This window comes from Thermobia domestica, chromosome 13 (genome assembly GCF_964235325.1).
Source record: "Thermobia domestica chromosome 13, izTheDome1.hap1.1, whole genome shotgun sequence".
NCBI lineage: Eukaryota > Metazoa > Arthropoda > Insecta > Zygentoma > Lepismatidae > Thermobia > Thermobia domestica.
The window spans coordinates 6756558-6828646 of NC_137466.1; the positions used below are offsets into that span (position 1 = coordinate 6756558).

The following is a 72089-nucleotide window of genomic DNA, read 5'->3' on the forward strand; positions in this document are numbered from 1 at the left end:
GTGAAATATACGAATTTCGAACCGCCTGACGAATCAACATTGTGAAAAAAATTATCTGCACAGGTGTTACGAACAAATTTTACAACATATTCGCTCGGAATGTGCGCATCAAAATATCTATGGGCGAAACTACAGACTCCAGTGATTGTAGGAGTGCTAAGTAATGGAGACGAAACTGTGCTGACGAAAAATTATTTGGTACTGTGTAAAGAGCTATCTGCTGCTACACATGTAACGATAGCAAGGCTTTTCAACGAAGCAATACAACTTGTGGCCAGAAGGCATAAAATTTGACAATGTTCTTCTTTTTACAGATGCTGCAGCTTACATGAAAAAAAGCTGCAATAGACCTTGCCGTTAGCTACCCTAAAAGGGAGCATGTTACCTGTGTGGCTCATGCGTTGCATAGAATATGTGAAAAGATAAGAGTCCTTAGGTCGATAGACTAGTTTCAAATGAAAAGAAAATTTTTACCAAGTCACCTAAATGAATCGACATTTTTAATCAAAAATATTCTGGGATTCTTCTTCCAACCGCTCCTGTAGTTATTCTATGGGGCCCTTGGTTGAATGCCGTTGAGTATTATGCCCAAGAGTTTGAACAATTCGTATTTGTCGTAAATGATCTCAACAAAAACGAAACATCGTCCATAGAAATTCTACAAGAACTGTTAAAAGATCCATCCGTAAAACTCGAGTTAGCATTCATTTCAACAAACCTGTCCTTTCTTTCTCGTTGTATAGAAAAGCTTGAGTCTTCATCGAACGTACTGTCAGCTTCAGTGGGTGAAATCCACATAATAGAAAGGAAACTGATAGAACTTTCTGTTGCTAACGGACAAGTGCCAATGTCTAAATTTACAGACATTTTTGAAAGAAACCTAGGTTTTCAAACATTGTGTAAAATTGCACGTGTTTTGGAAGGGGAAATGGTGAAGGAAGATGTGGCCAATTTCAGAGTTAGTGAAATTTCGTGTTTCAAATATGCGAAAATAGTTTATTGTGACGTGGAGCTATCTTTCTCGCAATATAAGGTGCTTTTTAGGGATAATCATCACAAATTTACAATGGAGAACTTGGTGAAAATTATGGTAGTCTAAAGAATAGCTCGCTAGAAGGTAAACAGTTCAAAACTGAATTTAAGATGTTCACAATATACGTAATATTTAAGTTTCTGTTGCCAAATATTTTTATTTTTGTCACATATTTTTCTAATTTTATCACATATTTTCAAAATTTATAGCACATAAATAAATAAATATTTCTGAGTTTTTTAGCACATGAAGTTCCGTTCCCTAGTAATAAGCAGCGTATATGGGATTTTTCAATAAGATCGAAATTTACGGCTTATTGATTTACATATTTTAAAAAGTGACTAACACATATAAATTTATTTTTTTAATATTATAGCATACTTTTAATTAGTATAGCGTGGGAAATTAACATGCAAAATGAGATTTTTTTTTTTTTTTTTTTTTTGCCTCTTGACATGAGATTTGATATTGATTCCGATTGGCAACACTGCTCTGTAATCTGGCAACGCTGAGAGAAAGGAAAGATGATGATGTGAAGTTGAGTGTTATGTTAATGACTCCAGTCACATGAACCATTAAGACGTGCACAATTTAATTTCAAAAATCTACCTTGCGAGGTCACATACAACAACTGGTGCTGGTGTAGTTTTGGCCCAGCCACATTTTGGAAGATTTACAGGTAAAATTGTATACTTTGTACGAAAACACATATTTATGAGAAACTTACTTCTCTAGGCGACAGAATTTTATACAAAATAATATACCTGTATTTTAAGAATACAAGTGTACGGTTACTAGCGTAAAATCATTACAAGTGCTTTACGATTTATAAAATATAAAATAAGTGCGTATTAAAGATGACTTTTATTTGATGTTATTTTCCACCGGCGGTGAATTTCTGCAGAGTGTCTAGAACCCTGCTCGGAATAATTTTAGAACTGGAAGGGGGGGAGTAGGTAAAAAAAATGAAATGAAATCTTTAAGTTTAACGTCGCACGGTTATGCCGATTAGACGGTGAAAGTGAGAAATGAGTGAAATGGTGGAATAAAAAAGTGAAAGGAAACGTGAGAACCCCATGAGAAACACGAGCACGGTGTTTGTGCACCACAATGTCCACACGGCGCGAACTGGGATCTAATTGCACCTCAAGCACCGGTGGTGAACGCTCTACCACTGAGCCCCCTCAAAAGTAGCTGAATAACACCATGAAGTAATGTGTGTGCCACAGTAATTTCAAGTATTGGCGGGATCCTGCTTAGGTTCCGACATATCAATTCTCAATTTCGAACTTACTTATGCAGGAAATGAAACAGAAATATTGAATTTTCTTGAAATACACGGATTAATTAAGTTAAAAACTGAATGCGGGAAGTGTGATAGACAGTTGAAAATAACGAAGACAGGGAGTCCATACAGCGTGAAGCAATGACCATTGCTATAGAAACTCGCATATGTGCCAAAATCTATTTCTTTCTCACTATCCTCGCTTACGCTTATACCCACCATCGCTGACTCTCATTCTCCGTTTGGCTCACGAGCGTCGCGCTACTCTGATTCGGTTAAATAGCATTCGTGCTTTTTAATGGCCACCTAGGACAGGTGGGTTTGTGCTTTTGCACTGCATTTCTTATGCCGTACATCCGGTAACCGTATTTATACGCAAATCGAAATAGAATTGAAAATTTTCAAATGAAAAGGGCAAAAAAGTATGAATTTTAGGCAAAAATTTTGCCCGCCCGCAGATCCGAACGTAACCTAAACTGACCTAATGTAACATACACCATAAATATAGAGCAAGAAAGTTTGAATTTTAAGCAAAGAATTCTGGCGTCCCAGTTCCAGAAATACCAATCACGCTTTTTAGTGGGTATCTTGTAGAGGTAGGTTTGTGTTTTGGCACTAGTTCTTATTCCATGTATCTGGAGACCGTATTTTTATGCATATCGAAGAAGAATGGTAATTTTTCAACAATTACTTCTCCTATCCACCTTCAATTTCATCTATGCCAAATTCAGATATTTTTATGTCTCCCAGAGCAGATCTTGTAGAAGAACATATGAAGGAAATAGGTGAATGAATTATAATTTTTCAAGAATTATTTCGAATGGTGCGTCAAAAGTAATCCTACACGAACAAAAAAATAGGGCACTGTGATTTCCAACGTGAGTTTATATAAAGTATAAATTTTGCAATGTACCAACGTGAATTTTCGAGATGTCTATTCATTTGTGTTTTTTTTAAGTAAAAAGAGAAAAATGGAAAACACAGGAAAATGGGGTTAGAAACAATGATTTGGACTACTTCTGTGATGTTTCAGTATGCAATGTTGACAGTAATGTATTTTTATTACGAGAAAATACATGTAGAATTATGCGTGCAGTTTACTATAAGGATCTATAGTATAAGTAATAATAATCATTTATTTATTTATTTCATTTTCCGCCGTAAGAAATTAGCGTTCATGGCTTCGTCAAGAGATACAGTTACTATTACAATTAATAATAATAATTAGAAGAGAAACGCCACAATTAGTAATACAATTATTAAAAAAATAATATATAATAATACAATATTTATTATAATAATACAAAATATATATATGTAACAATAAAACTAAAAGTGTATTTTTAGAGAAAATATAAATTGTACCTCATTTTATATATTTCAAAATTCGAATAAATCGTAATATTTACATTACAAAGAAAGATCACACTGAAGATATTCATCTAAACCATAGGAAAGATGTTTAAGTAACAGTAACTTGAGGTGTCTTTTGAACTGCAAGCTTGACATTCGTTTGACACGATCTGGTAATTTTTTATAGTTTTATTTCTATGTGGTGTAACGAATTTTGAGTTCTTGTTAGACGGAAATTTTATATATGAATATGATTCGTTGTTCTTGTGTTGTATTGGTGTAGGTCCGAATTGAGTTGAAAGTTTCTTTTATTCATATGTATGAATGATGTTGTTTCGAGAATGTATGTACACGGCAATGGTAATATTTTAAGTTTCTGAAACAGTGGTCTACTTGGTGTATGAAACGGAACTGATAACATTATTCGTAACATTTTCTTCTGCATTGTAAATACTATCCTCGCATAACAGGTATTACTCCAGAAAATGATTCCATACGATAGAATTGACTGCATCAATCCGAAATAAATTGTTTTCAATGTTTCTGTAGTTAGAATCTTACTAACATTACGTAGAAGATATATTTTTGCGCTTAGTTTGATCAACAAATCATTCACGTGATCATCCCATGTTTAACCCTAAAAATTTAGAAGTGTCATATACCTGCATGAGTTCCCCGTCTATATGTATTTGATGTATATTTAGAGATTTCGATTTTCCTTCATTGAAAACTCATTATAGTTGTTTTCGCTGTATTTAAGTTAAGTTGGTTTGCTTTTATCCATTCTGTAATTTTATCTGTCGTGTTCTTAAATATGAATTCCTCGGAGCAAATGTTATTTGGAATTTCAACTAAAATGTTTGTATCATTCGCAAAAAGTACGCTTTTTTTGGAACTATATAAGCGGGAAGATCGTTAATGGATATAAGGAAAAGTATAGGACCTAATATTGATCCTTGTGGAACTCCGTGCCTAATGTGTCTTACTTCTGACTTGGTTGGAACTATTTCTACATATTGCATGCGGTTAGTCAAATAGGATTGGAACCATAAATTAGCATGACCTCTAATACCATCACTACGCATTTTATTAAAAAAATTGTGATTAACGAAGTCAAAGGCTTTTGTAAGATCCAGAAAAATTCAATATATTTTATTTCTTTCTCGCTTTATATATACCACATAGAAAAGCAACTATACCATTGTTAATTGATTTGCACTTCCTAAACCCGAATTGGTTCTTTGTGAAGATATTTTCTTCTCCAAACAGGCCACCAATCTGTTCTACATAACTTTTTCTAAAATTTTGGAGAAAACAGATAGAATAGAGATAGGACGATAATTTCCTTGGTCAGTAGTTGATCCTTTTTTTGTGTATAGGTCTTCTTTTTGCAAGTTTTGATCTTCAGGAAATGTTCCCATTTCAAGGGAGGAATTGCATATATCAGTCAACGGTATAAGAAAATATTCGGCACACGTTTTAAGCAAATAATAAGGAATATCGTTGGACCCAGAAGATCTTTTCGTCTTCATTTTTTTAATAATCGATCTTATTTCTAACTCTGTGGTAAGTATTAAGTATATAGATACAAAATTACTAGATAATTTTATGTTGTTAGTCTTTTCAGACTCAGAATTTGAGTGTTTTCGGAACGTTGGAAAAAAAAAAACATGAAGTAGGTTTGCAATATTGTGTTTATTGGTTATTTCTTGGCCATGGTGTATTATTTTTTTAATTCCTACTTTTTGCTGTTTTGAGGCTGTTGATTGTTCGTTTGCTACTTTCCATAGTGTTTAGGGTTTTGTTCTTGTTATCAGATTTACATGTCTTATTTGATGTGTGCGTTTTCTTTGCTTCTTTTATTACTCCTTTAAGAATACTTCTATATTTATTAAAATATTCTTTTCGTTTCCTATTATTCGTCCTTTTCACAATTGTATGTAGTTGTTTCTTTCTCATGCAGGAATTAATTATGCCTCGAGTTATCCAGTTGCATCTAGATTTTTGAGAATATATCTTCATTTTCTCAAGTGGAAAGGCTATTTCGAAATAGAGTCTAATGGTATTAATGAACTGTCTGTATTTATTGTTTACGTCATTTTCTAGTAATGTATCCGTCCAGTCTTCCTTGCTATGAAGATATTGGAAGTACTTAACGTTTGTTTCATGAAAGTTTCTTGCCCACTTATATTCTTTTCTATCAATTTTCCGATCTTGGGGGTTGAAGTGTTATGTTTATTTGAACTGCATTATGGTCGGAGAGTGATGTGTTAAAATTACGTGCTTTTAAGGATGTAGTTTCATTATTTATTATAATTTCATCTATACAAGATTCTGATTTTTGTGTAATGCGGGTTGGAGTGTTTATAGTGTGTTGTAGGCCGAAGGATTGCAAAGTGTTTGATAATATTGTTAGGTGATTTAATGGTGTCAGGAAATCAATGTTTAGGTCGCCACATAATACGATTGGTTTACTTTCTTTCTTAACTAGAGTTAACAGTTGTTCTAATTTTTGAATAAAACGGGGAAAGGAGCTGTCAGGTGTTCTATACATGACTATTATAATGAAGCTATGTCCTGATTTTTCGATTTCTATTACCGCATACTCAAATGTCTGTTCCTCATTTAGATATATGCTGTAGTTCTTTTACTTTATACTTTAATATTTTTCTCACAAACATTAAAGCACCACCGCATCTACTGGAGGTTCAGCAAAATTCACCAACACATATATAATTTGGTAGAACTGTATACTCTATTTCACCTTCCCTCAACCAGTGTTCGGTAATACAAATCACATCTTGGTTCATCAGCTCACTGTCGTTTCTAATTAATATGTCTAATACATCTATTTTATTTCTAATGGACAGAAATTCATATGTAGTACCTTTAGTTCAACTGTATTACATTGGTTTTGCTGACTACATATTGACCTAGAAGAGGTATATATGTCGATGAGTGGATCATTTGTAATCTCTTTGATGCTTAGATTTTAATCTAACTTAGATGCATGTTCCCCATTAACTACTTTAGAAGTGATATTACTGTCTCGTCGCATAAAAAAACGCTATTCCTGAGTTTTTCGGGTAATCGCCTTTGTCGATTAGTCACACGCATACTACTATTCGGGGAACCTACCGTTGGATGTGTATGTTTCTCTTGTGGTTTCATGCATTGAGAAATTGGGAGAATAACTTCTGCGTTTCTTTTGTTGTTTTCCGAAACGTTTTCATTGCCTTCTGCGTTACTATTAAAGAAAGCAGCCATGGATTGCGATGTAAATGTACCTGCTCAGCTTTTTTTAAAGTTACTGGCTTGGTTTGGTACTGTCTTTCCACTATTAAGATTTACTAGTGTTACTGATGTACGCCCCAAATTGTGTATCATCTTTTTTGCTACTAATAAGATTTGGCTATCCGTACTGTGCATTTCAAGAAATCCGTTCCCCATAGCTAAACTAAAACTTACGTTGAAGAACTGAAATGTGCTCAAAGCTCTAAAGGCATCTTTTACAACTGTGTATTTACACGTTACATTTGTATTATTAGTAACCTGTTTGTAGGCTAAAGATTTTGTTTGTCCATTTCTGTACTGTACTATACTATATGATTTTGCACTGGACTTATTAATTGATTTACCTTGTCCACAATGAATTGCTTACCCGTGGTGTTTAAATGTAGACCATGCTGAGTATTGTGCGTTCGGTCGAGAGACTCAAGATCGACAATATGTACATTAGTATACTTGTTACATAATTTCCTGATTGGTTTTCCTCACTTCTAAATTGACAAGGTTTATCAGTTATCGGTGAGGGACTGTACAAACCAGAACATTGGTATTACTTAATTCACCTAACACACTTTCATAAGCAGCTATTACACTATTTGCTTCGTTTTTAGATACATCTTTAGTTCCAGTGATTATTAACACATAATCCTTTTTTGTGAGTTTTTCTGTTTCTTGTACGCAGTCCTCCAGCACTTGCTCAGATGGAGCTCCTGGCTTAACAAAGTTAACTCTTCTTACTTTATTTAGTTTGTTATTCATAAGTGTACCTAACCCACGACCTTTACTATCTGGTAATATAACTAGTTTCTTCAGGTCACTTTCCTATCTATTACTCCCTTCAGCATTCCTATTTCTTCTGTTGTATTGTCGAGTCACGTCTAATTTTGTTCCCAGCTTGTTATGGATTTCACCATCTTGAAAGAATTTCGGAATACTTTCCCTGTCCTGCGACGTACTGCTTTTAAAATGTTTTTTGACCATTTCGTCTTTAAGCACTACAAATCTGTTCTGAGTCCTAATGCCTTTTGGTGAACCTACCTGTTTTACATTTACATTGTTTTTCTTCTGCCGAACCTTTCTAACAAATTTTGCTGAGTTTTTAGCTATTAGTTGGTTGACACTATTATGCACTGAATGAGGAACATTGTTTGTTTTCACCTGTTGAAGGGTGTTGCTTTCTTACGAATTGGGGTGTACATTAATATTGCGTTTTATAATTTCACTCCAGCATGCACTTGTATTTTCGTTTTGAGAGATTTGTCCATTATTTTGCAGAATGTCTTTAGATAATATATCTATTATTAACTTGTTCGATAGAATTTTTTCTAGTTTTGCATTCAGTTCTCTTTGCAGTTTTTCACAATTAATACAAAATGAACCCTCCATTGTATAAAAATTCTAACACAGAGAAACTATAATTTTCAATATCAATACGATTTTTCTGAAACCATAATTTGAGCGTAAACCGTAAATTTGAAACAGGGTGAACTGGCAACGCTGACTTTGGTATTAATAGTAATAATAATAGTAGGAACGGATTGGAAGTAGTGATGGGCAGTGGGAATATTCCCGGTGGGAAGGAATTAATAAAATGGGAATATTCCCGGGTTTTTTCCTTGGCCTATAAATTCCCGGGAAGAAATTTATTTCCATTTCTTTACTTTATCTTCCAAATTATAAGAACCATATGACTAATTACTTTTTTCAAATATATTATGATTTACTTCTAGGTTTTAAAGAATTTGGAGGTTAAAACATTTAAAATTATTTGACCTTACTTTATATAACTAATAATATGATTTTTTTAAGTTCCATTTCCATTTGCACTAAAAAGTAAGGTAATTGTTTAGTATTGGGGGGCCAAAACTAGAAAAAAGTAGGATGATTTACGGAAGAAATGAGTTGATAGTGATGTTTAAGTAGTCACGAAAGTATCAAACACCTTTTTTTTTATGGCAGTAGGGGATTTATAGAAAACGGAAAGGTAAGTGGAAGTGATTTATGTAAGAAAAGAAAGTGAATTGGTGGTAACGAAGATAGGAAACAACGTGTCATGCGGGGCTCTAACCCGCCTTCATTCGCTAACGCTCGCTCTGCTATGCTTTCTGAATTTAAAGTTGTTAACGTAATTTAAGAGCCTGCCTTATTAAAAATAATATAAAATTTACCATTTTTCTTTTGCTTGTTTATTGATAAGTGAAAGGAGATAATGAAATGCAAGTCACCACAATCATAGATAATGCTATTCTACAACAAAAAATATGAACATGAAGAATGTTCAGTGTTGCCATCCATAGAAATTACAGTGTTGTCAGAAAAACAATTTCCCTAAAATCTAAGTTAAGACAGTGAGTAGAGGAACAAACTCAACTGCATTTGGTTATGTATCATATTGTTTTGGTTTCCTGTGAACTACTTTTTAAATAATAATTGTATTTAGTTTGTAATAAACAAAATAGTTTTAACATACAGTTATTAAAACTAAATAATAATGTTATTTATAAAGTAGTTCACAAGAAACCAAAACAACATGATACGTAATCAAATGCAGTTGAGTTCATTCCTCTACTCGCTGTCTTAACTTAGTTTTTAGGGAAATTGTTTTTTCTGGCAACACTGTAATTTCTATGGATGGCAACACTGAACATTCTTCAGGTTCATATTTTCTCCTGTAGAATAGCATTATCTATGATTGTTGTAATTTGCATTTCATTATCTCCTTTCACTGATGAATAATCAAGCAAAAGAAAATGGTAAATTTCGTATTATTTTTAGTAAGGCAGGCTCTTAACGTATGAAACCATAATACAACCTCATCGCAATAGAATATCGCAAAAAAGTAGGTGCAAAAGCTGACCCCAATGTTAAAGAACAGCCAAATTTAGCAAAGTACTAATTTACAAATGATGAAAAGGAACCATTTTGTAAAGTAATTTAGAGTTATATAGAAATAGAGATGAAGTACTGTTAATAAACACCGAACCACCATTAGTAATAGACGCCGCTCTGTCTCCACTCTCTGGCTCGAGTTTCTGAAGAGGTATTCGGATTTCTTTTACATGTGAATTAATGTATGAAATTTCGAGAAATAGTTAGAATAAAAGGTCGTGTATGGCACTGTTACGTGCTAAAATATAAAGATAAGTAAGTATCATGCAAATTTTGTGAACATAAATATGTATGCGCAAATGTTCATAAATTGGTGAGACCTGTATCTTCTAGCATTAACCCAATGTAATTGGTTCATAACATTTATAATTTAATGTGTTTATAATATCAGTAATAGTCAAGTTGAGGAAATCCACGTACATATAAATTTAAACTTTATAATTTTTTCACACATAATTAATTGATAGAACATGTTGTAAATAAATATACATTTATGGTTATTCTCTAAATATAATAAAGTGTTAATAAAGTAACACAGTACCGTTCAGAATATATAGATTTTGAAGAATCCTTTGTGTACATCAGTAATAGTCAACTTGAGCAAATCCACTTACATACAAATTTAAACTGTTATATAATTTTTTCACACATATTTAATTGATAGAACATGTTGTAAACAAATATACATTTATGCGTACTCTCTAAATATAATAAAGTGTTAATTAAATAACATAGTACCGTTCAAAATATATAGATTTTCCAGAATCTTCTGTGGACAACAGTAATAATATGCTGTGATATAAAAATTAATTCAACTTTGAAATCATAATATAGTAATAGAATGCAATTTTCTTTGGATTGTACATAAATTCCCGGATAAATTCCCATTTTGGGAATCTTTCCGGGAATATTCCCGGGAATTTACGCATCACTAATTACAAGCCCCACGTGGGTTGGTTGGGTTCTGTTCTCTATCCTACTTTAAATGAAGTGATAACAAATTTCATTGGGAACCGGTTTCAGTCACTTTTCTAGTCTATCTAAAGTTACTGTGTTTCTAAACTTAAAGGTTCTTATGCAGTGTTGTTTTGAAGTACGATTAGCATCATACTAAGGACCTGAGTACTATAGAAATCATATGTTAGTAGAACTCTTTAGTGTTGCACTAATTAGTCGTCAGAATGACTGTGCGTAAGGCCCAAAGTAACTAAGCGTAACGTAATAATTTTTTAATTTTGCAACTGCTTTCATGTATGTTTGAAACTAGAGCGGCATCCCTAAACTTATGCTCTATTTATGATTCAGGTTAGTATTTCATTCAAAGACTAGTAAAATTTCCGTAAATGGAAGGTTTGGATTAAACCCACAAGAATCTGGTTTTTAACGTTGTATTATTATTTAGTTAGTATTATTTTAATATATCTCATACAGAATTGCCCTCATTTCATTTCTCTTCTTCACTGTTACCTGTTAATCGTGAACATATTTTATTTTCTAGTGTGAAGTGTTGATAAATCACAGCAATCAATAGTAACGAAAACATTAAATCCTTTTCCCGTTTCCAATCAACGCTAGAACAAAACAGTACCAGTTTTATATATCAGCGGGAGTGAGGGCTGAGCACTCTATCAAATACATGTTCCTGGAACATCAAAAATTTCTGACCTTATATGATAATTCAAGGTTGCCACACATGAGGATAATTATGTTCATGAAATATGAACTTCACTTAGCAGAAAGTGAACGCTTGCTGCCTTAGAAAGTGTTTCTTAAGAGGAGAGTTGCATTAATAGGTCAAGATTGACTTAAGGAAATCTGAATATACCCACGGCATATGCATATTTATAAGAAAGTGTATAAAGCACAAGGCAACTTTTGCTAAATGACAATTAACAAGCATGAGGGCTATCTATCCATGTCAGCGCAAAATCGTAGCATGTGAATCAGAACGGAGACAAAGGGAGCAATTGAGATATCAATATACACGAAATAATCGAATAATTATTTACATCATTGCACTTTTATTTCTTGTCAAAACGTCCCAGAACGCAGAGAAAAATGAATTTGAAATATGCACTATTATTCAAAATGTCTCTTATCCACTGAAAAATGGCGGACACCTTACAGCAATTAAGTTTAGAAGCAAATCGTCCTATGTCCATTCTCACTTGAACACGATTCTTGCTGTTTTATTTCAAACTATCTCTTGTCAATGGATTTTCCCCAGCAATTACTTGACACAAAAGTGCATTAATTGTTGCTTTCTAGAACATTTAATTTATATTTAAGTTCACAAACTAGTTGGTTGGTACCTTTGGCTCAACCCTGTTAGTTGACAAAAGATTTGTGCGATAACTTCACATTTTATGGTTATTACGTTGTTGACGTCCTATCAACCATATTATTCCACTTATTTTTTAATAAAATTGGTGTTTGAAAGCACTTAGAAAAGTTATTTGTCATACGTCTATGGAGTATCGCATTTCATTTTCATATATGAGTGGTAATCAAGAAGAAAATAATTCCAGGTTTTCATTGTTTTGTATCAAATTGTCTCTTGTCCGATAAATTTGTTTTCAAAAAGTCCCTTGTTCATTTTTTAGTTTCAAAAAGTCTCTTGTCCAAATTAAATATCTTTGTTATTCATCATTTGTGTCTTGAATAGTGAAATGTGTTTATAAAATAAGGCAATAATGGATTAAAGAATTTCTACACCAAATCTTACAGTATTTAATAACTTTTAAAATAGTTATTAGTTTTTTTTTCGACTCAAAGGTTAACGGTTCATGTCTGCAAATAGAAAGCATGGGCAATATATTTTACTACCTCTATTTATTTATAGTGTTTTTTTTTTTTTAAACCATTACTAGGATTTTCACTCCACTACATTGTATGGTTTATGATTTGAACTTTTGATAAATGAGAAATAAATGAAATATTTTTTTAAATGCGAATTTTGTGGTTTAGTCTCGTGTAAAATGCGTCTTGCTGAGATCATTCTAGTAATTACATATCTCTGAAAGGTTCCTGCATGAGTCTCCTAATTTGTACTATTAGTGCTCGCTAATAATTTTCATAAATTCAAAGGGAATAATTTACAGCTTTTAGTTTTGTTGTAGGGTATGCAAAAATTGACCAAAACTGTGAAATTTGTGCGATTGTGGAATTGAAATTTGTGAGATTCCTGTCCATTAACCCATACGAGACAAGGCCATCTCTGGCGTTTTCGTACTTTCAGTTAATGAATTATAATTCAAAGACTACTCAATTGATATGTTTAAAACATTTATTTTAGAAAGAAGATGTAGCAATTTTATGTCGTAAGTTTGATTGCAGTGCTGCCAACTTATGGGAAATTATGAATTGAAATGTGGGTGTGAAATTTCACATGAAAACCTTAACGGAATTTTGAGACTTTTTGGAGCTAGCACCACTGTTTACACATGGGTCCAAGTCACCTCAAACAATTCTTTGGGGTATCTACAGTGAAATCGCGTAGTCGTTGACTGCGGTACAATGACAGAAGGAAAAAGGAACATCTCGCATACACACAAAGTGTTGACATATTTTGCGCCTCAGAAGCAAAAATCGATAGTTATGTACGTACTCCAGCGTCAGTAATTGCCCTATTGAAACTTTCTATAGTTCTTTTTTCGAACAAAAACGTGACTTACAGATGGTGGTGAGTTTGTTTCAATGTAGTCAATAAAAGTGAAGGGTGGGTGGGATGTTTTCCGAATTTTTCAGTTAAAACCAGGGCTTAAAATTTTCTATCACGTTAACACTGCTATCAGACAGACTCAAACTATGTCAAAATAAACTTTCGCACGCCACTAACATATCATACAAGTACCATGATATGTAGAAAACCTTCCGTGTCTATATCGAGTATATCTGGCGCTGCATCGAGATCTAAGGAATAATAAATTATCATAAACATTAAAGTAAATATCAAGGTTAAGAATCTAACCTGGAATTTTTCGTTCGCTCCTAATTATCCAATCGTTGCAATCTATAGTTATTTTGTTCCGTAAGAACTGATCTTCGAGTGGCATCAGATGGCTTTCGTTCTTTGATATAGGTAAGGATACATATATATTTCCAAAGTTTCGAATTTCTTAAAGTAGGTAAAATATAATTTAGCCAGTTGGTCACACTGATTTGAGTTGTTCAGATTGATCTAGAAAGTTAGTTATCCATACGATGTATATATCTGAGAAGTCTTAAGTAGGTCTCTAAAACGAAGGGATGTATACTGAGAAAAGTAACATCGGAAATTCGAAAATTTTCATTTTTTTAAACTCAAATTTGAGGTGGAAAAAGACACACTCAAGAAAAATGTTACTATCAAGATTAAGTGTAGTCTAACTGTATTTGGCATAGAAAAAGGCATCCCGGTTTCTTAATTAGTGTTCGGCCAGGAGAGGATTAAGTAAGTGTCACTACCGTTAATGACATTTTTCCACCTTGTCTCAAAAGGGTTATAAATACTTCCGCAACTTTTGCTAAATTCCTCTTCCAAATTTGTAGGCATAAGTTCTGATGGGTATATTCCCGGGAGAATATTTTTTCGTGAATATTCCGTTGAAAATTCCAAAAAAATGGGAATATTCTGGTAATTCATGTACAAATAGAAAGAAAATAGCTTTCTATTACTATATTATGTTTACAAAATTACTTTTTTATGTCATAGTATGTTAATTACTGTTGTCTCCAGAAGATTCTTTGAAATGCATATTCTGAAAGATATCGGTATTTCGTTAATATTATATTTAGAGAGTAAGCATAAATGCATAGTAGTTACAATATATCTTGTATGAGTAAATATTTTTTAAAAAGATTTGATATAGGAAGTCCACATAATTTTACACCGCTAAACAGATACTGACTTCTCTTTACAATTTTCCACTTAACGTTACCACACACGATCCTTCTTTCTACTCACTTTTCAAAATATCATGCGTTAATTCATATATAAGAGAAACCTGAGTACCTATTCAAAAATTAGATCAGAGACAGCAGGCACACCGACGTCTATTAGTGACGGTAGTTCTGATTGTGTTGATAGTATTTCATCTCTGTTCCTGTAGAATTTCTACATTACTTTGCAAGCTGCTTTCTTTTTATCATTTGTTATTAGTACTTTGCTACTTTCTAGTACACATGGAAATGAAACTTTAAAATTCATATTATTAATTAGTTATATAAGGTACAGTCATCGAATTTTAATTTTTTAACCTCGAAATTATTTAAAACAGAAGTAAATGACGATAAATTAAATGACACACTCAAGAAATTAGTCTTATTGTTGCTATAAATTCGAAAATAAAGTAATTAAATTCCCTGCAGCAAATTTACATACGATGGGAAAAAACAGAATATATCAATTTTTTTTTAAATTTTTCTTCGCACCGCAGACCGCTAAGTATGTCATCGTTAGATATAAGTTCTTTTCATTTTGCGTAAGAAGACATGCACATCGCTGTCGGATAAGAACACCAACAATTCAGTAAGGAGCATTTGTGCAACATTTAGTTAAATTACGATCTATGAAATCCAGGACATAATTCAAGATTGCTAACTCCGTACAAGTATTAAAAAAAATATTAAATAAATTTTTATTCGAAGGAGAACTCTATATTTTAGTTTCTCGGTGTGTGACCACTTGCTATATATGCGTGATTAGCAATCTCAGTGCTATGTAACTGCAGTTGCGATGAGTCCGGAATATTCCTCCCTAAAAGTGAATGAAATACCGCGGAAGCATTTAAACCTAGTTGAGTCCTGTCGGAAAAATCCTCCGGGAAATTTCACTGCTCCGGGTGTAGGGATTCACTGTCATAGTAGATTGTCTGGCAACTATGATACAAATTATGAAACTTATATTTATAAAAAAAAAAGAGGAAAACAGTATACTCTTGATTATTTTTAAGATACATTAAGTGACTTCTTCCGACATCCAAATAAAATAGATAACCACTTAAATCGTAAAATAACTTATTAATACGTAATGGCATTTAGTTTAGTGAAATACATCTATTTAAACGTGTGGTAGAGAGGGAACAAAATTCCGTAATGTTTTACTTTATTTTAATTTTTAAAGAAATAGTATTTGTCGTTAACTACAGGGCTGTTCTGTTTTAAGATTTGGTGATATGTATTTTGATATTTCAAATATAAAAAATCATTATTTCTTTGCAAAACAAATATACCATGGTAAAGGATTTTTTTTTTTTGTTATGAAATATGTCAGCTCAGTAAAATATATTGTATACCTGCGCTTATAATACGTTTGTTCTTTCGTTAATTTAATGTAAGTATACGCTGGACTATATATATATATATATATATATATATATATATATATATATATATATATATATATATATTCTATATAAGAGTTCTTTAGAGACTGTGATTAGACTGTTGCGCAAAAGACCATTTAATTTCTGTTGAGAACCTATGTGCTAGGATCCAATATTAACTAGTAGGTCAATGTTACATATAACAGTACTACTAAAATGGACGCTAAACACCAATACAATCACTTAACGAAGAAATACCAGAAAACAATAGAAAAGTACAACTAAATACTAAAAAACCGAAATTACCGGAAAAATGAAATACCACCAAATTAAAACATGCTACAATGATGACGAAATAAATGTAACCACAAATTGCAGCGCTAGATATATTCGAGTAAAAGCAAGTAATTGAAGAGAAGAAGTAAATCTGTCTTTAAAATATTACAATAAGTTTTGTAAATATTATGCATTTTTATGTAGAAAATTTGTATAGGCCTACTTTTCATATTTTATTTAATAAATATAAGCATGTAATGTAACGGAGAAAATTTTAGTTATGGTTTGTACTGTCTTCGTCCATCGCCAATCGTACGTTCAGAATTCGTAAATTTATTTAGATAGAAAAGAGAGAAAAGTAAGATTCATATTTCTAAAAATGTATTTATTTATAGCAAAAGCTTATTAATGCACATATATGCCTATAGAATACTTGTAAGTAAAGTAGAAGAAAAAATGAATATTGATCATTATTTGGTATTTTAGTATGGTTCTGTATTTTGGATATTTAGCTATATCGATATTTTGGTATTAGTTGTAGCAAAATTTCAGCTACTTTAAAATACTGGTTTCAATATCTTTGACATGTTTTCTAATCTCAAACCGTTTCACCCATTATCTGAATTTCATTTGTATTGGCAATTACCGTTAGCGTCTCCCGGCACGCTCATATATATATATATATATATCTGTATATAGATATAGATATAGATAGATATATTAAAGGAATAATATTTGTCTTGTTGCTTTCAGATTTGTTTGCTTCTTTAGAATATTAAAGCGTGAAGGATCAATCCACTAACAGGAGCAGTTATTGTGTTAAGAAATTACTTTTAACTTGGCTTCTAATAAGATTAAAATGAGGACAGAGAACGATCATATTAAAGTTGAAGTGAAAAAAGAAATTAATTCATTTAGAAAATGTAATTATATACTTTGTACTAGTACCACTAGTGATAATAAAGATCCTCTTACAGTACGTTTGGAATGTAAAGGAGAAAGTGCAACGGAAAAAGAGAATGCCGCTGCAGAAAGTAATGAAGATGAAACAATGTCGGATTGGAAACTAACTTCAAGAGCAATATGTTTGGTCGAGCGTATAGCAACAGCTGATGTAAATGCCAAAAATTTTCACAGTAATATAAAGCGAAAATCCTCTCATTTTACACATAACACAAATGAGTCAAGCAATCCATTGTCCATGCATCATATTGGAGATAGCAACGACCTCGAAGAGGTCGTTCAAGAAAATGATAATCGAAAAGCAGATAACAACGCTAATGCCCACAGGTACGTATAAATGCGTTTATTTGATCGGAGTTATGTTTTATACAAATATTTCATTTCAACACTTGCAATACTTCATTAATGCACTTTTGTTCGTTTCCCTTAATCTGAGTGAATGGAATCGCAAACATTTGAACAAATAAAGAAACGGAACCTAATGCTTAGCTTTGTTGTAGGTAAGACAATTCAGCTCCGAAATAAATATCCAAACGCAACTGAAAATTGCTCTAGACCTTCTCCTTACAGAAAGCCTTCAGTGTTAGGATTGAATACTGACTTCCATCTGAGTAATGTAGGAAGTAATTCTTCTTACAAGCATGTGCTCGTAAGGAAGATGTTCAGTCAGTAATACTTTAAACAAAATGTAAACTGCTTTCGAATCTCAGGAATAATGAATAGGATTTTATGAAACAATAAGAGCAATAGAAATTATGTTTGTTTCGTCGGCTAAAAATTCGGTAATATTTTCTCTATTATAAGGAACAGTACCTCATTAATTTACGTATAACTTTCCCTTCTTACCTAATATATTCGTGATACCAATTCTCATATTTTTGTATTCATTTATTGATCGTTTCTGATACTGTAACACTATTTTATATATAGAACACTGTAGTAAATAATAATACCAAATACGGATCACACCAAGAAACCATCGAGTTTTTTTTCTTTCTTTAAGTGGTCAAGGTTGCGAAATCTTTTTACATATTGCGATTGTTCTAATTATGTATTACGAACGGACTCCTACTAGACCAACTAGAAACTCAGCTTTTGTAAATACTTCGATCCCGACAAGTTTATTTAACAAAGTATTAGTTTTCGATTCTAGTATGTCTCTGGAAAGACAGATAAAACAATATTAGCGAGTTCCTGTGCATACCTGTTCCACAAGTACAAGTACCAACGAAAAGAGAACATAAACATTGTGAGTCTGGATTGGATCGAACCATACATCATTGGCATTGAATCAATACTGTGTTCGTGATACATCCCAGTTTCTACGTCAGCGAAATCAGCAGATTGTTCCCTGTATCGATTACCCAATTTCACAGGCAGAAGTTCGGGGAATATTGGGTTAAGTATATCAGTGCCTATTTCAAAATATGCTTATTGGAAAATTATATTCCTGTAAGGAATAATCAGGCCTTTGGTAATTTACACTGTATTCCACTCCACACATTATCAGAGGAGTAATATCACATGGCACTGCAGTGTAACTGTATACGTTAACATAACAAAAATATATGCATGCACAGTATGAAAATACGTTACCTACAGAACAAAAATAATATTATGAAACAAACAATATTACACTCTCACCATTGAATTGTTTAGAATGATGATGTAACACTCACTGTATATTTTAATAGATTTATTTTAACTTTTCACATATCACAACCACGTTGTAATAGAAAAAATATATGTTTCTAAATGTAATGATTGCGCCTTTATTTCCTATCAACGAATGGAAGGAAGATGCGTATAGTTACAATTTCTAAAGTTTCTTCATTAGAAATGGATAAGCACTATTCACTGTAAAAGAACTCTTTCATTCCCCATTGCAATTGAGAAAATAAAGCTTCACCAAGAAGTTCTTCTCCGTCGGCGGATTCGATCTTGATCGCATCTTGAATGAGAAGTAGTCGTAAAATAGTGGTATTCTTTCCGGGCGTAAATTACGTCGCTCCATCGAAGAGGATTATTTTCATTACTGTCATCGAAGAGGATTTGGTGACTTTTATTACTCCCAATTTGTGAAACAGATATTAAATTGATCTTACTTTTCGTGCTGTGTTTGTCAGACAAAATTATTAATTCATATTTTTGAATGGGACGAAGTAAAAATTTGTTCATGTTGCGTAGCGTTAAGAATCCCACTGCTCGTGCCAAGGTAGCATTCTCTCTTGTCATATCATGGAAGGCGCATTGATACAAGTTTATATAAAAAATATTTCACTAAATCACTTAGGTTTTAAGAGACTGCTTTTTTCATATAAATACTAATGCATGGACTATTACGTTATCAATGGTGTAGTGACTATACTTGCACAAGCGCTAAATTCAACAATAATAATTAAGTAACAAGAATGCGAATTACGGAATATAGTTCGGAATATTTTGGTCTCTAAGCCTCTGAATTTATCTCTGCATCGAGGGGAATTCATACACCTTTACATGTTTCTTTGATTTGCACTAATCTCCTGTTTGTTCAAAGTAGCGTGGAGAGATTTTGATATTTTGATAGCTTTTCACGGTTTAATTTATGTGTTGCCCGTGGCGTGTGAAATATTTTCTCTCTTCTAATTCTGTGTCGAAAAAACTAAATTTTCAAATTGTTTACATACATTTTCTATCTTGTTGGCTTTTTGATTGCGGTATTAATACAGAAATTTTGATAGATCATTTCTCAGTTGTAGACCAACAATAAAGACTTCCCTTGTTACATTGCGTTTCAAAGTGTTAAGTTGTGCTGGAATTGCCTTATATCCTTAATTATGGGCGAAACCATTTGCACCACTTATAATAATGATACTATCAGAAGGAATTTACATGGATCAATCCCTTTCATTATCTCATTACTTTTAGCACCAGGTTTCAAATACCCAGTTACAGACACTCGCTATGTTCTGCAATTAAAATGACCAAACCTCTATCATCGGTATCGGCATATACACTAATCCATTTCGTTCCTTCCGCCCTACCTTTCTTTATTTTTAGTTCTCAACTATTCTATCATGTTTTATTTCCATATTGTCAAACTAAAAATAACGCACTGAGAAGGCTGTGATAATATATAAAAATCACGTAAATTATTGTATTGAAACTGTTACGTGATTGTGTGTTATATATATATATATATATATATATATATATATATATATATATATATATATATATATATATATATATTATCACATAGCCTTGCTCAGATTGTTGTTTAAACTCTCAGTCTAGTACTTTCATTACCTAACACATCACCACTTTTGGGAAGGAGACATTTCTGTTATTACGCATAGATTTACCACATGTGACCTTGATTGCTTTTTAAACAGATACTTTCTTTCTCAGAATTTAACTTACAAAATTCCTTCCCGTTCTACAAAAACAGCGTTTCAAGCTTTTTTTTTGTAATTTTTGCAATTTCGGGCCACAATAAGTTTCCTCCTTAAATTACTTGATTTTAAAACAATATTGAACACAAATATTAAAGATGTGATAGTTGTTTATCTTTCCTGCTGTGGAAACCTTCAAAAATTTCGAACATACAAAGAAAACTGATTTTTGCCGCAAAAATTTCATATTAAAAAGACGGCGCAATTATTTTGCTCATACCTGTACATAATTCTTAAACGTTAGTAAAGGACACTAACATTCCAGAAGCTTTTGTTCCTCTGAATTCTTCATCTGTTTCCAGGCAGGTCAAAAATATTTTATAAACATCCGTATGTTTAATGTATGGACAAGCAAATGGAATAATGTTGGCAAAACACGTTTAAACATTTGTTGCAAATACGTGCCTGGAAATAAATCTAAAGTATTCGAAAACATAAAATCAGCTGAAGTACTGTTATTTCTTTCATGTAGATTACATTCTGGAAAAGTCATATTTTGGTTTCATTATGGCTCACGTATGTCGATAAATTGATTGTATGATTGTTGATCCACTGCACCCCGTTTCTGTTTGAGAGCAGCAAATTAAATCTTAATGAGACAATACACGAATATATATGGTGAACTGGAAGAAGCTGTCCGTATTCTGTAGATGCTATCAGTGGGCCTATCGAGGATTAAATACGATTAGATTTGTGTTTAGAGTCTAGTTTTGCAGCGAGGCTATATGAGACCTGTAGCTACAGCGTAACGTTTTATTTGGTCTATATAATCTCCTGCCGGAATTCGAATTCGCGTCTTACACCTATGATGAGTACACTATCTACTTCGAATTGCATGAGCGAAACGAGGATAATGAATATGAAACCTGCACATTATAACTCTTCTTCAAATGAGTCCAATGTATATTATAGTGAATGTTTTTTTGAGGTTTCAAACAAGTGACTTATATTTACTTCTTTTGTTCACTTTTACCTTCAAGTATAATTTTCGTGCATGCCAAGCAGAGGCATTATTGTAGTCGTGATTATGTGACTGAAGGCGCAACTGAACTTCATTCGTTCAGTTCTTAAAGTTCTTTCACATCTGATTTTCCATAATGTTTTCAGTTTCATTCTCATACTACTTTTCCGACGTTAGACAAAAATTCAAACCTCATACTACCCAGAGACAAGTAAATAACTGTTAATTTATAGTACTATACAACCTTTTGGTTTCCATTGGATAAGATTTGTACGAAAGAGAGAAGATCGTGTGAATAGAACTAACTCTATGAACTGTTGAACCCTAAGGTTCGGTGCCAGTCCACAGGAGTTCCCCATTAACTTTTGTCTTTAGCCAACTGGATTCAGCTTCTACTTTGTACTACTGCTTGTGCAAGGTCCACCTTTATATTGTCCTCTCATCTATGCCCACGTCTTCCTTATGGATGTTTTCCGATTGGATTTCTGGTCAAAACTTTAAAAGCTTTCCCATTTTCTCTCGCTATGTGAGTAACTCACTTCAGCCTCCTAGGCTTGATAACCCTAACAATGTTTGGTAAGTACTATAAATTATGAAGTTTCCGCTATTCCTGTTTTCTTTTGGGTCCGCACATTGGTCTCTGGATCTTTTTTTTTAATACCTTCTCCCTGCGTTCTTTCCTTAAAGAAAGCGGTATTATTTCGGAACCATACAGCACAACAGGCGTGATTATCCTTTTATGCACTTTGAGCTTCAAATTTCGCGACAACAAAAGATCTTAAACTGAGTTATAACACTAGTTCTCTACTTTCACTTGACATTTAATTTCTTCGTGAACCTGATTTTCGTCTTTTAATATTAACCGTATATATTTGAAAGTATCCACTTTATTGAAAATATTTGATACTTTGATGCGCTCATAGTTTGTAGTATCACGATACCGGCAAACTTCAATGCAGTTAGATTTTTCCGCATTTACTTTTAACCTGGTATAACCTTGCGTTACCATACGGTCACATTTCGCGCGATGACCTTCAAATTGTTTTCCCCTCGTTAGTTTCACAAAGACTCACATGTAGCGCTGTCAACTCTCACCTAATGATGTGTTTAACAAGATTTCAGTATCAATCTTGAGATTTCTTTGTTTAGTGTGGAGTTACGTGCATCTGAAAATCTTACTGCTTCTAGAGTTGCAACAATGGCATATAGTAAAAGGTGAGAATTCATTTGATCTTTACATTGTTGTTAAAATATTTCCAATTATTGTGCGTTTTGATTCAGAAAGAAGTCAGGCATTGAGGGAAATAATGTACTGTGTTAAGAAACATACATGAACGTTGTGCAGAGCCATGTACCATTCATGTTACCACATGGTCACGCTAGGCTTTCGTAGTAGCAATAAGGCTTGGCAATTCATTATTATTCCGTCCTAAGAAAAACTGTTCCTTCGCATTTCCAGGTACTTAACAATGCATGAAGTATTGGAATTACTTCAGGAACCGGATGAAATAGGCCATGGAGAAATAGTGTATATTTATTGAGCCTCCAGAATCAAATATTTTATCTGACGAGGATTCGGCAGATGAAGATGTTGGCGGTTTGATAGACAACCTAACTGGGAGACAACTCAATGCTTTGGTAGAACGACTTGTGTTTATGAGGGACTGAGGGGGAGAAGGAAGGAGAGAATCTGGAACAAGGGAGTGAAAACATAGAGAAGGAGGAAAGTAATATTTCAAAGAAACAGAAGCGGAATCAGTGTGAAAACAGGGAAAAGTGAACACAAAACGATATCAATTCGCTGCCTGTATTTCCCGTGGGAGATTATTTAAACTATAGGAACTTCAAACTTATTGAACTTTTTGAACTTTTCTTTGATGAAGATATAGTCGATTTAGCTATATGTGAAATCCAGAAATATGCTTTTTGAAAATATGCCAGATCCGAATGTCTCTAAAGAAGATTTGAAATTACTTTTGGGTGTTTTGTTTGTGTCAGGGTATAATACATTCCCGTCAAGAGACACTATTGGGATTCTGGGACTGATATGAGAAATTTAATGGTACACAATGCAATTAGAAGAGAGAGGTTTATCAGATAATGAGATTTTTGCATTTTGCGGGCAACAACAAGATGAGTGAATCAGATAAACTTTGGAAAGTACGCTCACTAATGAATAAATTGAAAAGTAATTGCATCAAACATTTTGTTCCGGTGCAGGCAATAAATTTTGACGAAGCAATGATAGCATACTATTACGGACATGGTTATAAATAGTTTATAAAAGGAAAATCTGTGCGTTTCGGGTACAAGGTTTGGTGCCTGAATAGACCAAATGGATACCTAATCAACTTTGATGCGTACCAAGGCAAAACTCTGCAATGCATAGCAGAATATGAACAAAAATTTGGAAAAGCAGCCGATCGTCTGTTATATATGATAGATTAATTCCCAAGTGACGTTAAAAATTACTTTCAGATTCTATTTCTACAATCTTTTCACAAGCATACCACTTCGCTTACACCTAAAGTCTAATGGATATGCTGTAACTGGTACTATGCGTAAAAACACAGTTCCCAAAGAATATAATTTCTCAGTGTTATCTGAATTCAAGAAGCAGAAAAGAGGTTACCACGAACATAGAAGCAGTTAACATGGTGTAGTCATTTCAAGATGGCATGACAATTCAGTAGTCACAGTCGCATCCACTGTTCATGGTGCTTTCCTACTAGGAAATGTAAAAAGATATTCCAGGTCAGCCAAGAAAGAGATCACTCGTCCACGTTTGATCGGAGAATACAATACGTTAATGGGGGGCACAGATCGAATGGATAGGAACATAAAGGACTACAGAATTGGTATCAGGGGAAAGAAATGTTGGTGGTCAATCTTCACTTGGCTGTTGGGTGTATCATTTTACAATGCATGGCAGACATCACTGAATGCTGGTTCAATTTTCAGTCAACTAGAATTTAGAAGAGAAATTGCTCAATACTATATACTTGCATTTGGTTCGTCTCCAAGAGGTGCTGGACGTCTAGTTGTATCCAGACTGAGTTTCTTTGGAAACAGAATATTTGAATCAGTAAGATTTGATCGTATTGGCCATTTAGTTATTCCTGATCCTGGCAACAAAAAAGAATATGTGCTGGAGAAAATTGTTCATCAGTGGGGCGTACAGCATGTGTAAAATGGCCTTTGTGTTCCTTGTTTTCTCAATTTCCATACTAAGAAGTATTAAACACACTATTGTTGTCATTTTCCCAAGACAATGTGAATAAGTTTGTATGAAAGAGAGATAAGGAAAATATAGTTTTTGAACCCTACTCTAGTGCTATTTATTGCATTTATATATCACGAGAGCCTAGCGTGACCATATGGACACACCATACATAGGGACACCAAAAAATATTTTCTTAGATGCAACGGTATTTTTGTGATCTGTGAAGCCCAATTAACATATTCAAGTATAAATTAATAAAAAACTGCACCCAAAAAAATTCAGGCTCTATCAGGTTAAACCGATATAATTGTAAACGTTTAAAAAGCCTGTGCATTTCTTCTATTGTTATCCTATCATTGCCAATTACATAGGATTCACTACTGCCTAATGAATACTATTCAGTTCTAGGCCCGCGTTACTATTTTCTTTATAATGTAATTCAAAGCAAAGTATAATAATAATGGCAACAACGCATCTCCTTGCTTGAGGCGATTCTTCAGGTAGAAGCTCCTGCGCAAGAATTTTCCTACTCGGACAATACTTTAGAATTCATTAAATCACATCTTAATGAACGTAATTAGCTTTTTCGATATTGTAAATTCTCCAAGAAAGATAGTTGTACAATGCTTTTCACGTAATTTAATCATAAGCCTCTCTGAAATCAATAAGTAATTGAACTACCATTGAATTTTTCTCCTACTTTTCTCCAGTATTTGCCGAAAAGTAAATATCTAGTCGATAGTTGATCGATTCTGTCTAAATCCGCAGTTATAGTCCCTAATAATTCATCCGTGTATGGGATTAATCTTGCTAATATAACGTTAGAGAGGATTTTATAGGAAGTTGACGGAAGAGAAATGTCTTGATAACTGAAGGGTTTGCTGCAAAACGGGGATAGGTCAATAATGTGTTGTTTATGAATTGTAAGTGCGATCTTGCAAAAAGTAGAAAAAGCTTTCGTTTGGTCCAAGAAATATGTAGCTCCATGAGTTAGTGCCTGTGTTACTCATAAGATGGAGCTGCAAGATCCTTTTGTTGCATGAATTAGATAGATGTAGGACCTACTTCCTTTTTCCCCCAATGAGTGATGGGTTTGTTGATATCTACAGAAATTTATTACGAGAACGCCAGTCCGTACATTCCAAGCATTAGGCAAGTTGAAGTCGCATACGGATTAGGGTAGGCAAAATGGAAGGGTTAGGGAGGGCGGAGCTACGAATACAGCGTATTGGAACGCACGTTATTTTCACTGCTAATATGGTGTTTTCATTAGTTTATACTTCTCTGATGTGATATAGTGACGATTGTATATAACTGTGAGTGGAAAATTGACGTTATGTAGTGTCACAGGTGCTGATTGTAATTGTAAATTCAGATGCTTCTGTAAACTTGAAAATTTCTAGAAAAGTATTGTAATAAATTCGTTCAATAAATTGAAAGATAAGCTTGCGCAAGGTTTATATTTGGTTGGGCTTATTACCATCAATGTTGTTCAGCGCAGAAGAGATAAAAATAAACGAGAAAACCACAGCTTTCTTAAATGTTTATTATGTTCGAGTTGGGTGGAAACAAGGAAGAGTTTGGAAGAAAGCATTTGCATTTACACGGTGTTTTTTGCAAACGTATTGAGAATTTCGCGATCTATATTCCCACAATAAAGCTGTGACACCGAAACCAGATGGCAGAGGGAAACGCAAAACTCGACCGAATCAAGTCCCAGAAGAAACAGAAACTGGTCTATGATCACATTGCTAGCTTTCCTACTATAGTCGGAAAGATAACCTTTAAAAAAGTACTTGTCCGGTGGTCTAAATCGAAAGCGAATGCACAGACTGTATTTAAGAAGAAAAAATCCTCTCTCCAGTGATATATGATTTCTAGTTTTGATATTTCAAAGCGAATTTCAACCTTGGTTTGGTCACCCTTGATAGGATACGTGCCAATGTATAACAGTATAGAAAATGAATTCTGCTCCCCGAACATTAGTAAAGAGAAATGCAAGTAGGTGGACATTGAACGTAACCTACATCAAATTAAAAGGAACCTATTCTGTGATGACATGAAAGTAAAAGGAGCACTTACGGAAAACATTGTCGATGTGAAAATAGTATGTCTTGACTAGACTTCGGATTCTTATGCACTTAAAATTCATGAAGTACACATGCAACTAAAATCTTAAATGTGTTAATATATGCACTTATTTTGCTCTAATAATGCAATACAAAAAAGCATTTTCAAATATGCAACAAAGTAGTAACAAATTTTGTAGTTGAAATGTAATATCAAAAGTATACTTTACCTTTCAGGGACCTCTCTTCAGATTTTTTTTTTTTTTTTTTTTTTTTTTTTGACAGTTTGTGTAAACCCAGACAAATTTGGAAATAAAAATACAGTAACATGAGAACACGATCTTGATTCTTCACATTTGTATTTTACATTTGCACTTACTTTACACGAAATAATACTAGCTTAACTTTTCTCCACGTTTCCGTTGTACAAGAAAAAAAAAATTCGTGTTTAATAATTTAATCATGCCCATAATTAGCCTTACAGCTTTTTCACAAGATGCTTCTCTATATTTTTGGTGTAAATATTTTACACTTGTAGTCAGAAAAGACCTTCAACATCAACAGGTGTTATTGCACAATATTTCTTGTGAGGAGCAAGTATCTATATTTCATGGCAAGTTGAAATATAACCCTTGAAGTTGTTTTCTCATGTCTATTTTGTTTGATAGTTTCTGAAAAGAGTATCCATCAATTTATTTTCCTTAAAGAGCCCGAATTCACCAGGAGCTGATTGGAGCTCGTGCTGAGCTTCATCAACTAGAATTAAGCATTCATCGAGCAGCATTCTTTGTACTAATTGTTTCTGAATTAATATCAACACGATATTACAATGTCTTTATCATTATGAAATTTCTGTTAACCTGCTTTCAGTTGTACGCGTCTTCTTCCTGCTGATCGATTGCTAGGATTATTGATCTTCCATAAACTAGGCATTGCTCCATCCTTCAATGCAGAAAAGCTTTCTTTTGCATATACATAAATGCACTGAAAATATAAACTAAAACTTTATTTATTCCTGCTGTAAGAATACATTTGAAATGAAAAATCATAGAATATGCTGAATATGCTCTTAAGCACTAATTATGTACTTACCATGCAATATGCATTTATGTTCATTACAAAGCTTCAAGTTCGAGCTGTATTACTGTTGTTAGGAACCCATAATAAGTTTAACAGAGTTGCATATAGGCAAACAAAATATGCCACCCCCCCTCAAAATAACCTGAAATGGTTCTTTTTAAAGGCGGCATTGTTGATTTTATAACTTTGGGTTCCATCAGCTAAACTGGGAAACATTTTTACGTATATGGTGAGTCTGTTAGTAAGAAGTCTCCTGTGGGTCCAATACGTTCCTCACATCATTTTATTAACAATCTACTGAGTGAAGATATGAAAGTGTTATATTTATTTTAGTAGAATTATGTATCTCATATTTCTTTTAGAATATTTATGTATCTGAAAATCCATGCCATAACGCAGTTTCTATTCTACTTTGTGAAAATTGGTCGCCTGAATAAAATCGTTCATTTCCTGAACCCGGTCACAGCTTGTGGCCGATCTTTTAGGAACATTGCAGAATGGATAAAAGTTTAAAGAGTTGTTTTGCCAAGTATGTTCGTTTTGTTCGGGAAAACCACCAAAACATTTGTCGTAATAAGTTACTAATATAATGGTCTATACCTTGTTGACCTGCTAAAAGATTTCTTCCTGGGAGCTGCTTACATTATTACTAAAAGGGAAATATAAAATAAAATTTTTATGTATCAAAAGACCGAGTTCGAGGAAGGAGATATTCTGGCCATTGAAAGTGTGGGGCTTCCTTTTCCAGACAGTGGGGATATATATATATATATATATATATATATATATAGCTGTCAGAAAAAAATCCGCCTGTCATTGAGCAACCTACAATGAGTTTACGACCACTCTTTGCCATTTAAGGTTGCCAAGTATATGGAAGTGATGACATTCTCACGCAAATACATGAGAGTAATTTACAATGGATTACCTCAGACACTACACTGGATCAGCCAGAGGTTAATGACGGGGAATTTGATAATTAAAATTCAAGTTTTGGTTTGATTTTAATAAGCATATATAGCGTGTTCCTTTTCAGTATTTTCAAAATAAATAATAATGCTTTTTTTTTTTTTTTTTTTTTTTTTTGCGAAATCTTTACCCAGAAAGTTAGTGTACCGCCATGTTTGGCTACAAAGCGTTAACTCTAATATTCAAACATGTGGCATATAACATGTGCAGCATATTTTTCACTGAGATACCATTGCAAGAAGCAGTATCCTCCAAGGTATTAATTACGACGGTTTTCAAGTACCTCAAAATTTCAGAATGTTTCCTTCAATTTCTCGAAATTTCATAAAAGTTAACCTATCTTCATTCTTGAGCAAACCCTTCAGTTATTACAATCCGCTTTGTCACATTTTTTGTGAATTGGAAAAGTGATTAATTCTCTGCACTGTTGTGGTAATTCCAGCCGGTTTCAGATAAGGAGTGTTTACCTTGTTCCACAATTTTTATGTTCTTAGCACATCTTTGTTAATTAGATAAATTGCTATTTTCGTGCTACAAGTGGTAGCAATGTTCGGTCTTCGAAGCTGTATACAGTAACTAGTTTATATGGTAAAAATTTATATGTATTAATTTTCCTTGAGTTCCTCCTCTAACAACGCTATTAATAAATGAGTATTGTTAGTTTATTATTATGAGTCCTTATGCCTGTAATTATCTAATAATTTCCATGCATGAGTAATGAACATTTTCTTTGCTGTTATTGTTTATGGATAAATTTATTATTTACATCTGTTTAAAAATAACACTTTTTCAGTATTTGTGCCATACACTAAAAACTGCTTTAGACAGAGACTCGGACGAATTGTACTCTTGTTTACTTTGTGCTAACTGTAAACTGAATTTCGTACTAGATGTATTCATTTATTTCTAACGAATTAGGTTCTTGTATGCCAATGCCAATTTTCGGAGTAAATCACTTTGGAATGTACTCGTGAAAAAAAAAGTCCGTTATTTTTTCTGTGTTCCTAGTTAGCACTCATTGTACGATGTACTTGAAAAACAATTCATATATAATATTTACGGACGAATTGCCCTTAGTTATTTTTTATTTTTTTGCCTAATTTCAAACCCCTTCTTGTTTCTTTGTCTTAGTAATGGTATTTTACCATTGCAGACAATGCAACATTTGATCTTATAATGGTCCATTCATCCTTTGGCGTAAATTTTGGTGAATTTTAGGGTAGAGGATCACTTACTTCTTCACGTATGCCTCCGATTATTTTTTATTACTTCTTACTGTAATGATAAACAGTAATTTTCGATTATAATTACATAAACCTAGCCACATATCTTTATAACATGACCTTCTGCAGACCTGTGGATCAAAAGTCACCAGATTACTGGTAATAGCTTCCTGTCTGATCAATAAGACAAGGTTTATTTTTCTTACTTTCCTGTGTCCGCTTAATGCTGGATACTTGATTTTTCATTTGTGCTTATGATGCGAGAACTTTCCTGCTGAGTTCCGCTTTATGCATCGCCTATTAAATGATTAAGCCACTTGTGTTTTATTATTGAATTGATTACTTTTGCTTATGCATTAACGAGGTCTTAAACAATAAGCTATATTGTTTTTATGGGCTCCGAGTCACACTGAAACTTCTGCACTTGGTATGTCAAATTTTGGATGTTTCTTGTGATCCTGCTGTTCACGTTACCGAACATGTGACGAGCGCACTATGCTTGCGAGACAATACAGACACAACCGTGTCAGCAGTAGTAGCAAGTCGTGGATTACACCACCATTTTATATAGAGTGGGGGCAACATAGTGCTTAGTTAATATTAATAATATTATTGTGTATGGTCAGAGATAGGCAGCGAATAAAGTTTAGTAGTTTTTGGAAAGTGCAAGAAGTTCATCTCCAGACTACGCTTTGAAATCATCACTAGTTTCTCCAATTCCGAAAATATAAAATAGCGATTCTAATGTCGAAATATGACCTGAGGTATTGCTCACTGCTTTTTAAAGCTGTGTGTTCCACAAGATATTGAATCAGGTATTACGAGTATTGGGAGTACGTTTTAATTCTTTTCTCTTAGAAAGAGAACTTGCTTCTTTGAACAAAGGTTTTGCAGATTTTTCGTGAAGTGAGGGAATCTATTATCGATTTCAACATATATATGTGTGTGTGTGTGTATTTTCGTGTGTGTATGTGATACACTCTTGATAAGTGCATAATCATATAGACTTTCTCTTTTGACATACATAAGGTACGTATTCCAAACGTGACAGCTAGATGTTTATGAAAATTTTTACCCTGACTAATTGTGAATCGCTTATCATCATAGTGATATTTACCCGGTGCGGAAAAGCCCTGTTTACCCGCTGCGTATAATACATATGCTAAGCAGTAACCGGGTGAAACTGTGCCGAGTTTTAGTCCCAAAACACCGAAAGAAAAGCACACAATGAAGAATATAATACCTGTATATTATACAGGTAACCAGGTGCATGTCGGAGAGGGACACGCGACCAAGAACACGGCAGTGTTGCCAACCCAACATAAAATTGTAGCTTTACAAATAGAACGTGTGTCATTTCATGGTATTAAAACAATTGGATAAAACGTGAAGGAAAATAAGGAAAAACGGGGTTATCATTGTTGCAAAATTAGGGAAATATGAGGCTCTGAAGTTGATATATTGGGGTCCATACAATGAAACGAACAAGTGTATAGGAACAAGACCGCAGAAAATCCAAATGTACCGGAGGGAGTAAAATACAGCATGTACAGCATCCAGTGACTAACGAATTTGATACGTCATGTCGAAAGTGCGGCTAGAGCGACTTTTCTATTGTATATATTGGTGTATTAAAATATTTAGCACGTGTATATTACTGGTAACCTAAGTGCAGTGTATTTTATCTTCATCGTTGATTCACATGCTAATTATACGTTTTCTATACTCTTGATTCACACATACCACAGTTCACTTACCTTTGCGAATCAATTCTGATGCACTTTCTTGTCACAGATTTGTTGTCTTTCGTGCAACAACTTTTCTGTACTCTGTTCATGCATTAAGCCTTTATTTCTGTAATTGGAAGGGATGCAGGAATTTATACAGTGTTGCAACCCCAAGACAGTTCGTTTTATAACCCTCGGAAACGGTTTGAGACATCGATTCCATACAAACGCCATTGCAGTTGCTGCGCTACAGGAAGACTTCATGTTTACATTGCCGCATAGTGTCTCATGGAACTACTACTTTCTTCGGCAACTCTACCATATGTCCTTTTCGGCTGAATCTTCTATCAAGCCCGTTAGTGACTGGATGCTATGTATCCTTTAGTTTACTCTCTGCTGTACATTTATTCCTTCTGCAGACTTCGTCTTCTTGTACATTATTCATTTCCCTGTAAGAAATATAAATTCTCCATTTTAGAGCCTCATATCTCCCTTATTTGGCAACAATAATAACCCACCTTTTGCTTATTTTCTTTCACGTTTTATGCCAATTGTTTTAATGCAATAAAATGGTATACGTTCTATCTGAAAAACTATAAATATATATTGGGATGGCAACACTGTTTGTGTGACACTACTCCCGTGTTCTTGGTCACTTTTCCTGCTCTTGTAAATCTTAGCTTACGTGCGTACATTTTCCGTTTTTGGGGTGTAACTCTGCACAGCCTCACCCGGTCACTGCTTAGTATAAATATTATACGTAGCGGGTAAACAAGGCATTTCCGCAACGAGTGACCATGACAACGACGATTATCGATCTACAATTAATCAGGGTACCAATTTTGATAAAAATCTAGCTATCATGGTTCGCATACGTCCCTTGTTAGTAAATCTGAGTTCTCTTTTATGTTTATTTGTCAAATGAGACAAATGAGCGGAAAACCAATGTGATATGAAGAGCATACTTATACCGTAGCTATATGATATAAGACTTTAACGTATTAAATCTAATCAGATGATTGGCGATACCTTGTTTTAGGGTCGAAGGCATAGTGCTCAAAATCTGTAGAAGGAATTTACCCGTTTGATACGAGACACCTTCTACATCGTGAATACAAAATTGTAAGGTAGAAGGAAGTTCTTTTCAAAATTTAATGTCTGCTTTTTTTTTTTTTTAATTTGTTATCTCTAACTGAAAGATTGGCATTCGGTACTGTTGATATGGTAATCATATACTAACGGGAATTTATGCGTAACGTATACAATTCAATTTGCATCTTGCAGTAACATTCATGTCGTTTGAAATACTTTTCCGAAAGGGCAGTTCTAGTTGCAGGCCTTCGACTGACCATTGTCATTTGTGAAGAAAAAATGATTCCTCTAACTTTTTCGTTAATTGTGCATTGAATGTTGACACTGTGCTGATTCTAAAACGCACAAATTCAATATAAGTAAACAAAATAAAAATTAACAGGTTCCGTGGATGGTTTCTGAAGCAGAACTCAGTTCTTCACAGCTGAGTATAACATGGTTGAGCATTTTTTTATAGAGAAAAACGTATAGGAATCAAAGCAATTTCACATAAATGTTCGAGCATTGCGTCCCCTTCGTATGTCTGTCGCGAAAGTTTAGTAGTTTGTGGAATTTTAAGGCTTAATGCCAATGATGCCACGTTCTAGGAGAAATTTGTTTGGATATATAATAATTTATAAGAGTGATAATGCTGGCAATAGTTTTTGCTGTAATCGTGGCGATAAATATTGATATTGGAATAGGCTTGCCATGCATCTACAGATGTATTTTTTAAAGATTCAGCTGTCTACACTACTTGCAATCGAATTGCAATAAGAAACCACCTACTGGCCAGGTTCGCGAGATGTCTGCTGAACTATAAACAATTCACATCAATGACTACCTTGGAAAAAAAAGATTCCTTTCCCTCGTATCTTGGCTTGAATTAAGCTGGATTACATAGCATTCTCACATGTACAGTCTATCGTATTATAGTTGGTTATTAAGACGCAGAAAGAAAGACTAAAGAATTTTGAAATCAACGTTTTCAATAAGTTTCTTAGCGTGAGGTGGACTAAAGAAAGTTAACGTCACGATAGCTATAGTTGGCCTTTGCAGTAAATAGCCTAACCGGCATAACCGTGGGACGTAAAACTCAAAGAGATCAGATATTATTACACAAATAATGAAATCGAAATATCTATAATAGGTGCGTTATATCGCTTGAGTCAGTAGTACGGATAGGGATAGTAAAATTCTTGTTCGAGTAAAAGCCGTATAGCCGATTTGGTAGGTCAAAACACGTTAAGAGAATCACATGAAAATGTGTGATTGGAATCAGTAGTTAGCTTGGTTTAGTCTAGGATCGTACCTAGTAGAGAAGCTTTATTTGTAAGGCTGTGAGCCTTCCGATTCGGTCAATCACAGAAGAATTAGTACCGTATATTACCGACTGTCTACTAATACTTAATGGTGAAGGGCATATTCTATTTTCATCAGTGTTTAATATTGGATGCTATAATTGCACAGTGTAAATTACTGTTAAAACTTTATATGAAAGGCTGTTGCAATTTAATTACTTCCAATCTTCTTTTATACATTGACGAACGTATGCACACAATGTTTTTTATTAACTAGTAGCCAGCAGAACACACACCTGATTACGAGTGCGCGACGTAAGTAACAGTGTCCAGAAAACCAGTTTGTAACTTTGACTTTTCAATTTCGTAAATCGTTCAGTAGATACTATCAGGTCCTAGCCTACGTATATTCGCCTCATTAAGGATCCATGCTAGTTCATGATCTTATGTTATTCAAAGGAAATATTGAGCAGTTTCTGGACGCATTTTCACAAATAAAAGGGACTTTAACTAAACTAATATAAATGAAGTGTCTACTCTTTTCTGAAAGCGTTGGTAAAGGATGGGAAGGAAGATATTACCCAAGGTTGTAATTTGAATCGTGACTCCTTTCCTAGTTTTGTCACTATAAGGGTTTATAAATGCTGAATGTTCATCACGTTGTGCATTTAGTACCATATAATTTGTGTTCTCTCTAGCGTGCGTTTGAAATGTTATGTATGAAACACTTCCAAGTCCGTAGATATACTGAGGAAGTTGTGTCCGCTATGTTGTTCCATGAATAATATACTGTAATGACTCTTGAATGTAACATGTTATACGAATTTGAATTACGCAGGAAGAGAGTATGATTCCTTGACATGTTTTCTTAAAGAAGTAGAATATTCCACGTAAGTAAAGGGACACGTTAGAACGGGAAAATATCGTTATTGAGTAGAAAAATAATAAAAATGCATAGATTTGCTGAAAAGATTCCAAAGTCCTATGTAATCACACTTGCAGTTTTAGAGGTTGCACATGTTAAAATATCGAAACAAGTTATATGTTGTGTTTAAAATGTCTAGCTTCACAACTGAATAACATTTCGTGACATCCGCATGGAAATATAGTTTTCCTAAAATTTCTTGTATGATAGCCAAACTAATCAGCAAATTGCATGAGACAATGTGCGATTAATATCTGTGTATTAATTTTGTTTCATATTAAAATTTTATATTTTAAGAAAACTAGTAAATTGCCTTCTTCCGCCCCTTTAAGCTTCTCACACATATTTAGTAACGATATTATATAGCAAATTTTACCTCTAATATAGTCATCCCGTCAGATACTTTCTTTTTATCGTACAATTAAAACCCGTTCGGTTACTATGGATCATCCATCTTAATGAAACTAACGTAAACAAAGGAAGAAGAAGCAATGTAACATGCTAAGAAACAGTACCAACTGCAGTTTAAAATTTAATTTCAAGTGATTGTTTACTATGATAATAGCACAAGCTGGATGTGAAGTACACCTACTGAGGAATTTTTCGCAGATAGTTCCTCTGCTACTTCTTAAATACGGTATATCCCTAACCACTAATGCACGAGCAGTTTTTTTTTCTTTTTAAATAAGACTTGTGTGCTAATTCTCTATATCTAACTTTTGACGATAATTTTTGCCGTAGATGTTTAATCTGCCACCTCTCTTTGTGGTATCCATCTCAATGAAAGTAACATAATAAAAACCGAAATGAAGGTAAACACCCAAATCAGTTCAGTTGCCCTACCTAATGTGTAACATATTTCTTTCGTTTTTTAATATGCAAAGTGGAGCATTTATCTTGACACATCCTTTTAACTTTAAAAGGAACAAACAATAAATTCTTAAGTTTTCAACAATGTAAATAACACCGAGGATACGTTGTTTAACATACTCTATAATAGCAATGCTTGAAACAGAATGTATAATTTTTCTTCGAATAGCATTGCATGAGGTTGTTAGATTTTGAACTGTATATGTTAAGCGAAAACATGCAGTATCATACGTATTTTTGAGTGTTTGAAACACGACCTTACAGCATGCGAAATTTCTAAATTTTGGAAGCCAATGGGAGAAGAACCTGTCCTCATTACCGAATAATATCAGGTCTTTTAAATAGATGGAAAGTTACAGAAAATTGAAAACTCGACGTTTTTCAAAAGTCTTTGTTCCGGAGAAGTGATTAGATATGTATAGATTTAACCGTGTGTATACATTTCGATACAGGTAAAGATCAGAATCTGTAGTAAAATATAATACCTGAAAGAATTTCAAGGATAATAAACCGGTAGTAGTGATTGTTATACTGCTTCAAGTGCATATTTTCTGCAAAATTAAAAGAAAAAAATATAGATTCCATATCATTCTTTACTACTTTAATAACAGCTTCTCGTAATTGTAATTCAACAAGTTCTCGCAAGTTTTAAGTTTTGTGGCACAAATATTAATGATGTACTACATATCCAACCTGTGATTTCGTAGCTGCATTTTGATCTATAACAATGAAATTGTTATTCGGTTGTGTAACATATGTACATTGGTTTCCATTGAGTTAAGCTTGAATTTGTGTATGTAAATATAGATACTGTTTGAGATAGTAAAGAAGGAACATAGTATTGTGTCGAGATTAGAAATGGCATGAAAATCTGTTACAACGAGGAACATAGTATTGCTTCGAGAACAGAAATGTTATGGAATCACCTTCATACTTCTTGGTTCCATATTTCTTTAAGATTTCATTTAACAGTAGATTAGTATCAAACTTTACTTTATCACGAAAAATAATGTGAAAAGGCTGGAAATGCCTTCCAGCCTCTTTAACGTGAAAGGGGCTGGAAATGCCTTATGCCACGTATTTGAGATACGATACCAAATGTAGATACAAGCAAGTATCTTCCCATTATTACATTATTATGCATGCAAACTTATTTCCTTGGTGTTTCATATTATTTATCTTGATTTTCGTTTCCTAGATAAAAATTTGTTAAAAAATTATCTTCCTAGTGTTATTGTAATTCAAACCCACTCATTTTTTTTTTATTTTTCATATTACTAATTTTGATTTCCGTTTCTTTCTTAAAAATTTTTTTTCCAGTTTCAATGAATATACTCGCTCCAGAAAAGCGAATACGTTTACTAGACGAAAGGAAACAAATACTTATTCATATGACAATTCCCATATGTGTAAGGAAGGAAAGGGGTTTAGTCCACCTTCACATTCAGGAAGAAACTTGTTCAGACATTCAGATGAAAAAGATCAGATTAGCCGGAAACATGATGAAAAGGGATTTATTGCAAATTCACGTTACGGAAGAGACAAATTAACAAATAAAAGTGAAAACAATCACAAACGCAATGAGTCTGGAATGGGATTTATTGAAAATTCTGGTTTGGCAACGCACACCTCTGTTCAGACAGGTGGAAGTTGTCATATATGCCAAAATTGTGGAAAGGGATTTACTTGTAAAGCATATTTGTCAAAACACATGCAGATTCATACTGGTAAAAAACCTCATGCTTGTCATGCGTGTGGAAAGAGCTATACGCAAAGTTCAAATTTGGGAAGACATATGTTAATACATCAATGCGTCAAGCCTCACAAATGCGCAAAATGTGGAAAGGGATTTGTTGAAAAATCGAAGTTAGCAAGACACCTGTTAACACACACAGGTGAAAAGCCTCACATATGTGGAGAGTGCGGAAAGGGATTTAGTCAAACTTCGTATTTGGCAACACACATGCTAATACATACGGTTGTAAAACGTCATGTCTGCCCAAACTGTGGAAAAGGATTTATTAAAAGATCATATTTGATATCACATATGAAAATACATACAAGTTTTAAGAGTCACACGTGCCTACACTGTGGAAAGCAATTTCTTAAAAAGTCATATTTGGCAGTACACATGTTGATACACACCAAAGAAATGCCTCACAAGTGTCAACAGTGTGGGAAGGGATTTTCTAAAAAGAAATACTTGGCAACACACGTGATAAGACATACAGGTGCAAAGCCTCACATTTGTGAAGAGTGTGGAAAAGGTTTTTATCACGATGCAAATTTAGCAAAACACATGTTAATACATTCTGGTGGAAAGTCTCACGCATGCGAAGAGTGTGGAAAAGAGTTTATCTATAAATCGAGTATGGCAAAACACATGTTAATACATACAAGTGTACGGCGACACACGTGCCTACACTGTGAAAAAGGATTTATAAGAAAATCAGACTTAGCAATACACATGTTGATACATACTGGTGAAAAGCCTCACAAATGCTTGGACTGTGGAAAAGGGTTTACGCAAATTGGAAGTTTGGCAAAGCACGTGTTAATGCACGAAGAGAAGAATGGCCATATATGCGAAATTTGTGGAAAGGGGTTTAAGTTGAAACAGCATTTGGTATCACACATGTTAATACATACAGGTGAAAAGCCTCACATGTGCCAAGTGTGTGGAAAGGAATTTAGACATATTTCAGGAATGAACACACACATGCAAGTACATACACGTGTCAAAAGATACTCGTGCAGAGACTGTGGAAAAGGATTTATTACAAAACAACATTTGACAACGCACATGCTAGTACATACATATAAGAACCCATTCACGTGTGAAAAGTGTAGGAAAGGATTCAAATATTCTTCAAGTTTGGCAAAACATATGCTAATACATACAGGTGTACCACGTTACACATGCTTACTCTGTGGAAATGGATATTTTATGAAGTCAGATTTGGCGAAACATATGTTAATACATACAGGAGAGAAGCCTCATACCTGCGAAAAGTGCGGAAAGAAATTTAATCGAATTTCAAATTTGACACTACACAAGCAAATACATACAGGTGTAAAAAGCCACTTTTGTTTATATTGTGGGAAAGGATATATCAGGAAATCGGATTTGGCAGTACACATATTAATACATACAGGTGAAAAAGTCACACATACCAACAGTGCGGAAAGGGGTTTAATCGAAACTCAAGTTTAGCTACACACATGTTAGTACACATAGGTTTAAATCTTGATACGTGCAAAAAGGGTTCACTGAGAAACGACAGTTTGTAAAACACATGTTAAAGACTCATACGTAGTAAGTGTGTGTATTTATTCAAGGACCACATATGACAATACGCACTCCACAACACTTCACAAATGCAACGTTTGTGAACATATATTTAGTCGAAGTATGCGTCCTGCAAAACATGCTAATGCATACTGTTGAAAACTATATTACAAAAGTGTGATAGGAACCTATTTGTAACACATGCTAACTCAGGCAGGAAAGATGTATCAAAGATTCCAATTGTTTTTGAAATAATTGGTGGATAATCAGTTTTGACAACTTCCATCAATGCGTACACTCGAATAACATCATACCTCGGAAAAGCATGAAAGGGGATTCCGTCGATGCTCAACCTAGGCCTAGGGCACGTTAACCCACTAAAGTCAAACAACGTATATAGCAGAAGGGTCGGAAAGGAATTCATTACGAAGTTTATATTGGGTAAAAGACATAATAAATCATGCCAAAAACGAATCTTTTATGTTTAAAGCACGACGAAAGGGATTTATTTTTAAAACAATGGCGGCAGATAGTATAAAGGTAACAGTATCATAGTGTCAGGGGTGCGAGAAAGGATTTAGACAAAGTTGAAGATTTGCAAGAAATGTTGACACATACCGGTGAGAAATACCATGGAGGATAGCAGCGTGGGAAAGATGTAGGCGAGGTTCACATGTCGTAACACAAAACAGAAATGATTTAGGATTCAAAAGTGTGGGGAAAAACTTCGTCTAAAATCAAGTTCGGTAAAACAAAAGTTAACATACAAATCAGAAAAACCAGGCAGGAAATTATTTAGTCAAATTTCAAATCTACCAGCAGTGGATAACACACACACGATATATCTGGCAGGAATGTGGCGAAGGTTTTTGACAAAATTATTTTCAACATATGTTAGCGTGTCATGTGAGAAGTCTCACAGGTGTCAATGGCTAAGGTAAGGGTTCAGTCAAAAGTAAAATTTAGCAACCAAGAGGGCTTCATACATGCCAAGAGAGAAATGATTTAGTCTAAACTTGTCAGTCCAGATGTTAACATATGCAAGTTTTACACGTAACTTGAGTCACGAGTGTAGAAAGGGTATTACAGAAAACTTACAAAGAGTAACATACATAGCACATGACCCGTTTGATGAATGGGGAAATAAACTTATTAGGAAATCAGGTTGGCAAGACTTATGTATATATATATAAGAATGAGGATACTGGAAAGCAATATAAATCATAGTTAAAACACCATCTGTTGGCACGTATAAATAATGAAAATCATCATGTCTTAGTGGTGGGAAGAAATGTAATTGAAAATTATATTTGACAAAATACATTTGCAAATGTATGTAAGAGAGCGGATTTTAAAATTTCAGAAAACATTTCTATTCATACATGCATGTGTATGCAAAAATATCCGTATGTACATAATTTAAACAGTTTACTCCACTTCGATATATATTTCTACCACCAGAGAAATTGATCGAAAATGCTACTGACGGAAATTTTTGTCTCCTTGGTAGTTGCTTAGTACCTTCTGAACTCTTTAAGATATTTCAAATGTAAAACTCTCGTCCATTTTTCGGCAAGCACATGCTGATTTCTTTAAGATTTGGGGCAAAAAAATAGAAACAAAAGAAACCTCTGTTAATACAGAAAGCGACGTAGAATGATTGAGGAATTTTAATATATATTAGCAAATATGAAATTAATTAAGCCGAGTTATTCTGGTGTACTGCTAGTGTCACAAATTCAAGTACAAACAGGATCTTTTATCTGATACTACCATTCCTTTCTGACAATTTTTATAGTGTGTGTTGTGTATGTAGTATGGTAATTATCGCCCTGACCTAAACCGATCTTAGTGAGCAACCATTTTTAACCTGGCGATACATAGTAGTACATGTTAACTAGGTGGCACATTTCCACCGTTAGTCGCCAGTTTCAAGCCTTGTATATACAACACTTGTGTGTGTATACTCTTTCGTAGTAAGATTCTGGCTACACAACTGAATTCAGGTGCTGTCCTCATGGACTTATCATCAATGTGCAGTGCTGTTTCGTCTCCAGAATGACCTTACCGAAAATAATTAGAGGATGGGATTTCGAATCGGTCTACACTTTCTTGCGGTAACCCCGGCCAAAAATAATTGTTCTTGACTAACTGAAGAGCGTTTCAAACCAGAAGATTTTCAGTAATTGTAATCACTATATTGGCTCCGCCATTCTAAATTTTGTGATTTTGACGTCAGATTTTGAATTAGCTCTCCTAACCCCCCTTGCGGTATGTTTTCTTCAGCATTAAATGATTGTTTTCTGTCTATGCTTGGACCCACCCAGTGTTGGGCAAAATCAATTGAAATCAATTGCAATTTATCAATCAATTGGAAGCAATTGCTCTGAAAATTAATTGCAATTGTTTCCAATTTGTAATTGACAATTTCAATTGCAATTGAATTCAATCATAAAATTTGCAATTAAATTTTCGTCAATTGTTAATTGGTCATCAGGCAATTGAATCTTTTGATAGTTAATTATCAATCGCAAACGGTGCAATTGAAACACTTAATTGTTAATTCCAATTGACAATTAAAACTTGTAATTGTTAATTGCAATTGAAATCAGCAATTAAAATTGAAGATAAGAAGATGCGTGTATATTGTGTTGTCCACTTGTTACTGTTGTACATATTTCAAAAAAGGTAACTATAAGAAATACTGGATAACTAGTATCCCTTCGCCCCCCCTGGGAAGAAAGCCGTGAAACTAAGTATTTTTAAAATATATTATGTTTATAGTTCTATCCCACTCGAAAGAGCTCTATATGCACGTCATGCATACAATAGGAATGGGCACGAGCGAGTTTTCTTTAAAACTCGACTCGAAGCAGACATCTGAGAACTCGGCTCGAAATTTTTTCCCAAACGACTCGAATTCGAATCGAGTTTCCAGTCGAGTCGAGCCAATCCGATTTAAATCCTTTGTGTACTTTCAAGTACTACTCTCTGCAAGTATCGTACAAAGACAATATAATTATCAATAGTACTACTACTACTAGTGTAACTAATTATTATTATAACACCGTGTACCTCTATAAACATCATATAGGTGGTTTGTATCTGAATACTAAAAATTAGTTGACTGTTGATCTCGGTCGTCAAGAAATCTACAGGAGGCAATGACCGGTCAAGAGGTTGTAGGTTTGATTTCAGGAGGAGGAAGTATTCGGGCTCAAGCCAAAAATTGTTAAAAGTTATAGGACTCCAGCCAAACAAGTTCAAAACTGCTCTGTCAACGTCTCAAGCGGCTCGCTCACAGCACATTCACTTATCGACCCGAACTGAGAAGTGAGCCGAGCCAACAGCTCATACAACCGAGCCAGCTCGAGCCGATGGCACACACGAGCCGAACCGAACCGAACCGAACTGATTGCTTACACCAACCGAGCCGGTTCGAGCCACCTGCTCAGTTGAGCCGAGTCGATGGGTCATCCCAACCAAGCCAGCTCAAGCTGTTCGCTCAGTTGAACCAAGCCGAGCCGGTTGACATTACTAACCAGGTTGGGTTTCTACTTTGGTTAAAAAATTGGACCGTGCAGTTCTCAACCTTGATGGTAAGAACTACAGTATATACTTATTATATTGGTGCTCACGGCATCATTAACCTGTTCCGCCACCAACGAATTTCCAGGTGCACTCATGTCCAAAATTGTTGTGGCATGTCTATAAATATGGTGTAGGAATATAATTTGATAACGAATTCGCCCGTATAATGTTAGTATGTGTATAATCGGCAAAGACATGTTTGTAGCAAATTCCATATCAAAAGAGCAGTAAACAAGAACAATAAAATGAAAATAAAATTTTCTTTAACACTTAGCAACATTTTATTTTCCTCATTCTTACAAGAAGACAGTTCTAGATATGCGACAATAATTTTGGACATGAGTGTATTTGTTTTTCATCTTTTGTGTCGCTTTGTGTCTATTCCCACGTTTTGTGCGTCACCGGAAATGCGTCAAATTGGATCTACAAATATGACAGAACAAGTTATTGCTGTTCCACCACCAATGAATTTCGAGGCCGTTTCCTTCACATCGCTTTGTGCCGTTTTGTGCGTCAACTTTCATGTTTTGTGCGTCATGGGAAGTGGGTTAAAATGAATGAAACATTTGAGTTTTACGTCCCACGATTATGCCGGTGAGGCTAAAAGGAGACGGTGATTATGAGTAATGAATGAAATGGTGGAATGAAGAAAGTGGGAGGAAACGGGAGAACCCCGAGAAAACCAACGCACACGATGTTTGTCCACTACAAAGCTCACTTGGCGGTGGCTGGGATCGAGCTCGGGACCCCAAGCACCAGAGGTTAACGCTCTACCACTGATCCACACGGCCCCTGGGTTAAAATGAGTTCCCAAGGTGGAACGAAAATGAATCACTGTTCCGTCACTAACGAATTTCGAGGTCGCTTTTGCATCGTTTAGTGCGTTTCTTGCCGTTTTGAGCACGTATTTTCACGTTTTGTGCGTCACCGAAAGTGGGTCAAAATCGGCTTCGAAGATGGGCGAAAATGACCAAGAGTTCTGCCACTATCGAAATTCGAGGTCGTCAATTTTACATCGCGAATCCTTTTGTGCGCCTATTTCGACGTTTTGTGCGTCACTGGAAGACGTTCAAAATGGACCTCGAAGGTGGGACGAAAATGACCCACTGTTCCAGCACTACCGAATTTCGAGATCCTTTCGCATCGACTAGTGGATTTTCGTGCTGTTTCGTGTCCCTATTTCCAGGTTTTGTACGTCACCCGAAGTGGGTCAAAATGGGCTTCCAAGATGGTACGAAAATGACCAAGAGTTTCGTCACTATCGAATTTCGAGGTCATTAATTTCACATCGCGTACCCCCTTTGTGCGCCTGTTTTGACGTTTTGTGCGTCACTGGAAGACGTTCAAAATGGGTTTCGAAGGAGGAACGAAAATGACCCACTGCTCTGCCACTACCGAATTTCGAGGTCCTTCCTTTCGCGTCGATTAGTGAATGTTTCTTGCCCCTATTTCCACGTTTTCCGCGTCACCAGAAGTGTCAAAATGGGCTTCCAAAGTGTGACGAAAATTACCACTGTTCCGCCACTATAAAATTTCTAGGTCGTTTCTTTCTCATCGTTTAGTGCCTATTTTTAAAAAAGTTTACTGTGCCTACTTCCTCGTCTTGTGCGTCACCGGAAGTGAGTTAAACTGGCCTTCAAAGTGGGATTTAAATGACTCACTTTCCGCCACTACCGAATTTCGCATTGACTAGTGCCTGTTTTTTTTTCAGTTTTGTGCCCCTATTTCCACGCTTTGTTCGTCACCAGAAGTGTGTCAAGATGAGCCTCCAAGGTTTGACGAAAATGACCCACTGTTTCGACACTATGAAATTTCTAGATCGTTACTTTCGCATCGTTTAGTGCCTTTTTGTCCTTTTGTAAAAGTTTTCTGCACCTATTTCTCGTCTTGTGCATCACCCGAGATGAGTTAAACAGGCCTTTTAAAGTGGGAGTTAAATGGCTCACTGTTCCATCACTATCGAATTTTGGAGTCGTTTCTTTCGCATCGTTTAGTGCCTGTTTTTTTATGTTTTATGCGTCACCGGAAGTGGCTCAAAATGCACCTACGAATATAAGTAAACAAGTTAATGCTGTTCAGCGACCAACGAATTTGGAGGACATTTCCTTCACATCGTTTATAGTGTATTTTGTACCGTTCTATTCGCCTACTTCCACGTTTTGAGCATAATCAGAAGTGCGTCAAAATGGTCCATCAAGGTGTGAGGAAAAGGAGCCATTGTTCCGCCACTATCGAATTTGGAAGTCGTTTCTTTCGTATCGTATAGTGCCTGTTTTGTACCGTTTTGTGCTTCTATTTCCACTTTAGTGCGACAACAAAAATCGCTCAAAATGACCTACAAGTATAGCGGAATAACTTAATGCTCTTCCGTTCCATCGAATGTCGAGGACGTTTCTTCACAATTTTTATGCATGATTTGTGTCGCTTTGTGCATCAAGGGAATGGTTTAAAAGTGGGATGTGGGATGAATATGTCTTTTTCTGCCATATTTGTAGGTCCTCTTTGACCCACTTTCGTTGGCGCACAAAACGTGAAAGTATGCGCAGAAACGGTACAAAACATGCATTTAACAATGCGGAAAAAGCAACCTCGAAATTCGCTACTGGTGGGAAAGTGGGTCAGAGTTGATGACAATGGGTTTTGGTGGGTGTGGGGTCACAGTGGGTGAGTGGTTCATGGTGGATGATGGGTCAGATTAGGTCACGGTGGGTCATGGGTCACGATGGGTGGTGATTTAATTGGTCGTGGCTAAAGTTTACATTGCCCCACGCCCTCTCTGAACTACAGTGTTGAAAATTAATCAGTGAAAATCAATTGCAATTGAATTAATTGCCAAGTAATTTCAATTGCGATTGAGTGACTAAATTCAATTTCAATTACTTTCCACTGCAATTACTTTCAATCAATTGATTAATTTCAATTGATTTTCCGTTATTAATGGCCAACTGAAATTAACAATTAACCATTACTTATTTCAATTGTTAATTGCAATTAACAATTAAATTTACAGATTAATTGTTAATTGTTAATTCAATTGAAATTTGCCCAACACTGGAGCCATCCCTAACATTCAAAGGGTTGTTTCTACCCTTAAACCCGCGCCATTGCCGAAATAAAAAATACGTGCCGATTATTTCTCCATGTTCTTCAAGTTTGCAAAGTTTCATCCAAATCCATGAGTGACACTTCCCTAAATTTCCTTGAGTTCGACACTCAAAGTAAAATCATAAAAATTATATCAGGCTTGAACCTCATTTATGTTAAAAAAATTGATGGAGATAAGTCTCGTGGTTCAAGAGTTATTAAGTTTTATATATATTTCCCATCTCTCTCCCTTAAGTTCTACCATGAAAATTCTATGATGAAATCACCCAAGGCTCGGACTTCATCAACGTTGAAAGCTTGATTCAAATTGGTCCGCTGGTTCAAGACTTATTAAGCCACGACGGGGCTCAGTGGTAGAGCGTTCACCGCCGGTGCTTGGGGTCCCTGGTTCGATTCCAGCTTGCGCCGTGTGGACTTTGTGGTAGACTGACACCGTGCTCGTGGGTTTTCTCGGTGTTCTTCCGTTTCCTCCAACTATCTTCATTCCATCACTTAATTCATTTCTCATCGTCATCGTCTCCTTTAGCCTAACCCGCATAAACGTGGGACGTAAAACTTAAAGATTTTATTTCTCATTTTATTAAGTCACGAACATAGTCACCTTTATTTTAATTACATTGATTTTTTCTATATCTCCCCGTCCGCCCCCTTCCCAATATTCCTCCATCAAAGTGAGATGATAAAAAGATTCCATGCACGAACCTAAACTATGTTGAAAATTTCATTCAGATTGGTCGCTTGATTCAAAACTTATTAAGCTATATTTATTTTTAATATTTCCCCCTCTCCCTCCCGTAAGCTACAACACCAAAACGAATAGTTAAAATCACTCCCAGGCCACAACCTTATCAATATTAAATATTTGATCGAGATAGGTTGGGTGGTTCAAGAGATTAGGAGTCACAGTCACTTTGAATTTTATAATATAGATCAGTATTATTATTATTTGCGTACTTTGAAACTTGCACGGCGAAATCACTGCATAATATGTTTTTATTTCTGTAATATTTTCTGGATTGTATGTTATTTGTTTTTTAATGGACACTAATTTATCTCTAGGTCGTCGAATAAATAATTTTCGTTATACATTTTGGTGCAAATAAGATTACAGGAAGAAGCCGGTTCGTTCCAGACACCAGGGCTAGCTTGTAAAGTAATATGTGGCTTGTAAGTAGGGTAAGTACAATCTCGCTTGAAGCTTCAGGTGGCATGATAGTGTAGGGGTAACGTGACGGACTTACGAATAGTAGTGCTATCTAACATGAGTTCAAATCCTGTTCACGCCGCAGTTGCTCTTTTTTCACAAAGTGATTGTGAAAAATCGACTTCTTATACTACACGAGCAATACTTAAGAATGTGGAGAAAAACACGTTCATCATGATAGAGATGATTTACGAATGTTGGTTTGGAAAGGGCAAGGGAGTTACCAGGACATTCGGAACTCTTCACTGATCTCCAGAATACACTTTGCGTGTTATCGTTTTCAGAAAGAAACACTACACCATTTGTTGATCACAGGCTGGATAAAGCAATCGGTGGCGTAGGGGTAAAGTGCCAGATTTCCAAATGGATAGTCTTGCTTCGATTCCCCATCAAGCCAGATAGTATTTTTCCCATAAAATAATAGCTGCAAACAGAGGTTTATCTTCTGTTGGTGAACTTACAAGGCAATACTGAGAAGAATTCGAGTAAACAATGTTTGCGTTCTTCATCATACACTGTAATAATAAGTATGTTTCATATTAATATTAGTCCCTGTTTTTCTCTATTTCTTTCTTGACGTTTCTCTATCCTGGTTTCCATCAATCACTTCTCCTCCCTCTCTCACCCGCACGTGCGTGTTCCAAAGTTAAAACGGAGCAAGTGACCGATAGACCTGGTCTGGAAAATGTAATTAACTGGCTACTTGAGCGTCGTCTTTTTCGTGCTCTGCGGTCAACATATCCAGTCCTGGTCATCTCTAAAAGAAATAATGTTTAAACGCAAGGGAATAAGCAAAATATTTTTTTATCCTCTGGATTACCGAGTCTCAGTTGAAACACCGGACCACTGCGCGTTTGAATCCCAGACCCAGTGGTGGTCCATAAGCAAACATCATCTGACTGACACTGATCCGTTTGACCTCAAGCGTGTTCATCCATCTTGTGCGAATTGCAGCGTTATACCCCTAAAACTGATGAAATCCGTGCTGGATGTCAGGAACAGACAAATTTTCGGAAAAGGCTAAAAAACTGACATCATCTTTGGTTACTTGAAAACAAAATTTTATTTATACTAGTTCGACACAAAATGTGTTTCCATCTTATAAATCAATTTTGTTTTATTCACGTTGAAATTTGAAAGATACAAGGTCTGCTACATCTATAAGGAACACCCAATTTTCCATTCTGTCATTTGTTAGTTTTCATTATGATACCGTTTGGACTTCTAATAAAGGGTATTTCAGATAAAAATTTTGCAGTAAAACAGCACTCGTTTATTTTTTCTAGAGCGGTCTCGCGTTCGATTCCCGGTGGGAGCACTCGGTCGAAAAAGTTAAAACTTTTTCAGGCCAGCCACCTTGAATGAGGTTTTCCTCATTCACACCAGGAAAATGCCGGGGTGGTACCTAACTTAGGTCCCAGGCCGCTTCCTTCCTTCCTTTTCCCCGGATTGTGTGCTCGCCGAAGGACGTCATCTTTCAAACGTTAAGGTCCCGTTCATTCGCGGCCACTGAGTGGAAACACTGAGTTGCGCCACTGCTTGTGAAAAGACGAGCAACCGACAGCAGGTACCAAAGCTTCTTGTTATTTTCTGCCCCCCCTTTTTTTTATTGCTCAAGTTATGAGTGGTGTTGCCAGGACACACAGAAATACATGGAACACGCAGAAACACACATACAACCGTTCATGGTTCGAGATTTCAGTGTCCATTCGGCGACTATCCGGTTCATATAGTTCATAGAAGCATTTCCACTGTCTCAATTTATTCCACTTCGAGAAATGGCTGTTAATAGTAAGCAAGCACTTTTTACTTTGCTGCTCAAAAAGAAGAAACGTAGAGGGAAAAACGAATGTCCGTGCATCCTATGCTATCAACGAGATTGCAAACAGGCCTGTATCATACTTTGTATCGTAATCTCTGTGCAGACAAAATGAAGTTCTTTAACTATTTCCGTATGTCGAAACCTTCGGTCGAGCGTATGTCGGACTATATCCATATGCATATTACTTCCACTTTTTTTTTTTTTTTTTTTTTTAGGTGTTGCAGCTCCAAAGTCAACATAAACTTTGTAATTAATTTCTCAATTTATATTCTTTTGTTAGACGCAGGTAATACTCTTCCACTTACCTATATTTTTGTTTATATATTTTTATTACTTACTCCGGTGCTTGTGGTCTCTAGTTCGATCCCAACTCGCGCCGTGTGGACTTTGTGGTGGACAAACACCGTGTTCGTGGGTTTTCTTGGGGTTTTCCGTTTCCTCCCACTTTCTTCATCCCATCATTTCATTCATTTCTCATCCTCACCGTCTCCTTTAGCCTAACCGGCATATCCGTGGGACGTAAAACTTAAAGATTTCATTTCATTTTTATTACTTAGAGTTCAACTTCATTTCAACACCTACGCTACTAGGCTACATGGGACGTAGATCTACAAACCACAGTACCTGCCACCGGAAATCGAACCCGACTCCTGCAAGAATGCAAGTTCTAAGCATTTAGCCACAAAGAATCCCATCAATGTATATATTTGGTTTTGTCAACAACATATTTCCGTCCTTTACTTCTTTCCTTAATGATTTAATAATAATAATAATAATAATAATACATAATTCTGTAAAGACAATAAAGTGGAGCGTGCCAATTTATTCTATGGCGATCAACACTGAAAGCGGAAATGGTTGATTTCTGCCACTACCGATTTGAATAAAGTGTTAAAAGAGAAAATGCGAACTATTCTTAGAACGCTAAGTCGATTCCAAGGAAATCGAACTTGTTCTCTTATCGGTTTTCTTTATATAGATTAATATTGAAACCGGAAGTCGTACTGGATTTCTACCACTCCCGGTTTTAATACAGTATTAAGGATGGGGATGGAAGATATTCTTGGAACACTTAATCGATTTAAGAAAACCCCTTCTCGCTATCTATTATGGCTTTCGCTCTAATGGTTGTTTTTTTTTTACCATGTCCGGTTGATTAATCGTCTCCATTAACCAACTCGGACGAGATACCATAATCGCTCCACATCTATTGCAAAAACAGAATATAATAATTTGGCATTTGTCCAAGAGTTATCGTAGGAGTAACGGACGGATAGACTAAGAATACAATATTATAAGTCCCGTTACGTGATAATAATAATAGTTATAAATGTATCCGGAAATGATTCATTTGGCATAAGGGGTAGCTGCTAATTAGGTGATGAATGACTAATACCCAAAAAAACATAATAAACGACTAGGCAGAGTTGGATTTACCACTAGTCCCGAGTCTAGGGGCGCAACGTTTTGAGGGGAGCACTTTGAATAAAAATTTAATTAGCAAGACGAAGAAAAGTGCAAAAAATATTATATTATTATTATTAATAATAATAATAATAATAACAGAAGTCAAACAGTCTCCAAATAATAATTGATTTAGCAAGTCTATTGGCGTTAATCATTGGTCGTCGAAGCTAAATAGAATTTTAACGTTCTACTTGCAGTAGACAGTAGCGAAGAGGCGGGTAATTATGGTGTACTGCACATCCCTCGCAACCCTCGGTGCATGTGCTCCTCAACACCTTGTTATAATATAAATCTAGATAAAGTTCAACAATCCGACAAGGGCGCCCATGTTGTGGTTTACAAGGGGGGGCAGTATAAGCGACGTTTCAAAAATAGTTTCAAATTTTGCTGTAACTAATGTACAAATTCTATTGGATTTTCGATATTCTGAAGTACAATTTCCTCTAGGGGGCAACTGCCCCACCTTGCCCCTCCTGATGGGTGCCCTTGCAATCCGATTATTTTATTTCCTTTCATGAAATTCTTAGTGTTGGAATATTCAAGGTATTACGGGCGAAAATTCAAAACGAATTTATTTCATTATTGGGCCAACGCATATTGTAAAACTCATTCTCTATAACTATTTCAAACAACAAGAAAAGATCGTGAATTTATAGTAATTAAAGTCTTTCTTCACAACATATATAAAGTGAAAATTCATTAAAATTTATACTAAAACGAAATAAAGGTATGCATAGAATAAGTTTTTCATTATTATTTTCTATTTATTAAAAATTTCCCCCATCGGGGAGGGGTAGTAAACCCCGCGACTAGGGCAGGCACGGAAAGATCAAGTGTGCATGTTTCGTCTGATCAGCACCTTTTCTTCTTTTCTTTCTTCGTTTTTTTTTTCTAAACAACATATACATACATTGGCATCGAGATACACTGGCAAGCTTGTGCGGTGACCACCACTGCAGTGTCCCCGTACGAAGGTTACAATTTAAAGCAATGCTTTTCCTCGAGTGACGGACACTGAGAGTTGCTCGAGACAGTTACGCAAGAGCGGTTGGTGGCGGCAACTGTTTTAGTGGAAGCAAACGAAGGCAGGCAGCAATTTCAAGCAATGCTTCACAAGCAGTTGCTCCACCGAGTTGCGCCACTGCAGTGGCTGAATATGAAGAGGGGCTAAGGACTAAATAGCCTTAGATGCTGAAAGCCCAGAAATCTAAATCCTAATCCTAATCAATTTTTCTATCCTGTTTTCTTTCTTTCTTTCTTTTTTTTTTTTTTTTTTTTTGGTTGAGTTTGCATTAGTAGTCTGGAATAGAAGATACGACCTATGCTACCTACTGGGCTTATTAGAATATATTTTGGATTAGTATGTCCAATAAACACTACCGAATTTACAACCGAACCATGCGCAAACAAAACGTGTGTGTTAAACTTTAACATTATCTTAGATCTGTCTTGGAGATCTACAGTTCTACTAAAAATTGACTATACTATCCTTTTTGAAAGTAACTTAATGAATGTTTCAAGCATCCTCTATATATTCGTATAGTCCTGAAAAAATATATAAAACAAACGTTATTTCTATATTACTGTTGAATTTCAGGAAACGGAATTTTATAATGTTAGGTTTTTTCTTACTACATTAAAATTTCACATTTTTATTAGTTCTCCCTTTCCTTTATCCTCTTCTCTCCCGTTCACTTTCTCTCTCGCTCTTTCCCTCTCTGTCTCTTTTTCATTTCTGAACCTCTGTATAATAGACATGCATTGGTTTCCATTTTTCTTTGTGTTGGTATTCACGTTTCTCCCTACAGCAACTTATGAAATTTGTTTCTTCTCGATTTTGTTGTTTCATTTTTTTCGATACTAACATGTGTAGTTTGAAATTAAAATTTCGCTCATGTTATTAACAAATTTCAGTATGGGAGAGAAAAAAGCAGGAAAGAGAGGGGGTTCACGATTAGAGGATGAGAACGTATATATTATATGGCCTAGCTGTATGACGTTAGCTGTCACAAGCTTTTAGATGCGGATAGATCTTTGTTGTCATTCGTGGCACAGTTGTACAATTGGCGTGGATTCATGATCTGATTTGTGTATAGTCTTTCAAGACTTCCTCTTGCAGCATTTCTTTTCAGTGCACCTTCAATAGCTCACTTCCTTGCCATGTGAGGTTGCAAAGGAATTCCATTCAAATGCCACACTATAGTCATGAGAGTGCATACAGATGTTATTGAAGTTTTTCTGGTTCTTGTACTAAGATGCAGCTTCATCAGAGAGGTAAGGTATTATTGACATATTGGAAAACTTGTCTTTAAGGATTTTCACCAGTTTTTCCTGGAACAGATGAACTGCAACAGTGTCATGTCTGAGGCATTCAGATATCATCACCACGCTTATGTGCTGCAATACACCCTTCTCACGATAGAAGTCTACAAATGATTTAACAGTTTCTTGGGCACTATCCCAGTAGTATCCCTGTACCTCATCCTGTAGCACAAAGGAGTCAGAGATCACACACCAGTACAAACTCTTCCGGTTTCAAGTTCGCTTTCTGTTCAGTAAGGTATACCGATTGTTGCTTTGCAATAAATGAACGTTTGAAGCACCTCCAGCTTGTTGCATAGATCAACTACAAATTCGTCAGCAGATTTAGTTATTGTCTGCAGAATTTCTTGATCAATGGAATCTCACTGTTTGTAGGTCACCTTCGATTATGTGTCCGTCTATCAGATCCGGAAGTTTCTGCTTAATGTGCGATTTTCCTGGGCATTCAGAGCACTCATTATCTTGCACTTCTGTTGCATTGTCACACACTGTTCTCCTAAGAAAGTCCTTGTATGTGAGGGAGATCTCTTTTACCCCTTGGTCATCTTGTCAACATTTGTTCCAGTAAGCAACAAAACATTTTGATGAATGGTGATCACAAACACACACACACTTTGTCTTCCACCTGTACCTGCTAGATTGCCGTTGTGGAAAATCCAATTTGGCCATTAGGATTCTTGTCATTGAAAACGAAGTATGCGTGCTTCAGATTCATCGGTATCAGACGTTTTTGCATGTGGTTTCTCCCTCTCTGTTTATGAACAGACGTGAAGAGTTTTACCCAAGGATCTAACGACTAACATCGTCGCTGTTGTAGAAAGCATGGATTTCTTTGATCCTTTTTCTCAGACGATGAGCTGGAGCACACAGTTACAGATAATGCTGTACCTGGATCACGACAATATCCACTACTGCCACTCGGAAATTTGCTACTTAGTCACTGTGATCTTATTAGCTATGCTTGAACACTGGGATCAGGAAATGAGACATAGGCACTTGCAACTAGACTTGTAGTCCAGTCTACAGCCAAGAAGCTACTGTCAGGCAGTGTCAATGTCCTCTACTTTTATACAGGTAATGAACCTTCTAGAATGTTCCAGATGATTCGACAGCCTTCCAGAATTTTCAAATATTTGTCAATGCAATGTCCTACGATTGGTAATGGAATGTTCCAAAGATTTCACAGGATTACTAAATTACAGATTGCACTAGAAATATATTACTGCCAGGTTAGATACACTTTACTTCACCAGTACTAACAAACTGCCAATTTCATTTGACCTAGGAGATCTGGGTTCGATTCCCGGCGGGAGTTCATATGGTTAGGATTCCACGTTAATCAGTAGGTCCACGTCTCATTTAGCCTCTCTGCTAAACGGGATGTTAAACAAAATCAACTTAAATTGCCTACTTTTCACATTTGCACCCCAGGTGTCTCTCTCGAGATGGTCACACGAAAATCATTGTAGATTCCAAGCCCATTCATTCCCCAAGTTCACATTTGACAAAGTATGCCGGGCATGTGAGGCTACCTTGGTACCCAATTTGAGGAAATTAAAAATCCTGAGATATCACTGATCCACTTCCTGGGATATCGCTGATCCAAACTTTTTCCGAAATTTACTGGAAAATGATGTTCAATTTTCGAATAAATGTTTCTCGCATACCTTGTAACCTATTCATTCCTCTTCAAAATCGTAATTTATTTTTCTCTCTAGCTCATTATTCACGGGAGATATTACAATAATATTATATATCTGATATATGTGAATTACTTCCATTTTAAATTGTAGCTCTTTTCGGTAACGGTACTTAAAAGTGCACAATCTGGTGTCAAGAAGAAGAATAAATGTAGAGTATATGTTGAGATAAATAGATTTTTATATAATGATAGTTAAAGTTTCGAGTTGCTATTACAACAGAAAGTTTTTCATGAAGATTTGAAAATAAAAGTAAGTAGTGCTGTGTATAATTTTAATTTGTGATAATAGGTTCTTGCAAAATATATATAAAAACTAAATGTGGTAATGGTGGTGTGTTACTTATTTTAATCTTCAAACTGGGTAATATAAAATACAACGAAAATCTCTTTATATAATAAATGGTATTTTCCGCCGAGGAGATACCTTGAGATTTGGTTGAAGCAAAGTAAGTAATCTCATAAATAACCGTCAATACAGAGTATACTTTATTAAAAAGTAAAAGGAAAATTTATCGTAACCTTAAAATAGATATACACAGAGTTGAAAGTATTAGTGATGAAGTTGGTGATGTTAAAATACCAGGATCGGATATATCAAAGAATGTGGTTGACCTTATAACACAGCTAGGTCAGCAAATGAATACTAAATTTGAGCGGTTGACACAGCAAACACAGCAAATGGACACTAAATTTGAGCAATTGACACAGCTAACACAGCCAGTCGATACTAAATTCGAACAAAAGTTAGATTACACAGTCTATGACATAGCAAATGGACAATAAATTAGAGCAAATAACACAGAAAATAAACTCTAAACTAATACGAACAGAGTGTAGGATGGAACAAATTTTGCACGGATTTACCATTGTACAAAGTTCAGTGGAAGCTGTTGAAACTCAAGATAATAAGCGTTGCTATCAGATTAGAGAATTACAGGAAGAAATAAATACTATCAAGGAAAAGATTATCACCATAAATGGTATTCCTGATCCGACCATCAACAGAGACCTTATGCCAATTGAACCCAGACTAGATATAGAACAAAATCATATACCTGAAAGCTATTCTGAGAAAGATTATAGTTTCTCTAGTATCTGGAAAGAAGAGAGAAGGCCACATTCATCACATCGTAGGAAAAACAAATATGTAAAGTGTAAACATTTGAAACAGTCTAATAATCATCATAATTTCCGATTTAGCGAAATAGGATCGTTAACCAAATTTAGTGGAAGGTCAGAAGGCATACCAGCAAGTGTATTTTTGGAAAACTTCGAAGAAGAATGCGACTTAATTGGAGTAGACAAATCAAAATTTCTTAAAATTTTGCCACACGTTTTACTACCACCTTGCTCTGTTTCATTCAAAGCAATCACGGAATTTTACGTAACTATTTAGATTTCAAGAACGCTCTGCTTTCAAGTTTTGAAAATGATTTTAAGTTGGCAAACCGAGACGCTTTGGTTTGAAGCAAAAAATTAATAAGAGTCTTACTAATATAGTGATTTTCCTCTATGAGTTGAAATTAATTAATCCATACCAACAGGAATCCCGAATTATAGCATCAATCCGGATATTGTTACTTTTAAGTTGCAGCAAATACTGATTTCTGCACAATGTATTAATTTCAATCATCTAATTATGATAGTGCAGAATTTCGAAAATCAATCAATGATGCGAAGTAATACTAATCGAAAAAAAACTAATAATAACCGAAACCAAACCAATCATATTCCAATCCGAAATATCAATGTGGGGGAAGAGTGTAGACCTAATGTAAGATGTAATGATAGATTCAATTATACCGGTAATAGATCCGAACCCAATTTCAGAAGAAACAAATAATAATCGTACAACATTTAGAAATCAGGCAAACAGTATATGTAACTTTTCTCGAACTGGATTTCGTAGTAATTTCATAGGTGGCAGAAATTCTCAAAATAGAAACCAAAGAACTGAAGGAATTCATAATATACAGGACTGTGCGGGTCAATGTAACCTAATTGAATCTTTTGGTAATCTAACTTGAGCTAATGTTATGGTATCCGCTAAAATATTTTCAATTCTTGTTTTGTTTCACTTTGAATATTGTTATAATTTCTTTGTAATTCGTACTCCTGAATTCAATGCAATTACATCTATGCATTTATACAAATATTATCTATCAAAGTTATGCTAACTATGCCCGAATAAATGGAATAGGTTATGCTGTATTTCAGCTTGTATCAACTTTATTGCTAACGAGTATAAATGACATTGAATAAAATAATCTATTTTAGGACCGGGGTGCGGTGGATCAGTGAGCGTTCACCTCCGGTGCTTGAACTCCCTGGTTCGATCCCAGCTCCCGCCGTATCTACTTTGTGGTAGACTAACACCGTGCCCGTGGGTTTTCTCCGGATTATCCCGTTTCCTCCCACTTTCTTCACACCACCATTTCACTCATCTCTCATATTCACTGTCTCCTTTAGCCTAACCGGCATAATTGAGACGTTAAACTTAAAGATTTCATTTCATTTTTCTATTTTAGGACCTAAATAATTAGCAAAAGTTTCGCATTTTAAATAAGTCCTCTTCCACTATAATTTTATAGAATTGAAAAGGAATTGATTATTAAATGGATGTAAGAATATTACTGAGACAAAATGATATTAATGTATATGTGTTATAATTTATGTATGTGAGGGCTATTCGGAAATTAAGATAACCACGTATGTAAGATATGTACTGGTCCAGGATTCTTTCTTCATTTGTAACCAATTTAAGAAGTCCTAGATGAGAGCCATATATACAACAATATTGTGTATCTGATATCTGAATTTCTTCCATTTTCAATTGTAGCTATTTTGGGCAACGGTGATTAAAGGTGCACAATCTGTTGTGAAGAAGAAGGATAAATGTAGAATATATGTTGAGATAGATAGATTTTTATATAATGATAGTTACAGTTTCGTGTTTCTATGACAACAGAAAGTTTTTCATGAAGATTTGAGAATAAAAGTTGTGATGTATATAATTTTAATGTGTGATATTAGATGGTTCTTGCAAAAAATATGTATATAAACCAGGGTTGGCTGGTTTAAACCGAGGTGGTTTAAACCAAAAAACAAAAAGAATGTTCGTAAAAGTGTAAGTGTTTGTAAAATCTTGATGAACACACATTTGTGGGTTATCACGTTTCACTCCCGTATATTATTCGTATTATATTCAGACCTAAATTCCCCATTCATTACTCAAAAAAATTATACTACAGAAGCAACTTTTTTACAAGTTAATAAATGTTTATTTTGTGATTTTTTGTAGCTGTTATTATTGTTATGTAATCGCAATCGAAGAAAAATTTTAAATATTGTTTCGTTTCAATGTTTACTATTGATAAAATACATCGAAAATGCCGTACTTTTTGTGTGGGGGGGCGGGTCATACAGACCCACGAGAGGCATTTAGTGAAATAAGTATCTTTGGTATCTATCCATGTATAAATGAGTTTGAGCCAAACTGGACTCAAATAATTCGTATCTTTATTCACTTTTCTTATTGATATGCAGATTAAGTCGGTGTATTTCTTTAATTTGGACTAATAAAAGTCGTTGTTAACTAACTTGAACTAAATTAGTTCTTCTGTACTCCGTAATACTTTGAAATTGTTCATATGTAATTCTGTGTAATGGTTTCACTTGTGCAACTGTTTATCTTTTTGTCCTTCTGAAATGACTCTTGACAGTTATATTAAGAAGCATGTAAAGATCAGTACAACGTATTTTTTTTATCAGGATTCCTTCGTGAGTGACTCGGCAGACGTATCGCATTTGTGGCCAATTAGTCCTGGTTCTGAGTTCAAATGGAGGACAATATCTCTCCGATGTAACTCGAGAAGCGGTTTTTATTCCGCTTTCCAGCATAACCCAGTTGTTGCATAATAACATCAAGGCGAAACAAACTTATTTCGGTCCATATATGATATGAATATATAGAGCAAATCATTTAAACCATAAAAACCTGGTTTAAACAAAAAAAAAAAAATGGTTTAAACCAAAAAAACGGTTTTTTGTTTTTTTTAAATAAAAACCATGGTTTTTGCCAACCCTGATATAAACTAAATGTGCTAATGGTGGTGTTATTTATTTTAATCTTCGAACTGGGTAATATCAAATATAACGAAAATCTCGTTATAATATAACCAGTGGAAGCTAACAAGATTTTACAAAAAAAACATCAAATTTGTCAATTTTTTAACCGACCTGTACTCTGAAACTAAAAAGGGTACTGGGCTAAAATTTGGTGCATAAACATCTCTCTAAGGGGCCTACATGTACACCAAGGTTAGTCAAATTCTGAGACGCCAATGTTTTTTTTTTTTTACCTGAAAATTTTGATGATTTCACATGAAATAACACACTGTTCGATGCACTATAAGAAAATGTATTGTCATAAAAGATATGTAAGGACGAATTTACTCCTTCTCTAATTTCAGACTCTTTTCTATTTCACAGCCTTATTAATGGTTATTGTCACTACAGACAATGCAACATGTGATCTTTAGATTGATCCATACATCCTCTAACGAAAATTTTGGTGAAATTTAGGGTAGAAGGCGCTCTTCTTCACATATGCCTCCAGGGAGTAATCTACACCCCCCAACACCCCTCCAAATTTCTTTACACACACCCCTGGATGGAAAAGGAATACTCCCCAAATCCAATTATATCAATCAGTATCATATAGGTTATTTATTACATCAAGTTAAAAAGGGTTTAGCGTTTAGGAAAGAAGGCAGTATTCATATTTATCTATTTCACTTCAAAATACGAGCGACCTCGTTCTCATATACGACTTCGAGAACCACATGACCCGATTGTTTCGGGCAATGTTTTGATCGAAACAATTGGCAAAACAGACCGCTGATACCTACCCTCCTGGCCTCCGCGGTCGTTTCCGAGAAAAGAGATTGATGGACAGATGCAGATGACTGAAATTGGCAACGTCTTGAGCGGTCATTCACCTACCTCCTCCTCAATAAGGAAAAGGGTGACAATATAGTAATAAGCCCATACCAGATTCAGTTGGTAAGTGCTGCTCTGCAACAGGCTCGCAACCAGAGAGGGGCTAGGGAGGGCCTGGCCCTCCTAAATTTTTCATGTCCCCTCTAGACCTCAATACAAAATGCACAATTTAGATATTTGTAAGATAATTTTTAATGACTTGGCCCCTCCTAACAAATTCATGGCCCCCAAAGCTGTGTGGCTGATTTCTAGCCTGCTCTGCAAGTGGTGTATTAACGGACGGACGTTAGAGGGGTGTAGTCAAAACACTTTTAGAATTGAAGAGATCGATCGAAGTAAGAATTATCTATATTTTAGACTGAGTCTAGTTTTATGCAGGAACGCATTTGGCGCTAGTTTAATTTTTTTTGTAAAGTATATTTTTATTCACGTAAATTCATTGAGAAGAACACTTAGAAGTCACTTTTGAAAAACTAAAATTAACGTTTTTTCAAGTTGGTCACTAAAAGTTACTTTTTCAGAGGTAAAGTGGCTTTTTCGTGTGATTTGTGTTTTGCATTGGCAGTTTTCTAAGAAAAAATATAAAAACAAATGGAAAAAGGCAAAAACTTGTTACTCATTACTCTTCTGAAAGCTTCAGTATTTGCTGCCACATGTGAAAGAGTCAACTTTATTCTCACTTCAACTTTTATTCTTTCTAAAGAACAGAGGACGGTTGGTGGATGCTTAATCTTTCAAGGTTGGGTTGAGAACTCTTCTGTGTCTATTCTTTCCTCTATTATAATAATCTTTTAGTTTTCTCTCGTAATAGTTAACGCTCCATTCAACGTTGTGTGTTTGAGTTTGTGTGGTTCATCATGTTCGTATTGTGTTATGTTCTTGTTAAGAGTTTGAATATTTCACGTTTTTAAGAACTCTATATGCGAAGTTAAATATAATGTCTAGGATGAAGAAATTCAGAAATAGGCCAGAACTAGTTCCACTTACTCAAAAGCTTTTTACATCTGCTAAGTCTGCTTACTGTAACTACAAAGCATACTTTGAAAACCTAAGAAAGGAGGAAGCTCAAAAACAAGAAGTATAGAAGAAACAAAACAACAAACGAAGACAGAGGTGATGGAGAAATTCACAAAGGAAAAAAAGGACATGATAAGATTTTGGTCACTTTTTCGTGTCTTTTTGGCCATTTTTTGGTCACTTTTCAACTATTTACAAGAGACCAGACCACAATGAGCCCTGAGATTATTAAAATTAGGGTATATTAAAGAAGACATAACAGAAAGATAAAAAATATTTGTAAATTGAAAAACTGGATTTCTGGAAAACAACTAAATCAATGAATAATTTTCTTATGAAAGATATTCAGAACCAATAACGTAGCCAGGAAGGGACAGGAACGAAGATTAAGAGATCAAATGATATTATAAGAATTAACGTTAACAAGAGGGTTAGAATATTAAAATAATGAAATTGGAACTATGTACAGTATTAATTACTAAACGAATGTGATTTCAGCATGGAACGATTAATATTTTGGAAAAGATCACCCATTAAAACTTGCTGGGAGTAAAAAATTGAAATAATAGCAGAATTTTGCAAAATAATTACAATAACTCGTATGTAATCAATTCACATGTAATTACTGCGTAAAATAGTGGAGGTTAATTCCTAATACAGTGAAACCTCTCTTAACGGACATCTCTCAATAGTAGACATCTTCATAAGAGGACAAACTTTCTTATTCTTGTATGCCATAAATATGTGTGGTGTAGTATTATGGCAGAGAACCCTTCCTTTTAGGGACACCTCTCATTTACGGGCAAATAATCGGTTCCACCGATGTCCGTTTTGAGAGGTTTCAATGTAGGCCTATTACTTAGTTTAATAATAATAACAAATGCTCAAATGTGTCAACTTACTTTATTGATCCTACCACTGCGAAGAGCTGATAGTATTATTATTATTAATAATAATAATAATAGCAGTAATATTGAAATAGTTGCGTAACAAAATATACTGTTTTCTTGTTTGAGTTTGTTTAAAAAATTTATTACTATTCTGAGAGCACCCCTCTTTTATTTTGAACACCCCCCAAGTAAAAATTTCTGGCGTACTTACTGTATGCCTCCGATTATTTTGTATTAGTTTTTACTATGGTGATAAACAACAATTTCAGCCTCTAATTACATAATCCTAGTCACATATTTTATGACATTACTCTTTCGAGAGTTGGGGAACGAGCATCACAACGTACGTAGCCTAATTAAAGCTTCCGGTTTGACCAATAAGACGAAGTTTTTTCTGACTTTCGCCTACTATCGGATACTTGAATTTTTTTTATACCTATGATGTGAGACTTTTCGTACTAACTTCCGCTTTATACACCGTCAATTAAACCATTATTCCACGTAATTGAATTGATTACTTTTGGTTACGCAGCAACGAAGTTTCAAACGATATTCTCTGCTGTTTTCGTGGGCTTTGAACTACACTGGAACTTGCGCAATTGGTGTGTACAGTCGTGAAGATTTCTTGAGATACTGCTATTCAGCTTAGTGAACACGTGAGGGATGCACTACGCTTACTCGACTCTGCAGAGGGACCTTTGCCAGGGTGGGTACGGATTCATAAACTATACCACCATCTTGCATGTTGTGGGGATGAAAATAATACTGACGGAATACTTTTAACAGGGAATGGTCGGAGATATGCACCAAGGAAAATTTCATAGCTTTTGGGAATGGATAGATTTCTTTCCTCCAAGCCTACTTTGCTTTGAAAATATAAAATAACGAATCCAATATCGCAATGTTATCTGTCGTATTGCTAATTTACTTTTAAAATGACTACAGAATACTATTTCATTGTATAAGATGCAGTTCAAGACTTATCAAGACACACTCAGTGTACTGATTACCATTCCATTTCTTTCACAGTTTCCTTGATATTCGATTGTAAGTTGGACAAAGAAAGTATGTTTTTGATACTTTGCAGCTTGAGATAGAGAATATTTAATATTCCATAAAAGTCAACAAGACATGAAAGAGAAATACAAATATAGCATCAGTAAAAGACGTATAACGGTCATATATTTTTACTTCGAAAGAGGTATTTCGAAATATGACTTAAGTTCGTACCACATGCTTAACATATTATCTTTCGACAACAAGCGAACTTTCGTATGGAAATGTACAGTTTCATGTTTCGTACTGATATCTTCACACAAAGACTCAAAGAAGCGAGTATTCAATTGTCAAGTAATATTGGAATGTTAGTAATGTCTTCGGCATGAGGTTTGTGATTCGATTCTCGGCAGGAGAGCATGAATCGCACTGCAGCGGTAGCTAACTGATGAGGAGAGACGAAAAATAAAGCAAAGGTTTAATGTAAGTATACTGTATTCTATAGAATGACAAAGACATAAACATTGGTAGTATATTGCAATAATATAAAGAAGATATAAAGATGTTATAAGAAACAAAGCCTTTCTGCATTTCTGTCAATAATATAACAAACTAGAATCCAAGTAGGAAACAATATTATTTAGTTTAAAGTATATATATATATATATATATATATATATATATATATATATATATATATATAATATGTATGTATTAGGGTGATGACTTTTTGATTTTTTTCTCAAAAATTATGTCCTGTAGGACTAATGAATGAACTTTTGTCCATTCATGACTTAAATGACGTTTATCCCATTGAAATATTGAAAAAGGTCACGCACTAACCATTTTGAAATGTTATTTGACCATTTTAACATTATTATAATTATTATTATTATTGATTACTATCTGACCCTTTCTGGATCAATCTGGTGACGAAGTAAGTTTAATAGGTAGCAGAAGTGGAGGTTAAATGGAGATATATCCAGAGTTTATTATTGTAATTGAGCATATAATATTTTATTAGTCTCCACTTTTTATTTTGTGTAATTGTTATTTGCTCTTCTTTAAACAACAAAACTCGATAACAATTTCTTTAATTTGTTACGTTTTTAATATATACGTTAATGCCTTTTCTATTTGAGTTCCTAAGTAGAAGACAACATGTAATTCAAGAAGAGCCTTTTTTTAACACTGAGAAGAACAAGGAAACCTGGTCAAAACCCACTTGAGTTTCAAGCGCCATCAAGAAGAGGCAACGCAGCAATTTATATAGATCCCTTGAGTGAACGGAGTCGCTTACGCCTGAAAAACCACGTCATTGGACGCTTCAGAAAACGCATCGGTATAATTGCTGTGAAACTTCTAACCCTATGGAGGAAAACATTGAACTTCCTGCATGTATCTGATCAAGCCATTTACGCAAAATTACCAAACCTTCTGAAAGACTATGAGCGCTGTAGGAAAAAACCTGTTCATTGAATGAAATGTTTGACGTGACCAAAGTGAAAGGCGAATTGATGTACGAAGAGGATAAGAACCTCTACAAACTGCAAATTGAAAGTAAGGGTCAAGTTGGATATTCCACTGGCAAACCTGCTATTCCAAAGACCATCCATTCATCCAACCGAAGGAAGGCAATGGAAGTAACTGCGTCTACACTTACCAGTCAGCAACACTTATTGTTCCACAAGTAGCACGAACTCATCCGATAACAGCAAAGAGAGCCCTTGGGAAAACGAGAATGCAGCATCAACGAGCAGAAAGAAGCGTGACTCAACAGGCATTTGCAAGACGCCTTGTCACAAGCTTAAAGCTGTCGTCTCAGGAGCAGTAAAAGTCTGCCGCCGGCTTTCTGGTGAGGGCTTGAAATCCCAACCCCATGTCAGTCAGCAATCCACAAGGCTATCTATACGAGAGCTGCTCAAGTGAAGAAACACTTGGTGAGCACGGTTCATCTGGAGAAGTGGGGCACACACTTTGACGGCAAACGCATTGGTGGCTCTGAATATCTGGCCCTGGTCCTCAAGAATGAAGCAGAAAAATTAAGTTGATTGCGCTCAAATTGAAAGATGGAAAAGCTCAAAGAATCGCATAAGGGCTCTAGTGTGTGTTAGAGGAGTCCAACCTGTGGACTTTAATTGCTATGATTGCTGTCGACACAACAAGTATGAATATCGGGTAAAAAAAGCAAATGTTTGAACAGAAAAGTCTCCCGCAACCCAAGTTCATCAGTTGCCAGCACCTTGTGCTGGATTGCCTTCTTCGCGTTGTCATGGACGATGAGCTACATGGGTCGACCAAATCACTAAACATCGAGTACTTCTTTGTATATGATTTGATGAGCAAATATGATAAATTAAAAGTAACCTTCAGCAATGGTAAAACTGAGACTAAGGAACATGAAGCTGGAGAGACGACAAAGTTTTTCTACTACCTCGCTCGTGTCTTCCGCCACTTCACTGAGAACAGTGACATCCATTTCGTGAAGTTTCAACAGATCTCAAACATAGCAATGCACGCTGGAACTCTCGTGACATTCTCGCCCTTCTTGCGTTTCTTCTGATACCTGAAACCCGGAACAGGCTGCGTAAAATCTGTTCATTCATTCCTACTTATGGACTGACCATTGGTTGAGCATTCGATTGTTTCATGCTGCAGATGTTGATGAACTATCTGCAGCTCTGAGTGACTACCCAACAGGTCTCAAATGGTTGAAAACCCACCTGAGAGATGAATCTCCAATTAACATTGCCCGAAGCAACCAATGCTATGAGGTTTCGATCAAAGTTTTGCAAGATTTGTATGACTCCTGCCGCAAGAAGGGCAACCTCCCACTGAGATTCATCCTGTCTACTGACATTATAGTGAATAATTGACTTCCTTGTATGTTTGATGACTCTATATAATATTGTATTTGTGTGATTCTAAAGCTTATGATCAATTTTGTATCTGTCTAAATTGATCCAAAAATTTGCAAAAAAAAAAAAAAGGCTGATTTTAAACAATTCTAAAATCATTTGATGCGTGAGTTTTTTTTATCATACCGTCTTGAAAGTGAGATTTTCTCTAACCTTGAATGAAAGATCATCAAATTACCATACAGAAAAACTAGGTTGCATAAAAGTCATCACCCTAATATGTATATGAGCGGTGACTGAAAAGTTTTGTGCCTAACATAGAAAATGAGAATCTAGAATAGAATAATTATAAGTATTAGAATAATACTACATTTGATATTAATGTGTATCAAGCTCTTGGTTTTAAGTAATTTCTTTTGTCTCTACAGGCTCTTCAAGTGAGTGAGATGGCAAAAGTTGGGGAAATAAAAAAAATCGGGTACAGGTCAGTCATCAAGTATCTTCCATTAAAAGGAATGTTAGCGTTTGAAATCCACCAGAGTATAGTGCTGTTTTTCACTACTGCGCATGCGCAAACTCTTCCGGTTCCTGTTCAGGTTCCGACTACGACTCCTGTTCCGACTCTGGTTCATGTTCCAGTTCTGATTTCTGTTACGATTACGCAACAATAGTGACGGGCAGTGGGTATATTCCCGGTGGGACGGAAAATAAAAAATGGGAATATTCCCGGGTTTTTTTCCCTGGTATATAAATCCCCGGGAAGGAATTTAATTCCATTATTTTACTTTATCTTTCAAATTATAAGAACCATATGACTAATTACTTTATTTTCATTTATTATGATTTACTTCTAGGTTTTAAATAATTTGGAGGTTAAAAAATTTAAAGTTCGTTGACTGTATTTTATATATCTCATAATATGATTTTAAAGTTCCGTTTCCATTTGCACTAAAACGCAGCGAACTACTAATTTACAAATGATGAAAAGGAACAATTTTGTAAAGTAATGTAGCAATTATGTAGAAATAGAGATGAAGTACTATTAACCCCGAACCACCGTTAGTGAAAGATGTCTGTGTCTCCTGTCACCGGCTCGAATTTCTGAAGAAGTACTCGGGACTTCTCTTACATCTGACAGTAGTGTCATTGATACCAGTTCTAGCACACTTTCCCCATCCAACCCCAAACCCGCCACTGTCCATGGTACTTAAACAAAGTTACAGAGCGCAAAGTAGATTGAGTATTGTACCTTGTGCACTTGCTTTTATCACATTTCAAATGATAAAAGCTTACATCTAAAACTACTTACATCTAAAATTACTTACATGTAACTTAACTCTTCTATTCGTTGTATTTCTCTTTCTTGTCTACTCTTAGCATATTGATCATATAACTCTTTTAACTTGGGAATCAAATCTTCTTTCCTTAATTCTATATTATAATGACCCCAAGCTAGAGTATGTATACCATCATTCAATATATATCTCTTATCATCATAAGCACTTAAAGCTAACTTGTTTTCTTCTACCGAGTATACATTATGCTTTTTACTACGAATATGATTTTGTATTCTATATAACTCTTTCTTTTCTAAAACACAGTTCTCATAATCCTCAAATGATATATCTTTTATAACTACACTTTTCTTTATGCCCTTTGCTTTTCTAATCGGTTCATCGTGATCTCCTTTCTTTTTGATAGCATACATTTTTGATTTCAGACCGACAAACTTTTCTATTACAACACCTTTCAATTCATCTTTAAATTTTCCTAATACCTTTTTATTAACTAATTTCAATCCATATTCATTGTTTTCTTTATAATCAAAAGTATCTAAATATTCATACATATCTTTCATATCTTCGTAAAGGTCTTCTGTTTCTATATGTGCTATAACAGAATCAGTATCAGTCATTAACAATTTTACATTGTCTTCATATCTCTTTTTCAAAACATTGTAGTAAAAATCATACAAACATATTTTAGAGATATCTAGCACTGCCATTCCTACATAGATAGGCTTGTTAAATACAATTTTAGTTTTATACATATGAATAGCAGCTAAATTCTCAGAGAATATCGTTCTATCTTTAAAGTTAGGTTTAGCTACTAAATCCTCTAACAAATTTTCATTATGTACTAATCTTACATTTATTTTTTTTCTTATATTTTCCATAGTTTTCCCAAAAACGGCATTATTAGCCAATTTATAAAAATCCTTCTCAAATTCATTCTTTGCTTGTGACCGTATATTAGTATTTAGATCTATATATTTCTTTAACCAGGCTGATTGTTTAAAAGTTATTACCTTATGTATTTTCTTAAGCTTCATTCCTTGTGACAAGTAGAATTTAAGGTTTTGATAGTGTAGTATATAATGCTCTTTATCATATAGGGTTGTCAATAGCTTTGGAAGTTTTTTGTTATTAATATAGTTTTCTGGAGTTAAGGGAAAATCTGAATGTTTATTATGGAGCTCCTTTGGATATTCTAAGTCAACTTCTAAAATATAACCATCTTCAGAATCATCTTTTGTTTCTAGTATTGTTTTCGCTAAGCGTTTCTCATTATACTTATTAACATATATCCATTGAAAACCACCATACGGCATGTGATGATTCATCGCCCAACCCTACTCGTTATTTGCATCCATGTAAGTTATATAAGAGCTTTTTTTCTTCTTGTCAAAGTTATCTAAGTATTTATTATTAGCAACTGCATATCGATTTGAACATTGAGAGATTCCACCTCTTATACCCTTCTCTATAAATAGTAATTTGTCATAGTCAGTTAATAATTCTAGTTTTTGTTTTGTCATCTTTAACATTGCATCCCAGAAAAACCCAGGACCGGTAAGATACCACGCAGGATCCAATTTATATGTTTTAAGAGCTGTATCTCTGAAATTTTCAATAATATCTGTTAGTTGAAGAACATCTGTTTTGTTGTAATGAACAGTAAAGTCATCTAATAACTTCAGATTGAATTCTTTACAAACTCGTACATGAAGGTTATGACGCTCAGGACTCATTTTTTCTCCTGTTAATCTGTTTGTAAATTTGTCTGGAGATAATGGAACAGGCTCCTTTAACTTTTCTTTAGAATCAACATAATCATATGGATAATCACCTTTTGTAGTAACTAGATCAAGCTTATCAATTGGAAAAAACTTTAATGTTTCTCGAAATTGTTCTGGCTTTAAATTCTTTGCTAACTCTGCTAAGCTTTTTAGTAAAAATCTGAATGAATCAATGAATCTTAACTTGATAGATTTATCTTTTCCTTTTGCATCCTTATATCGAATGGTTTTTGAAAATGTAATGTAGTTTTCTTCAGTGTTAGCTATTACATCTATTTTTTCTTTCTCATCTCCACCTCCTAAGCTTTTTATAAATAAATGTGCATCATACCTAGAGAGATTGTGGAAATATACAGGAATAAATCTTGGATTTGTATATTTTAGATTGCAATAAGTATGAGCAGCACCTCTAAATTTACCTGTTAAATGATCATGATCATGCACTTTCGCTTTACATGACTCTCTACTACTTTTAAGCTTTTTATATTCATTCTTACAATCTACTATGACTTCTTCTATCTCTTTTCTCTGCTCTTTTATCTCTGTTATGCTATCATCCTCCTCATCTTCTATTTTGAGATGATGTTCTTCTTCCAAGTGTTTAGCTCCTTTTATTTTCTTCTTTAAATACTCAATTTTAATCTTTAAACCTTCTATTTTCTTTACTAATAAACGTGGTAGATCTTCAAGACTTCCTTCACAAATATGACATATTGTGGCTGATTCATATATTTCTTCTTCCTCTTTAGATAATGGAGTCATAGGTGTATAAGTATCATATATTTTTGCTATTTTGATTGCTTCTTCTGTTAACCTTTTTATAAGCTCTTCTGCTACATTATCCCCTATGTATTCTACTGGCTCATTTATAGGATTCCAAAGTGCTTTTTACATAGTAAATAAAACTATTAGGTTCATGTAGTTGATAAGCATTTGAGTAGGATCTTTCAGGATCAGGCTGACATGTACTTATTCCTCTTAGTAATGATTCTAAGTCTGCTATTATTGTGAATGGTATTCTTAAAGAACGTCTATCATTTACAAATTCTAATATCTTATTCCAGTCTCTAGGCAAAATGATTTTAGCAGCAGAATGTAAACCACAGTATCCTTCGTGTTGTTTTAATAATTCTTCTGATTCAAAATGTTTAGCTAGACATCCCTCACATAAAAATCTCTTATGTCCATCTTTTGTTATTTGACTTCCAACAAGCTTCCATAAATCTTTAATCAAGCAATAATGTGTTTTATCTCTTTTCTTTAGATATAAAAGACGAAAATGATTTTGTTTTCTTTCTTTAGGTATTCTAAGTGGGTATATCTTTTCCTTATCATCTAGGGTAAAGACACTGATAGATATATTAGCTCTATTTTCAAATTTTGGTATATCAGTAATTTGTACAGGAAAGGGAATATCTTTAAAATATTTATCCAGTTCTTGTTCATATTGTCTAGGTACCCTTTGTGGATTTCTATCAGCAGGATGTAATGCTCTTAGAACAGACCATAAGAAACATTTTTGATCTTTGTTTTTAATATTAATGCATGCTTTTCTTCTTTTAATTGTTTCTGGAAGTTCTATATATGATGATCCATTCATTGCTACGTATTTGTTAATTCTTAATTCAAGATAGTTAACAGAATGCAAGAACCAACCTCAACCCTTTCCTTCAAACTCTTCCATCTCTGCTCTAATTTTTCTAGTTGCATTTTTATAATACTCATTTAGATCGGTGAATTGAAGTATAATTTCATTTGATGTTTTAAAATTATGTTCTCGAATCTGCTTATCTTTTATGAAGTTACATGTAAATGACATATTTACCTTAAGTGCATTAAAATATTTAAATCCATTTTTAATCATACTTTTAACTGGGTTGCTAATTGAACGTAGGAATTTAGAAGGATCTTTATATTCACCTGTGTTTTTTTATTTTGAAAGTGTGTAATCTATATTTAAATGCTGTTTCTTCTAATTCTACTTTGATGGGTATACGTGCCGGCTTCGGTTCTTCAATTACTTCTTGTTTAAATGGGAATATATCTCTAATCTGTCTCCTGCTTTGTTCATCGTCATATTGTTTAAGAAGGTCTATCAGCTCTGCTTTTCTTAATCGTTAATATCTTCTGATTCCCCTCTCTTTACATTGGCGTCTTAACTCTACTACAGTAAATTTACTATAATTACTCATCTTATTTATTATATAGAAAATCTTTATTACTCTTCAATTTTTATCTTCGCCGGATTATTTCAGTTCATTTTCATTTGTCCTAATACGACGCTTAACATTGTACACTCCTACCATTGTCTACATATTACGCGTTGTATTAGAACACGGCTTTCATGGGATTAACCCATCAAAGTCACATATACACATATTAAAATTAAATCATTTTTGTAAACTTACTCATCATCATCATCATCATCATCATAATCATCACTACCATGTTTATATTCATCATCACTACTCAAATCAGATGTTTTTTGTCGCATTATTAAGAATTCTTTTTCCTTCAACAGTATTTGCTTCTCTAGTAGTGCTGCTAAGAGTTTAAGATCATGATGAATTAGTTAAAGTCTATCATGTAATAAATCAAATTCTTTCTCCATATTTATTACATAGAAAACCAACCTTAATTATCAGATAATAACTTTTCATATAAACAATCAATTTCTTTAACCAATTCTTCTTCTGATAAGGACATCCAAAACTCATTACCCTTACCTTTACGAATATCTAGTTCTTGCTGCATTAGATTGAATAGCTTAATACTGTTAGGATCTCTAAACTTTTCGTATATTATTACATGATTCGGGTATTTTTCTTCTGCCTCATTAAGAGGTTTATATAGGCTTCTCTTCTGACAACGAATAGCATAATAAGGGAAAGGATCATTAGGTTTGTTCTTCTTATATATGATTAGGCAATTATCTTTTGAAACATCATCTGTATATGGTGCTGCAATTTCCTTTAAGCTCTCGTTTTGAATTCTCAATCTCTCCATTGTTTGATCTATTTCTTCTACTCTTTTTTGCAACTCTTCATTGTCTTGTTGATACTGTCTAAATTCCTGAGTGAAGTAATTAATAATAATTTCATTACATTTAATATAAAAATCTGGTGAAACCCATCTTGCTATATCAAGTATTAACTCTTTCGGAACATATGTTCCTCGTATAATACCTAATTGCCCACCTCTAACAATCTTAAAGTCATCCCCACGAATTCGTTGCAATGACTTTATATAAGAAATTAACTCTTTGGATTGTTTATTTTCTAACCATTTATAAAATTTCTTTCCTCCATCGTGACACAACTTAGTAGCATTGAAGTATCCTGTACTCTTATCTATAATCAACTTGAAATCACCAAAAATACCATACCAATAGTTACCTTTAATCCGTTCATAGCAAATATCGTTTAAACTAAGAGAACTATCCATAGTACTGATACTTATTATATAGAAAATCTTTATTTTTAACTTCATTTTCGTTAC

General features: G+C 34.6%; 1 protein-coding gene across 3 annotated transcripts; it reads left to right on the forward strand.

Moving 5' to 3' along the window:
• Positions 1-1542: 1542 nt before the first annotated feature.
• Positions 1543-53260, forward strand: LOC145668001 (uncharacterized). 3 transcript variants are annotated; one of them, XM_081735446.1, is made up of 3 exons: positions 1543-1712; positions 17183-17719; positions 47293-53260. In XM_081735446.1, exons 2-3 carry the CDS (start codon positions 17289-17291, stop codon positions 47306-47308), a joined length of 447 nt encoding a protein of 148 aa, XP_081591572.1. In that variant the 5' UTR covers positions 1543-1712; positions 17183-17288; the 3' UTR covers positions 47309-53260. The 3 variants fall into 3 exon arrangements, with proteins under 3 accessions (XP_081591572.1, XP_081591571.1, XP_081591570.1); XM_081735445.1 differs by lacking the exon at positions 47293-53260 and adding an exon at positions 37569-47227 and having other exon boundaries at positions 17407-17719; XM_081735444.1 differs by lacking the exon at positions 47293-53260 and adding an exon at positions 37569-47226.
• Positions 53261-72089: the final 18829 nt, after the last annotated feature.

Excerpts from the sequence above, each read along its gene's own strand:
- LOC145668001 (XM_081735444.1), top strand. The coding sequence starts at position 17,289 with ATGAGGACAGAGAACGATCATATTAAAGTTGAAGTGAAAAAAGAAATT. Across the intron at positions 17,720-37,568 it reads AACAACGCTAATGCCCACAG|TTTCAATGAATATACTCGCT; the intron begins GTACGTATAAAT and ends TTTTTTTTCCAG.